The following is a 72,089-nucleotide window of genomic DNA, read 5'->3' as shown; positions in this document are numbered from 1 at the left end:
GAAGCTCTCTAGAAATAGAAGTGGTGGGAAAACTGAGTCATCTCATGGAATGGAGCAGTTTGATCTATTCGGCCATCCAGTCAATGCTGTTTCCGTGCTGTGAGCAGATGTGAGCTGGAATCTGACTTTTTACATACCAACAAGTACTAGTTTATAAGCAGAACACCAAGGCATAAACATACAAAGCAGATGGGTTGTCCACAATTCTATTAGGACTTGCATTAGATACCCATTCAATGCCAATTGCAGCATCATCACAAAGCAAACCTTATCTTCAAGTGAACAGATAATGATACCTCATTACAAGTGGCACTGACAATTGCCTACTCCAGAGTTCTGGTTGGAATTTGATTTTCCTGACTTATGAGCCTTGAAGCTATTAAAAATAAATTGCTTGACATGCTTACATTTACATAAATTCTCTAGGTATGTATTAAAAATTATTTAGGTATGGATTAATACACTTTAAGAGCAGACCCACATTAAACATAGACCAGACCCCCAAAATACATGATCCTACTCTATCTTTAACTTCTATATACTAGTGATTAATTTTAACAAATCCACATCATGTCATATAAAATAATATTTTAAATTTAAACTTCACTTATTTTAATTGCTTGATTTTCTTTATAAAGTTGCTTTCACTTCTTAACTGCACCAGAAGCTGTAAGCAGTATGTGATTTATGCTCATTTGTGTTTGTGTGTGTGTGCACACGTGCATTCATATGTGTGCATGTACATCAGCACTAAGCCCTCTAACTGAGGGCTTTATACTCTTGCTCAGTTTTTTTTACTCATCACTAGTTCTCTGCTACTTGAGCCATATCAAAGTTAAACTTAAAATACTCTTTTATGGCCTTTAAAAGGGGGAGGGGGGAAGGAGATGGGGAAAAACCAGTTGTTTAAGGATACAGGTGGATCTGATGCAACAATGAGAAGTACAAGTTGTCATGTCCAAAACGAGCTTTACAACGTCGGTGGGGGGGGGGGGGGGGAGGGGAGGGGAGGGAAGGGGGGAAGGAGAAGGATTGGGATGGGGGGGAGGCGAGAGGCTGGGAAGGGATGGGAAGGGTAAACAAAGGAGGAGGCTGCAATGCTTGGTAAGAAATGTACGCATTATCCTGCCCATGCAATTGTAACCCCTCTGTACACTATGTTCACAAATAAAATAAAATAAAATTTAAAAAAAGGGGGAGGGGGGTATTTAGCTAAATGAAAAGGGAAAGGAGGCTGTTCAGAAAGTATTGGGTTGGCTGACCTCTAGAATGGACACCATAATGACAGAAGACATAGCTGTGACTGTGAGTCTGGGTGTGGGGACTTAGACAGTGATGAGCATCATTGAACCAGAGTCTGTAAAAGTTGTATGATGTCCTTTGCAAAAGGAAAAATAGTTGTACCAAGTTACACTGCCAGTAGATGGCAAAACTAGAATCAGAATCTCCTGACATTAACTCTCAACCATAAGATGGTTTTAAGAGAGAATATCTACATATTGCTATCATAAAGCCACTAAGATGGCTATTTTCCTGTGATTATTATAATTTCAATTATATGACACAAGATTTTATCCAAACAAATGTCTGCTGGAATCCCCAAGCATCTTCTATGTACCTGCTGAAATCATCTTTCTCAATAATTATGTTTACACCTCAGATCATTTATTAAATCAAGTTTTAGAATTCAAATTTAGGATACAATGATAGTATTTATCAGAAGAACAAAATCAGCACTTTGAAATATAAACACCCATGAGGATTACCATATAATAATATCCGCCTTTAAATAAGAAAGAAGTAAACAGAACTAATCAGAGTGTCAGGATTTAGGAGCTAAGGGGAGAGTTTTTTAAACTGTATAGTACTAGAGTAGTTTTAGGCTCACAGTGAAACTAAGCAAAAAGCTTGAGCTACCTGTGTATACACAGTACAACTCCCCTGTTATCAACACTATTCAGTGTATCAGTGAAATGACAATGACACATCACATCCGGCTTGCAGCAGAGTTCACTCATCCTTGCTGACAAACATGTCCACTATCCACTATCTACTATCACAGTATCATTCAAAACAGCTCACAACCATAAAAATACTGGGCTCTGCCTCTTTGTCCCTCCTGCCCTCAGCCCCTCCCCACCATGAATACTTCTACTGTCTTTTCTAGAGTGTACTATAGTTGGAATCATATAGTACATAGCCTTTAAAGACTAGCTTTCTGCACTTAATAATATGCATTGGTTTTCTTTATATCTTTTCATGCCTTAATAGCTCATTTGAGTGTTTGATATTAATCCATTATATTATTAACTGTATTTTTTATTAGAGGTAAATTATTTATTGTCAATAAAATTATGAATGGCAATGTTTTGGAATAAATACACAGGAGAGGAATTGCTGGGTCAAAGGGTAGTTCTGTGTTTAATTTTTTGAGGAACCTCCGCATTGCTTTCCAGAGGGGTTGAATAACTTTATATTCCCACCAACAGTATATTAGGATTCATCTTTGGCCACATCCTCACCAGCATTTGTTATCATTTGTTTTCTTAATAATGGCCATTTTATCTGGGGTGAGGTAGAATCTCAATGTTGTTTTTATTTGCATTTCCTTTATAAAGAGAGATGTTGAACATTTCTTCATGTGTCATTGGCCATTTTTACTTCTGAGAAGATTCTCTTTAGCTCATTAGCCATTTCTTACTTGGGTTTTTTTGAGGATTTAATTTTCTAAGTTCTCTGTATATACTAGATATTAGCCCATTGTCTGATGTGTAGCTGGCAAAAATCTTCTCCCATTCTGTGGACTGTTTTTACTCAAAAGATTGCAAACCAGTGTACACTAAAGCCTCCAAAACAATCATGTTTACTAGAGCACTATTTACCATAACCAAGTATGGACCCTCAGTTGATGAATAGATCAAGAAAATGTGGTATATGTACACAATGAAATTTTACTCATTCATTAGAAAAAATGATATTATATCATTTGTAAAGAAATTGAAAGACCTGGAAAAAAATAAGTAAAGTAAGTCAGGCCTAGAGAGACAAAGGATGCACCTTTTCCCTTATGTGTATAAAGCTACATTTAGCTTATAAAGTTCTATATAAATATACTGAGTGGTATGCAAAGGTATACAAATGCATTAACTGAAATATAGTAGATTATAGGGAGAACTCTAAATAGTGGTAATTCTTTAGAAAGAAAAACTCAAAGTTCAACAAAATAAAACACCAGGAAGCAGGGTCTTGAAAGGCAAATCAGTAAGCTAATAAAGAGGAGAAGAGGAGGGAAATGCAGTCAAGAATCCAATGCATATCTTACAAAATTAATATGAGGGAAGAAGTGCATAGGGAAAGGGGTGGCATTGGTCAAGACACATTGTACTCATAGACTACTTCGATAAATGGCAGCTCCTTTGTACAATTACTTACAGATAATATTTTAAAGAAAAAAAGACTGAAAAATGTGAATGAGAAATTACTATTTCCATTACTGAGTTTTAGCCCTGAATAAAGTTGCATGATGTGGCTACATCAGTGTATAACCATGCTTCCACTAAAGGCTGGCATGGCTGCCTTCAAGGAAGGAGAATTATGAATAAAACTAAGATAAAAACCACACATGTATATTTTTAATGGGGACATACTGTTTCAATGTATTTGAACAATTATTAAGGAATTACTAGTTGGTATGTTAAGTGTTCAGCTTTGTCAAGAACTAAACAATCTTCTAAACTGCTTGTGCCATTTTACATTCCCACTGCAATGACTAATGAATGAGAGTTTCTACTGTACTCTCCCTCCATTTTGTGTTGGGGATTTGGACCTTTCTAATAGAAGTATAATGGTATTGCATGTTCTTTTAACTGGCAATTCCTCAATGATATCTAATGTTGATCATCTTTTCATGTGCTTATTTGACCTTTATCTACCTACTTTGTTTGGTGAAGTGTATGTTCAAGTGTTTTGTCCATTTTTAAACCATTTCTTATTGTTGAGCCTTAAGAGTTCTTTATGTGTTTTAGATAAAAGCCTTTCATTCATGTATGCCTTTTGCAAATGTTTCCTCCTAAGGTGTGGCCTGTATTCTTATTCTCTTAACATTGTCTTTTGCAGAGAAGTTTTTAATTTGAATGAGACACCAGCTTATCAATTCTTTCATGAATGTATTTCTTTCATATAATACACACACACACACACACACACACACACCTAGGTAAGAAGCAAGACCCTAGCTTAGAAATAATATGTATATATTATAAATAATAATATATATTATATGTTATATAATAATATATAGTACATATACTATATATACACATATAGTATATATGTATATATATTATTATAAAGAATAATATATACATATATAACATATTTTATGCATATTTATAATATGTATATATAATATAACAATAACATATAATAATATGTTATATAATAACATATATAACATAATATAATAGCATATAATATGTATATATAATGATATGTATGTACATATTACATATTATTATAAATAATAATATGTATATATGCACCTTTTCTCTTTCCATATAAACTTTTTAAATTTTATTTTATCAAAACACTGTCTTAATATATATTCTAGGCTGGCCTTGAATTGACCATTCTGCTTCTGCCTCCTAAGCACTGGCATTAAAATGTGGACCACCATACCTGGAACTCCATACAAACTTAAGAATCAGTTTGTCAATATCCACAACTTGCTAGGATTTTGACTGGGATTCAGAGATATTTTTAATTTCCTTTAATAGTATTATGACATTATCTCAACTTTAAAACTCTATAATGAGTCAGGCACCAATGGCTCACACCTATAATCCTAGCTACTCAAAAGTTTAAGAGTTGAGGATTGCAGTTTGTATTAAGCCCAAGCAGGAAAATCTGTACAATTCTTATCTCTAATTAACCAGCAAAAAGCTAGAAATGAACTCTAGTTCAAATTGTAGAGCTCCAGCCTTGAGTTTAAGCCCCAATACTGTCGTGTGTGTGCGCGCACACACACATACACACACATACACACACACACACACACACACACACACACACACATACATACATACACACACACAATCCATAACATATATATTCTAAAATTAGAATTCCATCTGGCTGGGAAAGAGCTATTCATTCTTGAGTGAGTTTAACTTCCACTGTCTTTTTCAGATCAATTTGTTCTCCTAAATCACTAGGGGTCACATATATCCTAAAGGACAAGTTCCAATAGCCTTCCACAGTCTCTCAATTTTATAGGCCTCTGGGAATACAACACTGAGTGGCATTAGGTATAACACTTGTGGAATGTGGGAATTTAGAATGATGAGCATATTCAGGAAAATGATGAAGAACTTGACAATAAAGACAATGGTGATGAGGAAACAATGCCCCTAAAGGAGATGGGATTGTTGGTGATGGCTGAGTAATTATTTGGCTATACTGATGATGTTGACTTCATGAATAAAATAATATTTTATTTACTTTGAAATTTTCTCCTGTCATCTGCTACTTCAAGTTCCTAAGGACAAAGATTGTTATTTATTTCTAGATCTCTTATTTCCATTTTTCATATATTCAGCAGGTATTTAATAACAGCTCACTATTTCCAGATATTATTGTGCCCTGGCATTGAGCTAACCATGGACTCAATGTACAGTAGCTTTTTTAATAAATGAGAGACTTTAAACTATAGATATATAAAATTGTAACTAAGTTGAGAAAAATAAATATTATTTATACTTATCTACCTCCAAAACAAATAACAGGAAATATAAGATAGATATTTAATAAGTATATGCTGAGTAATTGGTAAAAATAAAATACAACACAATGCAAGATGTTATTAAGAGGATCTGTGTGTAAAGGATACAGCAAATATATGAGAACTCTGTATTCTATTCTATTCTGTTTTTTCTATAAAGCTAAAGCTGCTCTAAAATATAAAGTATTATTTTTAAGAAGGAAATTAGGAATAACAAAAACTTGGGTCTTTTTTTAACAGCACCTGGCTCTGCTGATAATCACCATCGAAGAACTGTTTTTTTAATTTTTTTTAGTTATAGTTCAGCAACAGTTAAAAAGGAAAGCAGTATTAACTCAACCCAAGAAACAACTTTTCACGTCAAGTTCTATCCAAATTCATATTGTTTCCAAAAACCTGATCATAAATGTCTATGACTTCACTGATCTTGTTGATCACTAAACCATAGACCATTGTACAGCAGACTGAAAGACCATTCAATGATCATTTGCTGAGAAGGAGATTCAAAGAGTTCCTTAAGGATTTATTTGGGGTCTATACAGGTACAAAATACAAGCCACAAGACAACTGAGTGTGTTAGTCTATTACAGACAATGCCCAGCCTCCAAGAGAAGCCAGACTAAACCCAGGAGCTTCCCAGTGATAATACGCTTTCTGCACTGTTCTAGCAGGCCTCTTTGATTATATTAAAGCTGACTTTACTCAGTGTTTACAGGCCAAAATTAGATGCTAGCTAATAAATATCTCATTTTCCCAATGGTAGGATTCTGCATTGTAGATGTTCGATAATATTAAACAATTAGATGTTAAACAAAGAAGAAAGTGCAAAATTAGAAAGGAAATAAAAATAAGATAGTTATGGTCATCCAAATCATATATGAATAATGCAAATATATGAGACAGAAAAAGCTTAGAGAACTCATCAGTGTGATCATTAGATGGCTGGTCCATTGCAACAATGAGACATAAAAGTTGTTATGTCAAAAACAAACTTTACAACTTTGGTGGGGGGAGGGGGAGGAGGATTGGGGGGGAGAGGAGGGGAAGGGATGGGAAGGGGAAACAAAGGAGGAGGCTACAATGCTTGATAAGAAATGTACTCATTATCTTGCCCATGTAATTGTAACCCCTCTGTACAGTATTTTCACAATAAAAAAAAAAAAGAAGAAAATCCAAGATGGCAGACTACAGACATGGCACTATCAGAGCTCTGTTCAATCAGAAATGCAAAATTCTAATTAGATGGTTGGTGTTACAGTGAATATTCCTGGAAAGGTATCTAGACATCTTAGTTTCTTTGTTAAACTATGTTATTCAAAAACTATTGTGCACACTGTCTTATATCAGTCAGATAGCAGTAGGTGCATACTGAATAGAATAAAATCAAACAAAATATAATTAAATGCCCAAAGCAACACGTGAAGATTTATCAGTAGAGTTACTTATCCCTAGTTCACATTATAATTGCCTAGTGGCACTTTTAAGCACCAACTCTCATTCCCTACCCTGACATATTTTAATGGCTACAGAAATCCTTAAGGTCTATTTGGGGCTCCAAATTTCCTGGTGAAAGAAGCCCTGGAATGCCTGGGGATATTGGATACATTTCTGGACTGAGTAGTTATTGTAGGGAAAGAGTTGGTTGATTCATATATTGCGCAGTTTCAAACAGGGAAAGAGGTATAAAGAATCCAGTGTGTCTGCACTGCAGACAGGTCACCATTTATGGGAGCTGGCACAAGACATTAGCATGTCACAGAGGCATGTTTTTAAATGGCTGTTTGCTTTCTGGATGCCTGTGGGACCTGTATTTGAGTCTGAGGTGTAGCTAATGTAAAGTGCACCTAGTAAGCGAATATGAGGAGAGATAGCTGAACATTAATATTCATTTACAGTGCTCTGGCACTAGTAGATGGGAAGGCTGCTCTAATTTTATTAGTGTCTATTAAAATGCAATCAAATGGAAAGATTTGAACTCAATTTGTTATATGTGATACAGATTCACATACTCCAGTCTTGGAAGAAGAGAGTTCACAGGGAGGTTGGGGACAATGGGTAACAATGAAGTTCCTCTGGATGATACTTCCACTCTGCTCTTAGATATGATATGAAGATTGTTAAAATTTCCAAGCAAAAACCTCCAACTTTTGAGGTTTACAAAGGAAATTGATCTTAACTGGGAACAGAGGTGGGGCCTCTTCTGAAGCCTGGCCTTCCACACACACCCAGGAGCAGCTGTAACCCTCTGACTAGAGGCTCAGAATGGAAACGTGAAGCAGAGGATGGGGAAGATGTGCCTGACAATGACAAGATATTCTTGGGTCAAGACCTAAGTCCTCAGCTATATATGAAGCTTCTCAAATGTCAATCTCCTTTGAGGAGAAAGTAGGGAGGCTGTTCCTGACTAAACCGCTCCTGTTTGGAGACAGTTCAGATGCAGGCAACGCTTAAAGAGACCTTGTGTCTTTCATCTTCTACTTTGGGTGAGGAATCAAGATAAACCAGGCCAACTAAAGGCAATTTTTAGAGAGAAAACCTAGGGAAATTCCCTATTAGGAGAATTGCTTCCATTCAAGGAGATGATGGAGACCACCCATTTCAGAGTTTCACACACAGACAAATCCACCTGCCCTCCCATGGGTCAGGGCCAACTACCAGATCCACCCTGTTAGAGGATGCCTTACATTGGGTTGTGGTATTCAGTCATCATAATCCTAAGGTTGACATGGTTAAGATCTTTCATAGACTTCAGAATGCATTTCTATCTAGTGTTCTCCGGGTTCCCCCATCCCACATCTCTGTCTCTCACTGCTGAGGATCAAACCCAGGGCCTGCACATGCCACTCCAGTGCTCTCCCATTGAGCTACAACTTCAATCCCAACTATTCCTATTCTTGTTCATGTAATGAACATAAAAAGCAAAATGTAGAAAGTAGTAGAACATGGAGTCAGAATTTAACCTAGATCTTTAGACTCTAACTCTCAGGCTCTTTGCAAAACAAACATAAGTATATATTAAATAGGTAGAAAATAACCCACATCCCATCCAAGATCTAAATAAAAGCCATTCTAAGGGCATTAATGGCCTCAGAGAGGAGATCCACACTGTTTCCTTAACCTGAGATCCTTACCTCCTGGTCACTGAGTGAAATATCAAGTCTGACTCTAAAGGTAAGCAGTACATGTGCAGAGGGAGTGGGGAGAGTAGTATTGTTGGAGGAGACAATTCAGTAATTCAGAGCACACAATTGAGAGCAAGACAAAACAAATATCATACTCTTAAGCAATTCAGTTCGCATCTCTAAACCTTAATCTCCTTTCCCTTTAGTTAGAGATAATGCCTTACAGAACTTGCAAGGATTCAGTCAAGTAATACATGCAAATCTTGAAGCAGGGAGCCTAAGGCCTAGAAAGAATGCAAATGTTGTCTTTGATCTCCCATAAACACATACAGACAACCTCATACAACCATCCACAGACACCACTAACTGATGAACCACCATTACCATCCTTCCTGTTGATGATAACTAATATCCCTTTGGCAATTTGTGAGCACAACTGCCTCTATTGTCTCGATTTAGGATAAAAACATGTAAAGGAAAAATGAAAGGAGACGGATGGAATGGAAAGAGTCCTGATTCCATGTAGCAAGAATCTTGATAATTTTTAACTCCATTTTCAATGTTCTCTGAGCCCATGAATACATCAGTCCTCCTTCCTCTCAGTGTTGGCAGCTATTAACAGAGAGAGGATCAAATGAGTTCCTTTTCAGGACTCTGCTGCTCCAAGGAAAAGATGCCTAAGGAAAACAGCGAAATGGTGCTGAGGCCCGGGACTGACTTGAGAAACACGAACTCTCTCCTCAAATGGCTGGCCTGAGAGTTTGGGGGGGTCACAGGAAAACTTTCTTTCCTCTTGGATCAAACTAGATCTAGAACCTCGACCTGGACTCAAAGGTCTCGACGGAAATCAGTCACAAATCACTGAGTAACAAAGGAAAAGACACCCCACCGCAGCAAAGCCAGAAGTCTAAGAAGTTATATTTCGTGTTCACTAAGTGAAAATCCTCCACACAGCCGGCCTCCTTTCCCAGCCGCCCAAACCTCGGAGTGAAGCCACCCCTAGTTAAAACTGTCCCTGACACAATTATATCAGTAACTACCCCCAAACACAAAATGCACTGGGTATCTGATCTCCAAAACCCAGGACCCTGAAACACCACCACTAAATGCCCCAACCCTTAGCTCCAAGCTCCGCTGCCCTCCACCCTAAGCCTGATTCTGCAATCGGCCTGTCTGGTCTGCCAACATTTCCAACTGCTCTAACATTGCTAAAGCTGCTGTGTCTTGCAGCAGCTGTCTCCAGCTACTTTACTTCGGCCTTCTTGGGTCATTAGCGCTCTTTATTTGTTGTCTCCCCCGCGCCACACGCCCCTTCGCCCCGTATTACACAAAAACAGACCACCAGAAATGTGAGACCTGACTTCTCAAGTCTTGCCACCCCCTCCCTTCCTTCCCCTTCCTTGCTTGAAATACCCCTCTTCTGATTCAGAAAACTTTTCCTGAGATCACTCTTTCTGAGAGAAGTACACTCAGAACTTTCATTTTCAAAAAAAAGGAAAAGAAACAAAAGGGGGAACAAAAAGATCCACATCACTTACTTTCATCCAGAGGGTGCACAGTTTGGGAAAGAAGAAAACAAGAGTTATAATCCACTGCGTCCCCCCGCACCCCAACCCCAAAAGAAGAATCAGCTGGGAGACGCTTCTTGTTCCCCTCTGCCGGTGTGCTAGGCATACATCCACAGGCTGATGCAAGATGCCTTTGAGAGGAACCTCACATTCTGAGGATTCCTGGGAAAGCGCCAGGGATCCCAGCATCCAATATATTGCACATTTGGTTTCAATTAGGAAGGGGGTTGGGGAGGGAAGAAGGCAAGTCACCAATCAGAGCTGTTTTCTGTTTAGAGACTATTTCTTTTGACCCAAGGGACCATGGGCAAACCTATAATTTGCAGCAAAACCCATTCATAGAACAAAAAAATATGTAAAACCATAGAACAGACTTAAACACGTAGCTCCCTTCCGCCTTATCCCCACCCACGCACATCCCAGCACCCTCCGGTGCCATCTAAGACTTGATCCCCATCCTGGGGCGCCCCTCCTCCCCACCGCCTCATTTTCCTTACTTGAGCTGGATCTCTAAGCACGACTTCAAGTTTGGAGTTTCTTCCAGTTGAAGGGTCCGGGATCGCTGAGATCACATGCCTAAAGAGAATCTTTAGTGTTTGGGCCATGAGAGCTCAATGCTGAACCCTGCTCAGAAAGACTTGATTCAATCCTTCCCCGTCTCCTCTACCAAAAAAAAAAAAAAAAAATCTAGATGATTCCAGAGTCCAGGTTTTCAGGAGGGTTTTTTTAAGCTTTTTTTTTCTCCCCACTCAATTCTCAGTTGGCTGCTGTCACCAAGGTCCGTTTTTGTCCTGGATTCATAGCTGTTAAATGAAAACATAAGCATTTACAAGGACTTTATAACTTATTTTGTACACTTCCTCTCCTCCTCCTCCCCCTCCTCCTCTCCTAGTCCTCCTCTCCTCCTCCTCTTCCTCCTCCTCCTCCTCTTCCTCCTCCTCCTCCTCTTCCTCCTCCTCCTTCTTCTCCTCCTCCTCTCCTCCTCCTCCTCCTCTTCTCCTCCTTCTCCTCCTCCTCCACTTCTTTTCCTCCTCCTCTTCCTCCTTCTTTTCCTCCTCCTCCTCTTCCTCCTCCTCCTTCTTCTTCTTCTCCTCCTCTCCTCCTCCTCCTCTTCCTCCTCCTTCTTCTTCTCCTCCTCCTCCTTCCTATTACTCTTCCTCCTCCCCCTCTTCCACTTCTTTCTCTTCTTCCTCTTCCTTCTCCTCTTCCTCTTTCTTGTTTTTCTCTCTTTCTTCTTTGTGTTCTTCTTTCCTGCAGCCAAGGTAAAGATCATGTGACAGCAGTGTGTAGGGGACAGGGGAAGACACCTTGCTAGGCTCTCTAAGTGATAACTAATAATCCTCTCCATCCATCCAGGCACCAGCCTTAACCCTTCTTTTTTTTCTTTTTTTATTATTATTGTGAAAATACCATACAGAGGGGTTACAATTACATGGGCAAGATAATGAGTACATTTTTTATCAAGCATTGTTGCCTCCTCTTTTGTTTCCCCATACATCTCTTCCCCTCTCCACTCCCCAAATGATCACAAACAAGACCATACTAAAGCTACCAGCACAACTATGTTTATTGCAGCATTATTTAGCTAAGATCTGGAACCAACCCAGATGCCCCTCAGTAGATGAATGGATCAAGAAAATGTGGTATATATGCACAACAGCCTTAACCCTTCTGAGCCTGGCTCACTCACGACAGAGCACGGATTCTCTGTGAGTGTATGGAGTGCAGGGTAAAAAACTACTCAAGGGCAACAGATCCATGGAAGAAGGCAGATGTCAAAAGGTGAGCTAAGAAAGTCTAGCCTGCCTTTGAGAGCTCATCTCACCCTAAAGAGACCTCTTTGTTCTGATCTATCCCCAACTCTCCTCTGTTTATACTTGATCAGGGATTATATAGCCTTCAAGATGAGCAGGGAGAGAAGTGGAACCACAGAGAAAGAGAGAGCCACCCTTCTCACCACAGTAATTTGGGAGCATGAGATGTTTCACAAGGAAAACAGAGGAAAGAAGCTACCAACAAGAGTGGCCATGAAATTAAGATCCAGTGTCAGTGGTAAGTATCTGAAAGGCTTGAGAATCCAGCACCTCTGAGAGTCAAAGCAGCTTGTGGTGTGTACTGCACAGAGATGGAAGAGGACAAAAAGAATGAAGAGGATCTTCAGAGAGCAGCCACAGAGACAAAGGCTGAAAACAAAACCAAAGAGGTAGAAAACTAGACCTCTAGTCAGTTTACAAAGAGAAAACATAGGACAGAGAAAAACCTTCAAATAGAAGACACAAAGTCAGGGCTGGGAAGGTGGCTCAGTGGTAGAGCACTTGCCTTGCATGCATGAGGCCCTGGGTTTGATTCCTCAGCACCACATAAGCAAAAAGAAAAAAAAGCCAGAAGTGGTGCTGTGGCTCAAGTGGTAGAGCGCTAGCCTTGAGCTGAAGAGCTGAGGGACAACGCCCAGGCCCAGAGTTCAGGCCCCACGACCGGACCCTCCCACCCCCCCCAAGAAAAGAAGACACAAAGTCAAGTGTGAAGGTGACTGAAGCCAAGATACTCAGCTCAACTACATAAATCTATATTGAACATTATCAGGCACTTTACTGGGTGACTGCCAGAGACATCCATAGACATCCGGTTATAGACAGACACCCAGAGTCCCTAATATGGGTTGAAGCCTGGAGTAGTTACTTCTTTGGTATGATTCTAAAGAATAGATCAATTGTATGAACTGTGCTTTCACAGATTTGTTGAAGTTATAGGATATAAGTGGAAAAGAGTGTAACAGCCTCATAAAGCCAGAGTCTAACAAAGGTCAGGAACCTATAGCTATGTGTCTTCAAATACCAGTATCTAACAAGGTTCTTCACTGAAGGAGGACTGCTTATTTATCAAAGAATATATATCATGAGAATTCTAGCTTGACCCAGGGTTATTGACTTCATAACCTAGACACCCTGAGTTTGTCTGAGCAAGGATGAGCTACCTCATCAAGGAGAGAGAGTAAGAACCAAGAATACTCTTGGGGAAGAATTTATTGAATGAATACTGATCCGATGGATAAAAGATGGCCCAAGTTATAATTAAATCTTGTCAAAGGTAAAGAGCAACTCAAAGACATTGACCATGTCTGTCACTCAAAATACAATGCCCTGTCACTCAAAAATCCCTGTTACTTCTCCTATTCTGAGACAAGTCCCAGATCCAATCCTAAACTCTAGGCAATAGATGCTACCAACACAAGAACAAGGAAATGCTGCAAACAATACTCTACTAAGAAGTTTGAGAGTCATCAGATTTCAGCCTGTTTTCAGATATAGCACTTGCCATGTGGGAGAGAGCTGTGTTTCTCCACCTTGACCAGCCATTGCAGTAAGAAAGCAGACCTACAATGAAAGGACATGGCCAATTCTGCTTCAAAGCTAGAAGGACTGATTTACAGAAAACGGAGGAAATTTCCTGAGAACTCTTAGAACTATTTCATAGGATCTTGAGTAAGGCTGGAATTCCTTAATATTGTGGGAACAGATGTGGAGACATACTGTTTTATTACTCTTTTGTGCAAAGATTTCACCCTCTAGTTGGTTTGGCTTGGGAACTATGAGTCATTGCCATCAGAATTATTTATGTTCCATAGAAGGTAATATATCTCAGTTGTGAGGACATTTTTATACTGAAAATGAATAACTGAGAAGCAGTACAGAGTTTATTGCTAGGAATACACTAAAAATAGAATGGATCTATTTAGATTGGTCAAGAGGCAGTATGAATTAGAAGGAAATGTGTAAGATGACTTGTCAAGATCTTTTCTTCCCTGGCAATGCAAGGTTCAGGTAAATTCAAGTATTGAAAACTGAAATGACTCTATCACTTCTGCCTCTAGATGGCTAAGGGCTCGGCCATTTGTGATCCCTTAAGAAATAAAATGAATGAAAGCAAAAGAAACATAGCTAACATAGTTTAAAAAACACATTTATACTGATGTGGTATTGTATACCTGTTATCTCAGCTACTCAGCAAGCAAACATAGGTGGATAATGAGTTTAAAGTCAGCCTGGAAAAACTTAATCGAACCTTATCTCAAAAATATATCATTCTAGGGCTGGGATGTAGCTCAGTGGCAAAGCACTTGCCTAGCAAGTGCAACGTCCTGGGTTCGATCCCCAGTACCAAAAAAGAAAAGACAAAAAATACAGTTAAAAAATATATCATTCTAGTCAAAACAGCTTATCATCACAATGACAGGCTAGGAGCCAGTTGCTTATGGTTCAGGAGGCTAAAATCTGGAGGATTATGATTTGTGGCCAGCCTAGGCAGAAAAATCCAACAGACCCTGTTTCTAATTAATCAGCCAAAAGATGGATTGAAAGCAAAGCTCAAGTGATGCAGCACCATCAAGCAGGCAAACTGGGTGAGTGGAAGGCATTAAGTTCAAATCCAGAGAGAGAAGACACAGAAGAGAAGATGGCAACAGACAACAATAAATGCTGGTGAGAATGTAGGGAGAAAAAAAACCTATACATTGTTGGTAGAGATGTAAATTACTCCAGCCTCTATGGAAGTCAGTACAGAATGTCTTCAAAACCACTAAAAATAGAGTGTATATCCAAAGGAATGTCAGGATAAAATAGAGATACCTAGACACTCATATCTAGAACAGCGTTATTCACAATAACCATGCTATGTAATCAGCCAATGTCCCATCAGTAGATTAATGCATTAAAAATAAAACTTAGAGTAGGTACACAATGGAGTATTATTCCACCATAAAAGAGAATAAAATTATTGCATTAACAGGAAAATGGGTGGGACTAACAAGAGATCATTGTGTTGAACAAAATAAGCTATGTTCAAAAGGGAGTTATGACATGTACATTTATAAATGTGAGACTGTTGGTGAGGAGCAAGCTGGAGCGGAAAGGAGAGGGGGAGGGGATGACTATGAATGTAGTAACTTGTATCTGTATGTGGGAATAGCATAATGAAACCCGCCAAAACTATAAAAAGGGGAAATGATAAGAAAGTGATAGAGATAGTTGGTCTGGGAAGGTGGTTCAGTGGTAGAGCGCTTGCCTTGCATGCCTGAGGCCCTGGGTTCGATTCTTCAGCACCACATAAGCAAAAAGAAAAAAGCCAGAAGTGGCGCTGTGGCTCAAGTGATAGAGCGTTAACCTTGAGCTGAAGAACTGAGGGACAGCGCCCAGGCCCAGAGTTCAGGCCCCATGACCAGACCCCCCCCCAAACAAAAGTGATAGAGATAGTAAATTTGATCAAATTACAATATATACATATATATGTTAGAATATGTAGAAATAATGTGATAAACCCCTTTATGTCATTAATATGCAGTCATAATAACTATGAACAAAAGGACTAGGGTATGGCTCAAGTAGTCAGTCTTAACCTTGCTTATCATGCTTAAGATCCTGAGTTTAATCACAACACACACACACACACACACACACACACGTGAAGAGGATAAGGAGAAGTAGGAGGAGGAGAAAGGAAGGAAAGGAAAAGGAGAGAGAGAGAGAAAGAGGAAAGAGAGAGGGAAAGAGAGAAAGAAAACGTTAAAAGAATATGTCTGTATTCACAGAAACCAAGCCCATATGATACATTTGAGCTCCACAAAAAATTAAAACCAAATCTGGACACTTGTGGCTCATGCCTGTCATCCTAGCTAGTTGGGAGGCTGACAATGGGAATATTGCACTTTGAGGCCAGCCTGGGTAGAAGAGTCTGCAAGACTCTATCTCAACAGAAAGAACTGGACTCGTTAGTGTATCCTTGTCATCTGTACAGTGACTGAAGCCTAAACTAAGTAGATGATGGTCCAGGTCCTTCCCTAGGCGTAATGAGACTTTATTTCAACAATAATCATAACAATTAGGGTGTCTGTTGTTTATGCCTGTAATCCTAGCTACTCAAGAGACAGATCTGAGAATCACCCTTCAAAGCCAAGCCATGCAGAAAAGTCCATATGACTCTTATCTCTAATAAAATGCCAAAAATGAAGCTGGAAGTAAAGCCCAGTGGTTGAGTGTTAGCCTTGAGCAAAAAATATTCAAGGACAACACCCAGGCCCTGAGTTCAAGCCTCAGGACTGGCAATAAAAAAACAAATAAATAAACAAATCTGTACAAAAATAGGGACAGAGATGTGACTCAGCAGCAGAGTACCTGCCTATCAAGCATGTGTCTCTGAGTTTAAACCTCAAAATCACCAAATTACAAAAAAAAAATTAAACCAGAAATTAGGCAATAGAAAGCACACCAACTTTTTTATGTCCTCATCCTTCTTCTTTGCCTTTTATCATCTTCATCTTACTTTGGTTTTTGGTTGGTTTGGTTGGTTTGTTTTGATGCTTTGTAGCTAAGGCTGGCTTTAAATTCAGAATCTTCCTGCCATGGACTCTTTAAACCTGGGATTACAAGCATGGCTTACTATGTCCACCTATTTTTTTCCATTTTCTTCTTTTCTCATGCTCTCAGGTCTCCTCGCTGTCTCTTCTTTGTTTCTCACTTTCATTTTAGTCCTGCATATCTTGATTTAACCCACTCTTCCTTACAAAACCAACCCTTTCTGCTTCTTTCTATATATTTCTAAAGATGGTTACCCTAAAATAGTGTCTTACCTCTGAAATTTATATCTCCTGATACCAGGGAACATGATAGAAAGAACAATATTTTTTAAGGCTGGTTGCAGAATCTGGGAATAAAGACTTGATTCATCAGATATGTTTCAGATAGTTCTACCTTCACACTGTTTTGGGTTTTTTTGGGGGGTGGGGGTCAATGACTCATATAATATATAGTTCCAGCTGCATAAGAATGTTGGAAGGGATGACATTGATAAAGAAATATTATATTCATAAACTGCTTTATTAAGTGGTAAAGCCTTTGTAAGACTACTTAAAGATAATTGTGAAAATACTGTACAGAGGGGTTACAATTAGATGGGCAAGATAATGAGTACATTTCTTATCAAACATTGTAACCTCCTCCTTTGTTTCCCCTTCCCATCCCTTCCCAGCCTCCCCCCCCCCCCACCGACCCCCCCCCCCACCAAAATTGTAAAGCTCGTTTTGGACATGACAACTTGTACTTCTCATTGTTGCAACGGGTCCACCTGTATCCTTATTTAAACGACTTGTTTTTGCCCTTCCCCTCCACAAATTATACCAACATCAAATACAGTGAAATCAGGGGTTACACTGTGGGGGAGGGACATACAAAGCAACAAAGAAATAATCTTATAAATGCGTTAGAAACAAATGCATGAAAGAAAAAAACATTTGGATACATAAAAGATAGCAATTTTTAAAGGAAAGCAAATAAATAAAAATAATCCCAGAGATTTACACTCAAAAGTGATACTTCAAAATTATCTGCCATACCAGTAATAAACAAAGCCTGAAAATCTGTGAATTTTTAAGAAATTCAATTTTACCAAGGAAAAAAATTATTCAGTAAGAGCTGATTCACACGGTAGTGTGCCAGACATTCTTCTAAGAACATCAACTTATGTTTACTTCATATACTGCTCACAAGAATGCTGTGGGGAAGCACTATCGATTATGTCTCCAATGTCCAGGTGAGGAAATTAATGCACAGCTGAATCAGCTCACCCTAGCTCAGGCAATCTCTTGTAGAGTTAGAATATGTGTGTGCATACATGTGCTATATTGACAATGAAGTGGTGTGTGCTTACAGAGTAAGAAAAGATTTCAGAGGACTTAAGCAATCCTGAGTGCTTGCATTTGCAGGGATACTCTGGGGAATCACGGAAGTTGTCTCCCTTTTTCCCATCTTGTTTGTCCCTGAAACTTGTCAGTGACTCTGTTGCACTTTTCTGAATACTTCTCCCAGAGAAAGAAATGAGATTTAGCAAAGAATTTCCAGTCAGCCTGGCTGGTGACTCCCATGGATGAGCTCAAAGCTGAGGAAAGACAAAGCAAAGGTTCATGTAGGAAAACAGATGCTTATTTCTGTTTGTCTTGAACAATGCCACATGGAGTATTCCACAGCTTGGGAAGTGCTTTGAGAGACATGACGTCAGCCCATCCTCAGACAGCCCAGTGTATACTCAGGGCAGATCTTAATATCCCTGTGTTACAAATAAGGAAAGGGGGTGCAGGAGGGAATCACTTACTGGTGCTCTTTCTCTGTCCAGTGGCAGAATCTGAGCCTGAGTCCAGTTCTTATGATGTTTCTGGCACCTTCTGCCCCTTTGGTATGGACGGCAAATCTTCCCAGAGCCTGCAGGCATGCTTGTCACCCAGTGGCCTGTTCTAGACCATCTGGTCTCCCTACCCACTGGTCTGTTCTTTCTTCTCTTTGCTTCATGGAGAAAGAATAACTGTTGCTCTCCTTGGCAGAATTTCTGAGAAGAAATGTGAAGGGGGGAAAAAAGCCCAGAAAACTTCAAATTGTAACTGGGCTTGAGTCCCCTGAGAAACAGAAGGGCTAGAGAAAGTATTGCTGAGACATCATTGTACTAAAAATGGAGCCTTTCTTCAGCCTGCAGCCTGGAACCTCACATTATCCTTAGATAAGAAAGAAAGAGACCTCCTTTTAAATGTTTCCAGATGAGAGATTCTGAGAAGGGCCTTTCATAGCCTCTCTGTTTACCAACACTCAGCACCTAGAGACAATGGCTACTCAGAAGGCAAGAGATCGGGAGGATCTGGGTTGGAGGCCAGCACTGGCAAAATGTCTGTGAGACTTCATCTCAACAACAACAATGAAAAGAAGCCGACCTGGTGGCACACATCTACCATTGAAGCTATTCAAGAAACATAAGGGAAAAAAATGTATGCCTACCTAGATATAAACACAAGACAGTATCTGAAAAACAACTAAAGCCAAAAAGGCTGAAGGCATGGCTCAAATGGTAGAGTGCCTAGAAAGTACAAGGGCTAGAGTTTAAACCCCCAGTGCCACCAGAAAAAAAAGTCCTGCTTTGTATCTATCCTAATGTCCCCTGCTGCTGTTGTACTTCCTCCTTGTCTGAACTCAGCCATCAGCTAGTTAAAATATCCCCCATCTCCCCCTTCATCCATATGTCAGAATAGAACAGAGTTTGAGCCACAGTATTATTTTCCATGCTCAGGCTTGGTTTGGAGCAATCATCTTATACATAATGATAACCCTCCTTATGAAACTTGAAGACGCCCCGGCGGCCTTGCTTCTAGGCTGAGGTTTTTTTCCAGCCTCTGTAGGAGAAACAACATAATCCCCATTGACTGTCCAATTAGGGATCCAAGAACTTGGACCGATCAAATGACTTTTACATATTTGAGGCTTTACTTGTAGGTCTTCACCCTACATCTGTGTCTGGAGGCCGCTGGGCAATCTGTGAGCATCTCTCGGGAGAGAACTTCTAGTTCTAAAAATCACTCAATCCTCCCCGCCTCTCACTGTAGGGAAATTGCACCATGTCCTATCAATCAGCTCCTAATGCCATCCGAGGGCCCTGAGTTACTCCAGAAACACCATCTCCCTGTTTCTAATACACAACATACTTCAGAACAGAAAGGAATTTATAGCGTCGATGCTATTTTTCCATGTGCAATTCCAGTGTGGACTGTCCAGCAGCACGCAAATCGCCTTTCAAAACAGAGAGCAGATTCCGATCTTGGACTGCTGGGGAGGCTCCAGTGTTGGACGTTCAGAGAGAATCTGCGTTCTTCAAGGTCCTTCATGTCCTAACAGGAACTTTCCTTTGGAACGTGGAAGACATTGAAAGCTAATAAAAGACACAGGAAGCAATAAGGAAAGCATCTCTGAGTCCTGTGAGGATGAGGGGGTGATCTGAGGGGGAATGGAGATTGGAGAAGATCATCCCACAGGGTGAGTGTCAGCCTTCTCCTAGAATGCAGAGCAAGGTCTGCAAGCTCGCTTTTTTTGCTGAACCCACAGAGAGCCCCAACTCTTCAATGGAAGAAAGATTAGAAGTAGAACCAATTTTTCATATGAGCAATCCAGAATTTACTTGAGATATGAAGCAGGAGTGAATGGAGGAATGTGTTCCTGAGTCTGCACCCCTCCGGCTGAGCCTGTACCCCCTCTCACCACCTACAGACCTACACCCCCTGAGACCCTCATTTGCAGACTCAGACTCCCCCAGCATCACCTTCTTAGCACCCAGCCTGAGTTCAGGCCCCACGACCAACCAAAAAAAAAGGAACATTAGTAACTATTACTGAAGCAGTCAGACCCCTTTAGATGAAGTAGACAAAATCTCTTGCAAGTCAGTTTATCGAATATTAAGCCATCTCCACTTGGCACTAGTGGCTCATGCCTGTCATCCTAGCTACTCAGGAGGCTGAGATCTGAGGATCACTGTTCAAAGCCAGCCTGGGCAGGAAAGTTCAGGAAACTCACCTGTGCCTCAAATAGAAGCATAGATGCAATTACTACTAGTGGGCCTAAAATTAAACCTTGACTCTGACTCCAAATTTCACTAGCCAAGCATGGTAGATGCTTTCTTGGTATACTTAGTGGTCAGTGATTTTTGTATTGACCCCTTCCCTACCAGAATCTATGCTTAAATTTGGCCGCTTCCACTTCCTGGGTCATATTGACAGGATCAGGATAGACACATAAGAAACTGTTCTTCAACTTCTGTTTCCTAAGATTTGAATGTGGAACAGAGATGTGAGTCCCATCTGACTAGCAGCTTGGAAAGAAACAGTATCAACCTTGGCACCACAGAGGCAATATTTTCTGCATCCCCTGGAAGGTTGAAAATAAGGAAAGGGAATGAGGTCAATATGTAGAAGACAAATGCAAAAGAAGATCCGGTTTTCTAGCTCCCATTCCCAAACTCTCCCTCATCTTGGATCCATATGACACTCTTCATCCTTGTAATGCTTCCCATCTGTGGTTTTGTTTTTCTTTTGTTTTTTTTTTTGGTGGGGGGTGTCCAGTCGTGGGCCTGAACTCAGGGCCTGGGCGCTGTCCCTCAGCTCTTCAGCTCAAGGCTAGCACTCTACCACTTGAGCCACAGCACCACTTCTGGCTTTTTTCTTTTTGCTTATGCAGTGCTGAGGAATCGAACCCAGGGCCTCAAGCATGCAAGGTAAGCGCTCTACCACTGAGCCACCCTCCCAGCCCTTTCTTTTCTTTTTTTGAATGCATTTTTATTGTTACTGTAAAGGGGTTACCAATAGATACATCATATAAAGGGTACAATTCTTTTGGAACAATGTCACCCCTTCCCTCACTCTTTCCCAGTTTTTCCCTCCCATCCTCAGCCACAAGTTGTATAGTTCATTTTAAACAGAGAGTTTAGTGAGTATCATGAATGAATTTTTTCACCCTTTGTCCCTGCATTTCTGTGACCTCCTTTACCTTCCCAAAGACAGACAGGCAAACAAATGAGAAAAGGAATACAGAAATAGCCACAAAGAAAAAAACTCTTGCTGCCATTTCCTAGAGTTGATTTGGATCCATATTGCTTTATATAATCAGATGAACATATTGTTGTGCCTTTGTGTTCCTCCCCTAAGAATATGCTCCTTCGGTCTCACTCTGTGTAAATGCCTGTATAATTAAACTGACACCTGTGTGGCTGTTTTCTCATTTGTAAATTGAGGGCGTTCGTAGCAACGATCCTTTGGAAATGTTACAAAGTGAGAGTTCTGGGAGAGTTTAGCACAGTGCTGGTACAGTACATCTTCCACTGGTATTAATGTTCATATCAATATGACTGCTAGAATGCAAGCGTGACTTGCTTTCCTAATGTTCTTCAAGTTACTCCAAGCTCCCATCTACCATTTCCTTCAATCCTAACCATATTTAGCTTCATCAGAATACTAATAACCCTCAGTGTTAACTGTTCTCTTCACCCAGAAAATAGAAGCAAACACTTCTTTGAGTGATCACCAATCTCAAATCCTTCTGCCCCAAATATTCCCACAGAAAGAAAAGAAGGGTTTTCTGTACAGTCCAGAAGGTGATGACACCCCAGGACCCATGAATCTCTCCTTCAACCTCCCCACAGACACATCCACAGTGAACTTCCTGTTTCAAGACCACTAAAAGACAAGTCTCATCTCCCGCTTCACCCTCTTCTACATGGAGAATATTCAAAGTGCCATCCCCTCTACCAGCCTCTAAGCTTTTTTTAGGCTTTATTTTGTTTTTGGTTAACATGATATTTGCATACACCCATGGGGGGAAAGTGTCATATTCAATCACATATGCACTGGTTAATGAACAAAGCTCTTCATCTAGCATTTCTTGTGAGGAGAACCTTCAGCATCCTCTCTTCTGGTTATTTAGAAATACATAATACAATAGTGCTCCTACAGTCAGCCCACTCTTCAGCCTTACTCCTCCTATATAAATGTCATTTTGTGCCCATTGGCCAGCTTGGCCTTGATGTTCCACTCCCTGTAGCCCTTCCCACACTCTAGTAACCACTGTTCTATTCTGTACTTCCAAGAGAGATAAGCTCATTTTTTTTAAGATTTCACAAATAAGGGAGATCATGAGGTCTGTGCCTGTCTCTGTCTGGATTATTTCACCTATCCTAAAGTCCTCCAGGTTCATCTATGCTGATAGAAATGGAGGATTGGGCTGGGAAGGTGGCTCAGGGGTTGAGTGCTTGCCTTGCGTGCATGAGGCCTGGGTTCGATTCTTCAGCACCACATAAGCAAAAAAAGCCAGAAGTGGTGCTGTGGCTCAAGTGGTAGAGGGCTATCCTTGAGCTGAAGAACTGAGGGACAGTGCCCAGGCCCAGAGTTCAGACCCCAGGACTGCCAAAAAAAAAAGAAAGAAAGAAAGAAAGAAATGGGAGGATCTTCTTGTTTTACAGACGAGTAGTACTCAGCTGTATAAACATACTCAATGTTCCTTGAAAGTTGGAATTTTATCTTATTTACATTTGTATCCCCACTATTTGCAGCTTGTAGTAGAAATACAATCCATAACTTTTAATACATGATAGAAAATAGGTGTCATCAGAAAGATCTAGAGTAAATGTTACAGAATTTTAGAGCAAGAGAAGTTTTGTGGGTTTTTTTGTCAGTCGTGGGGCTTGAACTCTGGGCTTGGGTACTGTACCTGAACTCTTCAGCTCAAGGCAAGCACTCTACCACTTGAGCCACAGCACCATTTCTGGTTTTCTAGTGGTTTTCTCTAGAGGTAAGAGTCTCACAGACTTTCCTGCCCAGGCTGGCTTTGAACCGTGATCCTCAGATCTCAGCCTCCTGAGTAGCTAGGATTACAGGTATGTGCCACCAGTGCCAGGCTCACCAAGAAGATGATTTCTTATTGGGTGAGTCACAAAGTTACTCTGTGAGTACCCCATGGAATACACGGCATATTGAAGACTCAAGGCATGACTCTGAGTCCTTGCTAGCCTCCTATTTCAACCACCCAGTACTACCAAGAAAGAAAAAGAAAATCACATGTTTGTCAAGTCTTAGAAAACAAATGCAATTTAGAACTTAAGGTAGACAGACCCCAACCAACAAAGCTCCCAAGGTCAAAGACTACAAAACATATTTTAGAGGAAAAATTAATGATCACAAGATCTCAAACACTGGCACACATATGTAGACGAGAAGAGAGGAAAACATTTAGATTGATAAAGACCAAGCAGGAGAAACACCAGGTATCTACCTGTGGTCAGAGAAAATCACAGGACAAAAGAACAAAGGACTGTGGATCTGCTTGCATGGCGGGGGAGGGGGCTATACTATTTTCAGGTTTACACTAAAAGTCAAAGGATAAACAAAAAGAGTTCCTGTATCTGCTGCTTAAGTTCAGCTGCTTAGTATCAAGGTCATTGTGGGAGTTAACCTCCCTGTGCCCCTCTCCCCTGATATATGCCACAGGTAGTTATGGTGAAGAATTGAGGTTGTTAATTCAAAGATTTACAGTAGTATCTGCCACACACAAAATACTCAATACAAGTTACCTAGCTAGAATGCAAAAGATAGAATATAATATATGCACACATATGCATGTACTCATATCTAATGAGTATTAAACAAAGAAATATACTATGTATTATGTATTATATATTACTACAGATTAAATATAGGAAATATATGGAAATTAGGAAAAGTCAAAAGACTAATGAGTGTTTACAGAGCATAACCAGAAAACAATTTTGCTTTTGTTGCAGAAAAATATAAATTAACTGCCTGAAGAGGTCTTCAGACTCCTTGAGTCCAACCCCTTCCCCACCTAATCCCATCCTTACCACAACCCTACTCCTAGCCAGCATACTTGAGTTCTGGTCCCTACTATAGAGAAGGAAAAAGTAAACAACTAGCTTTGTTTTACTTTTGCTACTGAGTAGGATGAGAACATATATATATATATATATATATATATATATATATATATATAGGCTGGGAATGGAACCTAGGACCTCGCACATGTTAAGCAACTGGTCTGTCACTGAAAACCATCCCCAGTTTTCAGAGTCCCCGTACCTTGAATCCCAATCTGGGGTAGAGTACCATTCTCTCAACCCAATCAGTTGCTTCAAAACTGAGGTCGTTTAGTGCCTTATCACTGGCTTAGGGGCATGGGCTGCTGAGGGCAGCTGCCCTGCAGGGAAGGGGTGGAGGGCGGGAAATGGGAGGGAGGGGGCGGGTGTTAGTGGAGAGCCTGCCTTTCAATTCCAGCTCCTTAGCATTTTTTTCTACTTTGGGATTAGTTTAAAAGACTGTGTCACTAGAAGCAACCCACAAAATATTCAGTTTGGAAACACAATATTATATAATCATCCCCCAAAAATGTATATTTGAGAATAATGAAGAATTCTGTGCTTCAAAGGAAAAAAAAATCTCAAAGTAAGAGAAGCCAACCACACCAAAAAGCTTTCTGTGGAATGATAAAAATAAAACTAAAATATCGGTTAAACTTTAAATTTTCTACTTTAAAATTTTATCAAATGATATAATTTTGGTGTGTGCTATTTTGGACTCAACAGTCTCTATTGTGTTTGAGAAGCCAGGATATTTCAGTCAGAGATGGATATATATTACACTCAGATACATTAAACAAACTCTAGTTACCCAATAGGTCAGATTATGTTTCTGATTAAACAACTTTCTGGTTAAATATAGAACTTAAACTAGCAACAGATTACTGGTGGTTTGCTATTGTTTGGTTCTTCACAAAGGAGCAATTATTGGAGAGCCCAGGATGGAGGAAGGAAAGGAAGCCTGCTTTTGGAATAATATAAAAGGACTTAATTTGCAGTTTTCAGAGAAAAAGAAGAATCAAATTGAAATAAAAGTGGTGTTCTGGGTTTAGGGACCTTAAAGGGCTCAATATTGAAAAAAAAACAAAAAAATAGATTATAGAAATATAAAACTATCATCTTAATTCTGCTCGTACATTTGAAATAAAAGGAAAGAAGTACTTAAAAAGAACTTTTATTTTGGCCTACCAACTGAAAATTAATGTTTTCACTGCATTTTTAATCTAGGCTTGATTTGTGAATGCTAAGTAAGCATTTAGTCCATAAATTCCATGGTTTTTTTTTTCCTGTACAGTAGATAAGAAGGGCCAGGATAGTCAGGATATGGACAGAGAGAGAGAGAGAGAGAGAGAGAGAATTAGTACCAGCACCAGGGACTGAACCCAAGGCCTCTTGTTCTTGCTCTACTTTTTGAACTATACTTGATGCTCTACCTCTACCCTTGCAATTTGCTTGTTAATTGGAGATAAGTGTCTCTCAGACTTTTCTACCCCAGATGGCTTCAAAGCCCAATCCTTAAATCTCAACTTAGACCTAAGTATTTTGGATTACAAGCATGAGACACTGGCATCCTACTCATCTCTAATATTCTAATAAGAATATAGAAAATTGCTAGGCCCCACTTCACAACTCTGTAAATCCTTTTTTATCCATCCCTGAATCAAGTGGAAGGGACTGGAGCTCACAGAGCCACAGTCTTTGGATCACAATTAGTTATGCTATGTTGGTTTGAACTATGAATTTTGATGCCGTGTTCATCAATAAAAACAAAAGCCCTGTGATGATAAGATCTATTTCTCTCTAAGGGAACTGTCAAGGCAGAAATTCTTTGTATTTTCTAAATTATATCCTTTAAAATATGAGCATATGTGCAACCATTTGCCAGTTTGGGGTTGTCTTCAAAAACCAAAGCTATTGTGCATCAGTCAGGAGATGTGTTCTTTCTCAACAAAGATTCCTCTTGTAAAACCTTAAAAGATGATTATAAAATAATCTTCCTTAGTAAGACATGTTGTGGCTAGTATCTTACAGGAAGTAAATTGATCACGAAAATTCAATTTTTTTAGACGAAGCCTCTAGATAGCCTTGACTGGCCTCAAACTTACAAACTTACAGTCTTCCTATCTCAGCCTCTCAAGTGCTGGTATGCTCCACCATGCCCAAAAGAAACTTCAATGTTTGTCATTCATTTATTTATTATTGTAGAGGTGATATACAGAGGGGTTACAATTACATTAGTCAGATAAAGAGTGCATTTCTTTTTGAAAAATGTCATCTCTTCCCTAGCTCTCTCCCAGTTTTTCCCTCCCGTCCCTACTCACGAGTTGTATAGTTCATTTTCTATGTAGTGTCTAGAGAGTATCAGGGCTGCATTTGTTGATTTTTGTACCACCATTTCTGTGTCCTCCCTTGCTCTCCCAAAGACAGATAAATGAACAAACAAGACAAAAGGAAATGAAAACAAAAAACATCAACAAAGGAAAAAAATTCATTTCTACTTCCTGGTGTTCATGTCAATAAATATTATATGGTCAGATGCACAGAGCTATTGCACCTATGTGATTCTCTTCTAAGGATATCCTCCTTTGGTGTCACTATGCAAATGCCTAGAAACCTGTATAATTGATCAGATTCCAGTGTATTTTTTTTTTAGAAAGTTCAGCTTTTAAGAATCAATTTAAAGCCGGGTACCAGTGGCGCACGCCAGTAATCCTAGCTACTTGGGACATTGAAATCTGAGAGCTGTGGTTCAAAGCCAGCCTGTGAGACTCTTATCTCCAATTAACCACCAGAAAACTGGAAGTAGCTCTATGGATCAAAGTATTAGAGCACAAAGAAGTTAGGGACAGTGCCCAGGCCCTGAATTCAAGCCCCACAACCGACAAAAAAAAAAAAATCAATTTAGCCATTTCAAGATAATCTGTTCACATGGGTTATATGTTTCTCCACTAAGGTCACTGTGAAAGTCCAGAAAAGTCAGAATATTTGCAGAATGGCAGAAGTAAGTGCCTCTGAAAATCTACCCTGTAAACTAAAAGCAGAAGAAAATTATTAACATTAACTCCTTAAGAACTCTGAAAAATAACCAAAAGTTTGCAGCAATTTGGAGTATTTATTAAAGCAAAACAACTAGAACTGGGCAACAACAATGAGCTTTGTGAAGTTTTCATTTTGCTGGACTCTTCTGCTCCATTCTGCAGTATCCTTTAAAAATAGCAATTCCAACACCATTGTTGCTGAGGAAGACAGTTGTCTATCAGCCACTAAAGGAGCAGGAGTAGCGTGAGGATCTGCGAATTATTTCCATCATACCTGGCTTGTCTTTATTTAGCCTGACTCACATGTCACTCAGAAAGAAATGTTAGCATCCATGTATTTGTCTAAATTCATCAGTGGCAATGATATTCCGTTGCTGTAGCCTAGGATGGCAAGACCAGTAGAGGTAAAGAGGTTGGCCCTCAAAACAAAAGGAAAACTTGGCTAATGAGATATTCATAATGACTTTGAAAATGCCCAGTACATTCCTGAGTATGTGAAAGGCCAAAACTGTGTGAGTCTCAAAGTATTACAGAAAGATACAAAAAAAAATAAATCTACTCTCACCTCTGGCTAACCTTCAGGCTCTGGGAGTAGAAACTGAAGAATAAGGAGTTTGTAATTTGCTGGCCAGCGCATTGAAGGAGCACCCAGAACACACCCAGAGCCCATCAGAACCACAAGAGAAAGAAGGATGGGGACATGACTCAACCTTGAGTTCAATCTCTAGTACAAGAAAAAAAAATCTTGTGAGTTCATCAGAAGATTTTATTGAATTTAAATACAGAACAATTGTTACTATCCTGCCTAAGAAATATGAGGGAAAAATATTAACAAAGGAACTAAGACTCAAGGCCATGCCCATGTAAATGATATATAATGTGAGTCCTAGAATAAGAGAAATGGCAGAATGAATATATGGACAAATTGTCCCTCAAGAACATCCTATTTCTGGTTTAAACTATTACTCTGCACACCCAAGAAGTCTAATAAACAGCAATTCAAATAAAATTACAAGTTCTCAATGCACAGTCAGTCTAATCACATAACTGAGTAACCAAGAGTTAAAGATAATATCAAAAAATCATCATAGGAAAAAAATGAACCACATAAAAGAGAACCTCAGCAGGACTGAGGCTGATTCCTCACCAGTGACCACAGGGGTTAGAAGGCAACGAGAAATGGACTCAAGTGCGGAAAGAACAAAGTCTAAGAACTCAATGTCCAGAAAAACTTGCCTCAAAATTGGAGAAGAAATTAAGATTTTACCAGGTTTTTGTAAGGGAAGGAATTCTTTAGTAACAGACACTTCAACAAGAACTGCTAGAAGAAGTTATTTTCAAGAAAGAGGATTTAGTCATAGTGACCTAAATGCATATGACAAATTAAAAGTACTAGTACAACTAACACAAATATAAAAAGGTATGGGTACATTTTGTTTTAATCTTTTTCATCTACTACTATTTTAGAAGATAACTGTCTAAATCAATAATTACAAAGTGAGTTATTGGGCTCAAGTATAAAAATATAATTTTATATGTGATTATAATAGAAAGGATAGGAAAATAAATATTATTCTTTTTCCTGGCTATCATTTTTTATTGTTATTGTAAAGGTGATATACAGAGGGAGATACAGTTACATAAGTCAGGTAAATGAGTACATTTCTTTTGAAACAGTGCCACCCACTTCTCTCATTTTCTCCTAGTTTTCCCCTTCCTATACCCTCCCCACACAAGTTGTATAGTTCATTTTCAACATAGTGAAACATTATTTCTTATATAGTAAAATTAAGTGGACATTAACTTTCATGAAATAATTGAAAATCAAAACCAAGGGCATTTTTTTAAACTCAATATCTATAGCAAAGCAAAACAAGAGAATTATAATTATACTAGAAAATATTTCAGTATACAAATGACAAAATGACAGGTGTAAATCCTATATTGTTAGTCATTACATTAAGTAAATAAACAGCTAATTGAAAGGATGAGATTATAACGGGTTTAGAAAAAACATGATCTAACCCCATGCTCTCTGTAAGAAACACTTCAGATTCAAACAAACAGTAGTTTGAGAGTGTAAGGTACATTCTCAGAGCTACACCAGGTAACAATAATTTAAAAGACTGCTGAGCAGCTATATCAATATCAAACAAAAATTGAAATTAAAATGTTGCTAGAAGTAAAGAAGCACATTTTATAATTACAAATACAGTGGTCTATCAGAAGACATAATTATGAATATATGTATATACATCTATTAACAGAGCTCCAGAGTTCATAAGGCTAAGACACACAGAGTTAAAAGGAGAAATAGGTACAAGTAATTGAGACTTCAATACTTCACTTTAATAATGAGCTTGACAACCACATTTGTATCTTTGAGAATGTATCTATAGCCAGATGTTGGTGACTCATGCTTATAATATTTGGAACATGTAGTGATTTTGGGCTATGATCCTAGCAATGATGAGAAGTCTAAAATTAGGAGGATCACAGTTCACAGGCATGCCTGGGCTAGAAAATAATTAGTATAAAATCAGAGCTAGAGTCATGGCTCAGCCTAGGAAGCATGAGGCTCTGTGTTCAAACCACCAGTACCTCAAAAAGTGTGTTTGGGGGGCAGGGAGGAGGAGGAGGCAGAGTGGATATTAAATATAATGTAAACAATTATACAACCTTGATCAAATGTACCATTTCTAGAAAAACTCAAAGTAACACAATTGAAGGAGAAATAAACAATTGAATAGACCTATAATAAAGTAAAAAAAAAACCTGCATTATTGACTTAAAAACTACCCATAAATAAAGCCCAGGCTCATAAGGTTTTACTGGTGCATTCTACCAACATTTGATGAAGAATTTAAGCTAGTTCTTTCTAACTATTTCCAAAAAGTGGAAGAGAAAAGACTATTTCCTAACACTCTATGAGGCCAGCATCACTGATAAATCTAGACAAGATACCATAGGAAAGAAAGCATTATGCCCCTTATGAAAATAGACATAAAAATCCTCAACAAAATGCTAGTCATTGAATTCAGCAGCATGTTAAAAGCATTATATTCTGTGTCCAAGTGGCATTTTATGAGGAATACATAGGTGATTCAACACATAAAAATTACTCTATAAAACATTTCACATTAACAAAATGAAAGGGGAAAAAACATATGGCCATCTCGATGCAGAAAAAGCATTTGAAAAAAACCAACACCTTCATGATAAAAATAGTCAACCATCTAGAAAGAGAGGACAGCTTCCTCAGAGTGACAAAGGGCATTTTTGAAAATCTACTGTTAACATTAAATCAATGGTGAAAGAATGAAGGCTTTCCCCTAAGACCAGGAACAACACTCACAGGTCCATCTTCGTGGTTTCACTGAAGGTCCTACATGCAAAAATATGCAAGAAAGAGAAATAGAAGAAAACTAGATCAGTAGGAAAGATTTCTCAGATGCCATGATCTCACTTACAGAAGATCCTATGGAATACATACCAGAATACTATTATAACTACAACTGAGAAACAAGTGGGAGAGCACCAAGAGTGAGCAAGCCAAGTAAGCTGGAGGCCCTGAATACAAACCTTGATACTAGCAAAAAAATAAAAATAAATAAAGTACTTAAGTATACTTAGGTATATACATTCCTTTTGTTCAAAAAGATTCATGCACAGAAAACTGCAAAACATTGTTCAAAATTATCCAAAAGGGACTGGGAAGGTGGCTCAGTGGTAGAGTACTTGCCTTGCATGCATAAGGCCCTAGGTATGATTCCTCAGCACCAAATAAGCAGAAAAAGCCAGAAGTGGCACTGTGGCTCAAGTGGTAGAGCGCTAGCCTTGAGCTGAAGAGCTAAGGGACAGTGCCCAGACCCAGAGTTCAGACCCCATCACACACACACACACACACACACACACACACACACACACACACACACACAAATCCAAAGGACCTAAGTAAATATATTCATATGTGTGTATCAAAGTAATTAACAAGTACTAAAGTAGCAAAATGATGCACAGTTTCCACACAATTCCCATCAAATTCTCAACAGCCTGTTTTCTCTTCAGGAGTTGGCAAACAGGTCCTGAAATTCAATGGAAATGAAATAGACTCAGAATAGCCAAAACAATTTAAACATATACACACATAAGCATCATCATCATCAAGGTGGGAAGACTCATACTTCCTGGTTTTGAAATTTGTTCCAAAGCAACATTCATTAAGATAGACCTCATGTAATGGCAGCCCAGAAGTGCTACTACTGAAGAGCTTCCTCCTTGCGTCTCTACACTGAAGTAAAACAGATCAAATGAACTCCCAGGAAACTATCTGGACTTCCTCTTAAATGCAAAACTCTTAAGGTTTAATGGCATTTGAGAAATATGTGTAGTGAAAAGGAAAAAATCAAATCAGAGAAGTAGAAAGGTAGAGCGAGGAGCAAATTGATAAAAATCCAAGGAATAAAAGCATTCTGAAAGGCAGAGGTGAGAAGTTACGACATCTGATAAAATAATAATAGGATGCTATCATGAAGGAATATAAAGGAAAAATATATTTCAGTAGAACTCTATACATACTAAAATTAGAAAAAGTATGGCTGTGAAGCAAAATTCAGAGACAGAAAATAATAGCATGCTTAAAAGAATGCAAAATGGAAAATGGAAAAGTTCTAATTACACAGTGTTCCCTCAAAACTTAAGCAAGGTAAAGTGGAGAAGAAATAGTGAAAGGTATTTTCTAGCACAGCTTCAAATTAAAGGGCTCTACCAAAGCAATGGCCTTATCTGAGAGAAAGAGATAATGTACCTCCTGACAGAAACTATTTGTGACATGTTCTGGTAAACAAACATACAAACAAATAAATAAAATCTAATTAGGCCTCTGTGTCTAACTCTAATTCACAGAGATCAAAAGGATTTGTTTCAACAGGATGCAATCACATGTAAACTTTGGGAACCACTTCTTTTTAAAACAAATGAGTTGCCAAAAGGACATAAGGAGACATACAGTGGAAAGGGGACGTTTCTTGATTAAATTAGGTTCAAGATTAAAAATTAATTACAATGAATGCATTTTATTTGACTTCTGATTGGAGCAATCTCACGCACATACACATATACAAAAAGAGAAAACTAGAAAAAAGTATTTTACACTAGATATTTGATAATATATTTTTTAATCTTTGGATTATTTGTAGGCATATGTGATTGTAGATTTACTTCTAACTAACTGGATTATGAAAACTGGAAAATCAGATGGAACAAAATTAACAAAACTGGATCGTTGATGAGAAGTCTGTGAACTTGTGTAGACTCATTACACTATATTTTAAATTTTCCATAATCAATTTGTGAATTAATTTTAAAAATGACCCATCAGAAAGAGGTAGTTACTAGGATTCATTCCCTTTGTTAGGCATGATGTTGTGAAATTTCTTCTAGAGAATAGTAATAGTCTACCTATACCTACAAATAAGAATCAAATAGATACCAGATTTTTCTTTAACAGTACCATTTTTCCCATTACTTGCATAATCTTGTATTAAATTACATAATCATGATGACAAATGCAATTGCCAAAAACACAGTACCAGATGTTTGAACATAATGAAAAAAAACCATTCAAGTGCTGAAGAAAAATTCTTCTAGTCTTGTAATGATCTACCAGGCCCAAATATTTATCAAAGATGAAAACAAAGTGTATTCTGGAAGTTTAATTTCCATCCCCCCTTTTCTGAGACTGTTGCTTAAGATTTTGGGGAGAAAAATTTATCTACAACAAAAAAGAGTTATGGCTATGGCTTAAGTGATAGAATTTTTGCCTGGCAAGTGTAAGACCCTGAATTCAGACCAGAGTACATTAAATATCTGTGTGTGTATGTATGTATGTATGTATGTATTACTATTCAACACTAAGTGAAAGATTAAACTAACAAATTCATCAGCAAATAAAAATTAGGTTTATGAATACTAAGTAATAATATGGAATAATGGTGTAATTATATAAACATTGTTTAAAGTACATAGGGGAAAAAATGCCTAAAGAAAAATACCTACCACCTTAGTAGCAGCTGCATTCGAGAAAAGGCAACTTTGGATATGCTTTCTATTTCTCAGTATTTCTGAGAATTTCTTCCTGTTTGGGTGCCTTTAAGCTGCCGGGTGGGGTCCATGTTTGTGGGTATGGATGCTGCTTGCATCTCTCAAGCATGTGTAACTTGGAACTGGAAAAGGAATCAGGTGGCTCCCTATACGGTGTGACTTGAAGAACCAAGAAAACCTCTGAGCAGTTCCCCAAACTAAGCGGACAAAGAATACTTGGCTTGCTAAGTCTTACGGAAATGCACAAACTTTTTCAATGCACGATGAAAGGCCAATGAAAAAGGCCTTTATTTTCTCCTGCATTTTATTGCCATCAACTGACACAGCATCAAAACTGGCACAGAGCTGGTGTTCCAGAGGCTTTAGCTTGGTGAGAGATGACTATAGATTTTGCAAATACCAATGAGTGAATGTAATGAGTGCAATGAGTGTCATGAATGAATGGATTAGCCCATGAGTCTAGCCTTTCTTGTACATTGGTAGCTAAGAGACATGGAGAAGTTCCATGCTTCTGTGTACATTTTGAAGTGATAGAAAAATTATTTACTTTATGTTTTCAAAAGCAGTAAGGAGAACAGACCATGAAATATACACAAACTGCCGCAGTATAAATAACATTGTTTCTACTGTATTTTTAAATTATTTTCCTCTTAAATTTCTCATTTGGGAATGATGGAAACCTTATAAAAGTAGCAAAGAAGCTAGGTGTCGATGCTGCTGATGCTCGTAATCCTAGCTACTCAGGAGACTGAGATCTGAAGATCAAGATTTGAAGTTAACTGGGGTGGGAAACTTATGAGACTTTTATCTCCAACTACCAAAAATGTGGGGAAGTGGAGCTGTGGCTTAAGTGCTAGCAGTAAGCAAAAAAGCTCAGGGACAGTGCCCAGGTATTGAGTTTAAGCCCCAGGACTGGCACACACACACACACACACACACACACACACACACAAAGTAACAATGATATTGCAGAGTCTTCTCACAAATCCCTTTCTCTATTCTCCATTTATAAGTATCTCATGCTTGTCAAAACTAAAAACTGACATTGGGGCTTTGTGTGAACTCAAGTCTATATTTGCTTGGACTTTGTCAGGTTTTCCATGAATGTTCTCTGTCTATGCAGTATCCAACTGGGGGCTACTTTGCATCAGCTGTTACCATCTGCAGCCTTTTCTAGTTCATGAAGTCTCTCCAATCTTGTCTTGGTTTTCATGATTTAAGTTAGTTTTCAGGAGTTCTGCCAAGAATCCTATAAGATGACTGGATTTGTCTGCTGGTTTCCGCATAACAATGACGCGATTTATTTTGTGGAGTGAATAACATAGAAATGACCTTCTTGTGGTGAGGGAGTGACAGATGGCATCCACAGGATGACAACAGTGATGTTAACATTCCACTCCTGGGTTAAGGTAGAGTTTGCAAGACTCCTCTGTAAAGTTGCTAATGCTGTCTTCTGCACTGGAAACTTTGGGAATGAGTCATGAATATCGCTCACTCTCCATGGGAGGTGAAAAGTAATTAAGCAATTTTAGGAGGACAGAGTAGATTCGGAATTATCGACTTATTTAGAACATATGTTTCATAAATTCTGTCACACTAAGAGGACAGAATAGAAAATCTGGAAATAAACTTGCACATTTGTGGTAAAAAAAAAAAATTTCACAAAGGTACCAAAAGCAAACAACGGGAAGATGGAGGAAAGAGGATGAATAAGAAAGAGTAAAAGTCTGAACTCCCGGGATGGGAAGGGTAAACAAAGGAGGAGGCTGCAATGCTTGGTAAGAAATGTACGCATTATCCTGCCCATGCAATTGTAACCCCTCTGTACAGTTTGTTCACAAATAAAATAAAATTAAAAAAAAAAAGTAATAAAAAAAAAAGTCTGAACTCCCATCTAACCATAACAGAAAGCTAATCATTTCTCTTGGGGGGGAAATGGCCCCTACCCCATTGTTCTTCCTGGGTGCACTTGTAGCCCCTTCCCTAGAAGTCCCCACCCAGTATTTCTAACATAATGCAGGAAACTGATACACCTGGGGGCAGTGGAAGGTCCCCCAGGCTGTGAGGTCTTCTCTTAGATCACACCTCCTCTCCACTCTCTCTTATCTATTAGTCTTCATCATCAGGTCCCCCTTGTTTTGCTCCTGGCCCCTAGCAGCCTTTCCCTTGCCCCTTCCCTTCGTCTCCTCTCTTTCCCTTCCTCTGCATCCCTTGCACCCCACCCCCACCCCCACATGCCTCTGTCTTGTACAGGCCAGCAGTATGCTCTCCCCCCAATAAACGCTTTTCCGCCTGAACCAAGCGATGGTCTCCTTTTGGCTGAACCTTACACTAAAATTTATAAATTAGTAAGTCATAGTAACATATACATAAAAAACAAATACATGGAAATACTAAAAATACCTATAAGCCAACTTTCTTTTGTTATGACAAAATAACTGAGAAAAGCAGGAAAGGAGGAAATATTTATTTTGGCTCACAGTTTCATAGGTTCCAGCCCATGATGCATTTTTGCCTTGTTGTTTTATGCCTGAGATAAAGTAGAACATCATAGAGTTAGAGAGCATGTGATTGAGCAAAGCTGCTCACATCAGGGTGGCAAGGAAGAGAGAGGAGGGGCAGGGGAGACGGAGAGACAAAGAAAGAGACAGAGATGGGAAGAGGGAGGCCAGAGTTCCAATACTCCACTCAAGGGTATCAATGACTTGACTTCCTTCCCCTAGGCTCCACCTCCTAAGGTTTTCACCTTCTCCGTAGCACCACAAGGCGGCAACCAAGCCCTAACAACACATGGCCTCAAATTTAACACCACCAAAAGAAAAAGCTACACGAATTTAAAGTTCTGAAACCCAACTTAGGGAAGGTTGAGCTGGGGTAGGGGCAAGACATCGGGATTTATATTATAAGCACTTCATTATCATTTAATTTGCTAAACACCAGAAAGGTAACATGCTAAATTAAATATCAAGAAATATTTTAGTATTAGTGAATTTGTCACAACTTGTGTGTGTATATAAACCACAAGCCTTGTGTATTCTATGTACATGTTCTACCTCTGAGCTATATCCCTAGTGCACATCTTTTTTGTGACTTTAGTTGGAGTAAAATATAGGAAAGATAATATTAAAAATAAATGTTACTAATTCCTACCATCTGTGCTAGTCCTCAATCCTGGGCTCTTCACTTTTCACCTTCCTCTATCGTTCCCATCATTTTACCCACAAAAGGAGCTCGGGCTCAGACCTAGAATCTAATCTGAGCTTTAGCATAACTAGCAGTGCAACCTTGAGGGAGTCACTTTTCTGTGGTCTTCAACTTCTGTCTGCAAAGTGAAACCCTCAGACTAAATACTCAGGTCTCCTGCAAGTGGGGACAGTGACAACAGCTTCTTCCCTACTCCAAAATGTTAAGGGATAGCAAGTGGGCTCCTGGGCATGCGTGCTGACATCCTGTGTGTATACTTTCCAGGGCCTTGCTTCCCACTTTATCCTAAAGCTGAGAAGCTAATTCCCAAACATTTGTTTACACTGCCCTCTACTGTACAGAAACCACCATTACTACAAAGGCCACAAAGAACAGGCCATGGTGGGGCCGCTGACTCACAAGCAAACAGCCGATATATATTCAGATATATATTCAGAAAATATATATATATATATATAAATATATATATATATGCCGATATATATTCAGAAAATGTTGAATTCAAACCATAAAATCATGTTTGACCAATACATCCTGCTCCAGGGTGTGAGATATTACCCTGATATTTTAGAAACCCTAAGTTTTGCTTATATCAGTCCTCTTTTGATTGCTGGGTTGATTAGGGTAAGATAAGGAAAGGCATGAAGGGCTGCAGTTATATTGTAAATGATTCTAGAAAGTTCTAGAAAAAAGCCCTGATGAATCACTGTTGGAAGGCTAATGATATTTGGATTTGAGCCATAAAGGGTGAAACAAAAGTAAGACTTTTCCTAATAAAAGTTCATTAAAAGTGTACTATGGGCCTTTAGTTAGATCTCCATTTGAATATTGTTTCTGTAATTAAAACCTGGCTATCATAAAACAGGACAGTCTTCCCTGCAGAAACTGAGTTTCACCTCACATTTGCAACACAGAGTATGTAGGCTATAGTTTTTTATCTTCTCAACACTGAGAGGCAAGTTATCAAGGTTTCTTTTCCATTTCTTAACAGGTCAGTGTGACAGTCTGACCATGGCCGAACTCAGTCTGCCAGGTATACTGCCCTTCAGTATGTCTTCCATGCGAAGTAGATGGACATGTGCTGAAAATATAAAAAAGGAAAACAGAGAGTATGAGAGAAACTTTTCCACTGAAACAATTGACTAAGTATAGCTCAATCCTCTCAAATGCGGATCAACTGTTCCCAGAACTGCTCTTACTGTTCCCTATAACCAACCGCCACAACTTCCTTATAAATGAGGAAATGTATCTGAAGCCCAGAACAATAACTGGCTTTGGGCTGGTTGGTGTTGCACAACCTTGTCATGATTCCTTTAGCTCTAACTTGAGCATGGCCTTGGGTACAACCATCTGGCCCTGGTCATCGTCACTTTGGTGTTAAAGCACTCTCTTGCCAACCTGCCTTTCCCTCAAGGTGCTGATTGCAAAATATTCCTCTTCTGCTTGAAGAGCTTAGAGTAACTGTAAAGCACGATGTCATACCTTGGCTCTTGCAAAAGCTCTAGTTAGTACACAAAGAATCTGTTGGGATTAGGAGTTGAGACAAAAACAAAGATGTTAAGGTACAACAGACTTGGACACCTACTATGAAAGTTTGAGTAAGTTACTTAAACTCCATCTTTGATTAATTACCTTCTAATGTAGTCTTCATAATGCATGTAGGGTAAAAAATAATTCTTCCTAATTAGGGTATAACTCTGAAAGAGTAAGAATAATAAATCCTAACCAATCAGTTCGATGCTTTTTTGCAAATGTCTCTCATGTTTGGGTGAATACACAACATATTTACAGCACAGAGGGGGAGCCATTGCACTCCTCACGCAAATCGTTATCCCTTCCATATGGCTTTACTATTCTGACCTCTACCCTGAGTTCGGTTTGCTGGTATTTGATCATCATGGTTGGAATAATATAATGTGTGCTCGTCTGTGTCTGGTTTCTTTCTTCCATTATTATTTCTAAAACATATGCTAAATTTATGTATAATTTTTTAAAGAAATTGTCAAGCCATTTTCCAACACAGTTGTCTCAACTGTCCTGACACTAGCAATCTATGAGCATTCTACACCCTTGCCAATTTTGGGCACAATTCATTTTTTTTTAATTCTAGGTATTCTATTAGAATATGTCATGCTCCATCATTATCATGGCAGAAGTATGAGGCCAGCCTAAGCTTTTGACACTGGATGTCTTGGGGAAGATGACTCCCCTATGGTCAAAGGCTATCCCATACATTGTGAAATGTTTAGCAACACTTCAAAATGCAATCCCACTCTCCCAGTATGACATCTCAAAAATGCCTCCGGACATTGCCAACTGTCCAATGGTGGGGGCAGGAAACCTTTGGTTGAGAGCTATTATACGGTGGCAGAAGACTAAAGCCAGAGTTAGATATTTGTTGCAAACACAGTTTGATGTGGCACAGAAGCACCAATTTCTTTTTGGGCATTATTTCAATGTTCTTTGCAAGTTTCATATCTTTCTCATGGAATAATTTCTTCAATGTACAAATAATACCCCAGACACGATAAGGAACGTTTATTTGGATGTCCAATTATTTTCTTAAAAAAGTTTAATACCTGATAAAATAAAACAAAATTTAGTACCATAGAAACTTTCTGACATGTACAATGACATATTATTACTATGTACAACTCCAAACAAATGGTTCCAGCTCCAAGTAAAGGGATGTTGAACAACCTAAGAGTTAAGCTGTAGGAAATTTCATGGATGGTCAGCGTTTTCCTTGGCTTGAAAAAAATCATACAATTAAAAAATATAAATAAGACTTTCATTGAATTGGATCATAAAAATGCTATCTGCAGTTCAGTTTTCTAGATCTTAGGAAGTCTGTAGTAATTATGAAACCCCATGAGTGTTCAAATATCAATCTTCCAGAAGTCCAGTAGTTCACAGTTTGTCTATCAAAAATAAAAGCTATTCCTTCTAGTGGTAGAACTCAGCAGACAGTTCATATGCCATTCTTCACCAGCTCATGGACTCCATTCTCATCGATGATTAAAGGGGCATGGAATTCCTTATCTGCCACATAGCTTTCAATTCCCTAAACAAACAAACAAAAAAGATTGAAATGAAATGCAGTTAGAAAAGTAGTAAGTACCTGTCATAAAACGGTAATCCTAGAGTGGTAACAGACTTAAAAGCATGAACATCAAAGATTGGGTTAAGATCATAACTTTAAAAGACAAAAATATTAGCACGTGATTAGACTTTATGGTAATTTAGATTGGCATAAAATAAATTGTAAAAAAGGAAGTTACTCTGACTGATGTTAGTCTTCTTTTTATTTTGTTGTTGATGTTGTTTTTAGTGTTAAGAATCAAATCCAGGGCCTTCACCTGCTAGTGAAGAGATTATGATGCCACTCCTAAAGTTAATGATATTTATCTTTTCTATAATCATTGCCTAATTAAGTTCACTTTCTCACAAGATGATGATCTCTGATACCACAATGGAACAATAATGATAAGGCACTCCAGAAAAAATTCCAACAGTTGACACTCTCAAATCCCTGGGTTTTAAATGCAGCGTTTTAAGAACAAAATGGGTTCTTTGAAAGTAAATTTTCACAGCATGAAAAGATAATTTATAAAAAAAAAGGCAAGGGTGATATATACATATGTATATATGTATACACATATACATATATGCATATACACACAGACAAACATATACACATATATGTTGTTGTTTTGAGTTGTTGGGGTTATTTTGGTAGAGGGTTGGATTTTTTTTTTTAGTGGGGGTGAGGGGATTGGTGTTTGTGTGTATCCTGGAAACTGGTGTTTGAATTCAGGCCTTTTAATTCAAGGCTGGTGCTCTAACACTTCAGTCTTTTTGCTAGTTAACTGGAAAAAGAGTCTCAAGATGTGTCTGCCTAGGCTGGCTTTGAACCATGATCTTCAGATCTCAGCCTTATAAGTAGCTGGGATTATAGGCCTTCACCCCCAGCACTCAGTTGACTATATATATTTAAAGCCTATTGCAATTGAGTAGATAGGTGAGTGAAAGGGACAAAGCACTCTACATTTCTGTTAGTGACAACTAACTCACTTACAAGACAGATGCAAAGACCTAGTAGAAATTGTCAAAGAGAAGTCTTTAGATGCCTGTCTCAAGCACTCTACCACTTGAGCCAAGTCCCTAGCTATTTTCAGTGTAATTATTTTCCCAGTCTCATTTTTCTTGCTGGGATCAGTGTGGACTGAAATCTTGCTATTGTCTGCCTCCCTTGTAGCTAAAATGATACATGTATGGCATCAAACCCAGATTTTTCATTAAGACTGGGGATAGCTAGGATTATAGGCATGAGCCACTGTGCCCAGGTAGGTTATTTTCACTGATAAATAACTGTATATATTGATGTTGTTTCAGAAAATGTAAATTATGATAGAATCCAGTTCATGAACATTTCTTTCTTTTTTTTTTTTTTTGTCAGTCATGGGGCTTGAACTCTGGGCCTGGGTGCTGCCCCTCAGCTCTTCAGCTCAAGGCAAGCACTCTACCACTTGAGTCACATCACCACTTTTGGTTTTCTGGTGGTTTATTGGAGATAAGAGTCTCACGAACTTTCCTGCTAGGGCTGGCTTTAAACCACTATCCTCAGATCTCAGCTTCCTGAGTAGTTTGGATTACAGGTATGAGCCACCAGCACCTGGCTCATGAACATTTCTATCTCTTCAAATACCACTTTTGTGGTGAGAACATATGAAATCAACCTTTGGCTGCTTAGAAACAGAACAGTTTGTAAAAAGAATTGGGGGAAAAATAAAGCAAACTTACTTCACCAGCATAGGAGATGAGGGGAGAGATTTCACACTGGATCGGCACATCATTGGCATCCTTCAAACTAAGGGGGAAAATACGTTAAGAATTTTGTTTCTCCTACAGTTCTTACCAGAGTAAAGAGACCATAACTTTCTTCTGAGAAGCCTGCAGATAACAAGATTCTTCTAATTAAACAAATGGAATCGATCCTACCCCATTAAGTTAACATAGAATTTTCATAGTCAGAAAACACTATTTGGGGCAATAATTATTGCTAATTCTTTACAGCATTTCAACAATGCCCTTACCAAAAAAACAAAAACAAAAAACGTGTTACCATTTCCAAAAGTTGGAACAATTATTAATTGAGTATATACTTTGTGCTAGGGCTTACTACTACATACCTTGAATACTTTGCATTTCACTACAATCTGACAAGTCAGCCACTAATGTTGAAAAATTCTATTGTATTAATTACTTTGAGCAGCAGGGGTTTCTATTGGCCACTATACTGGGCCAATGGGTACACATGCTACTCAATATATTTTTTTAATCATTTAAATTTCAAAATCATCTTCTCAATCATAATAATCACATTTCAAATGATCAATAGCCATCAGTGACTAATGACTACTAAACATCAAACATTTATATACAGAGATAGAGAGATAGAAATGATAATGATAAATATTCATTGCAGAAAGTTCCACTAGGCAGTATGGATCTAACAGTCAGTTACATCATGTGTCAGTAGTTGTTCTTTTTATACAATCCAAATCTCCTAGATTAGCTCAGTTTATCTATTCATGGGATGTTTTAAGTGTTTATGTTACCAAAATTCCCTTTTCAAAGTGCTTAAGCAAGAATACACCCAAATTAAAGTCAAGGGCAAAGTCATCACTTGCCTAATTCTAGGTTATAATCTAACATTTACAGCCTTTTGAAATTCTTACTTTTTAGATTATCTAACATAATAATCAACAGATAGTGTTTCCAATATATATACAATTCTTGACTGCTGCATTATTTGTCATTTCAAGAATCCTAGCATTAGAAAACAATATAGTACACAAAAACCTAGTCTTTTGCAGCTTCAAGTCACAGGTCTTCTCTTCTTTCCCAAGTACAAAGTCCCAAACGTTTGTGGAATCAATAAAAGCAGAGGGCCTGAGGTTAGTCACAGGCCACTTTCTCCAAGTAGAACAACTCACAGCATTTAAGGCACTCAATATCCTGCCCCAGAATACTTAGTCCTGCTGCATCCAACTCAAACAAGTCCAGACACACTGGATTACCCCAAATCATTTTCAACAATAATCCTTTTGACCATAAAAACTATATATACCTAAGCCAGGCACCATTGGCTCATACCTAAAAACCTAATTACTCAGGAGAGACTGAGATCTGAGGATAATGGTCCAAAGCCATCCTAGGCAGGAAAACCATTCCTATCTCCAATTAACCATCAAAACAAATAAGTGGTAAGTGGAGCTGTGGCTCAAGTGGTAGAGAACCAGCCTTGAGCAGAGAAAGCTAAGGAACCATGCCCAGGCCATGTTCAAGCCCCAGTATTGGCACAAAAAAATTTATATATTTCAAATGTGTCAGAAGCAGTTGATCTTTATACTGACAGCACATAATTCAATTAAGTAAGAATTGAATGCTGTTTTCATTGAGCCTCTTGCTTATGCTAATAGGTGCAAGCTGGGATCCACATTTAACCTCCCTGGCCTATAACCTGCCCTGGATTTTAGATAACACCTACAAATTTGTCACTGTGGGCCCAAACACCCATGGTCAGATTCTTTAGTAACGCATGCTCCCCACTTCCAGCATGCATTGAGATTCGGAGTTAGTGTCACCAGACAGATACCTGCCACCAAGTAAGCAATGCACCCCCACCAAAGCTTCAATCATCCTCCCTGCAGACCCCAAAATGCAAGAGCACTAAACTACAATGCCAGTTAGTATGGAGAAAGCACAGCCCCATCACCATGCACTGCCGGCAGGCTGGTATATTTACTTTTGATTGACATCAGCTCTGATGGTCTCTGACCTTCCATTTGAAGCACTGCTATGTAGGAATAAATAAACATTAATGGGAATGGAAACAAACCAAATAATAAACACACTTGACTGATGACGTGTCAAACTTAATCATAAGTTTGACCCAAGAGACCTGATGCAGTAACAAAACCAACTCAACGCTGTCAAAACTAAAGCAGAAGAACAATGGGACATGCCATGGAACAAGCTTGCTGACAATGGACAGCCCACCCAAAGAGCAGGCTGAGAGCCTGAGAGCCACGCTGGCATTTGCTCCTCCTTGTGAAGCCGTGTGGCACATTCAGCTCTAAGGCCCAATGGGTCCACATCTGGTGAAGCAGTCATGCTTTTGTGTATGCAGCCTGCAGTTTTCTCCCGTAAGAATGAAAACTGCATGGCAGAATGCTTTCTGTCTGCGTACATAAACACTTAACCTTTTCATCATAAAGCATAAGAGTTAGCTTTAAAAACCCTTTATTTCAGATTTGTACAGTTTTGTTTTTAGCTTCTGAAATCCAAACCATTTCTAAAGTTTGTAGATAGATGAGTACAGCTGGCATTCATTAGGGCATGCCACGGCTGGAACAGAGGTGGGCCTCACCTCATCAGGCACTGGGTGCCTCCCATGTACAACCCTCATAGCTGAGGACCTTTCCCTGTGCTACAGTGTGCTGCTGAAGAGCTTTAGCCACACAACACATCAAAATCATTACTTTCTGACCATTATTTAAAAGGAATGACTTCACTGATACGTGGAAATATTTCCAAAACAAAACTATAGAGACTTAAAAAGAGATTCCTCTTCAATGGACAGTAAAGTTATTATTCTCTTTGTAATGGGCAAAACTGGGTATTTCACATCAAGCACTGCCCATACACTTTGCTTTTTAAAAATTTATTTAGGGATATTTAAGAGAAAAGGAAGAGTCCAAGTAAGCATTCAGACAAAAGAGAAAAGGTACAGACTTACCGGGGAATTGCTGGAAGACGAGAGCCATTTTCATCGATGAAGTGGCCCCCAGCATTGAGGACCCAGCAATGGTGAAGGGACATCAAGGCATGCCTGGCAGTCGTAGGGTTGTCTTTCCCATTCTGGCTGTCTGCATTCTTCAGTGGGGAAAACTCATCTTCCCGTAATACTTCATACACCACAAACTTCCTGCCGTGAAACCATATGAAGATTTCATTCTTCAATAAGATTGCAGAAGCTGGGTGCCAATGGCTCAGATCCGTAATCCTAGCTACTCAGGAGGCTGAGTAAGATCTGAGGATCACAGTTAGAAGCCAGCTTGGGCAGGAAAATCCATGAGAATCTTATCTCTAAATAACCAGCAAAAAGCTAGAAGTGGAGCTCTGACTCAAGTGGTAGAACAAAAGAGCTGAAAGATAGCTCCCATGTCCCCAGTCCAAGCCCCAGTACTGGCAATAAATAGATAAATAAATCAATAAATAAACTGTATCACAGCTTCTTTCAAATTAACTAAACTTGGCTATTTATTGCTACATTTTCTTCACCTTGTTCCAAACAAATGACAAAATAATGCTCATCCCTGGTTCAAAGAAAGTAGGAATTTTTGTCTCCAGTATAAATTTAAAACCATCACTCTCACTCTCCAACTAAAAATACTTCATTTTAGAGCAGAAACGTTCAAGATTTTATTGCATAAAGATCATACTATCAGTTATATACAGGGAGAATGATCATATATAGCTAATCTATCTTCTGTATTTCATATTGATCATATTCTGAAACATGTATCTTACATCAAATGAGACATTTATAGAGATCTACATAAGCCATACAATATGTTCACTGAAACAGGTACATAGAGGAGATATATTTTAAACACCAAGTAGGTTAACTGTTCATCTTTGTCTTCTGCTTTTAGTTTCTTAGCCAAAAATAAAAATTTGGCAAGTCTATCAACTAATAAATTAGTTGATAAAAAGAAACCCATATTCCCAGGAACCTCAGAACATACACTCATGGGGCAATGGTTTTATACTAGAGAATGATAATATATATAGAGTACATGCTCACAATCAGATTGACTATGAACTATGTACTCTCAACCTTCTCCTGCTAGAGGTATGACTTAAGTAGTAGAGCAGCTGGTAAGTGCAAGGCCTTGAGTTCAGACCACAGCACCACCAAAAATAAAGATGATAAAAGAGAGAATGGGATTTTTAAAAATTTCCTCACAACAGTTCCCTGCCTTAGAGAGAAAAAAGCTACATTTCAAGACATATATTTAATCTTACAGCTGCAATTCAAAGCATACTTTGCAAACTGGAAGATGTCAAAGACAAATTTTTCCATCTTTATTCCATTTGGTTTGTCTGGCTTAATTAACTGCCCCTGGGAATCCACATATGGAATCTTCTTTTGTGCCACATGGTGCTGCAATTGAGGTTCATACACACTACAAAGTAAAGAAGAAAAGACAGAATCACTTTCCAGATTTAAAATGTCATTTAAAAATTGATAACAACCAGGCACACACATCTTGTACCAATGTCTCTTCCATTATTTCTATCTTTTATAAAATGTTCATTCTGCCCTAACTCTGAGTACATTATGCAAGGTGAGTATTAAAAACTACTAAGATGAATTAATACAAACATTAACCTGATTTCATCAGTTCACAACATGTATGTGTACTCACAAATCACACTGTACCCAATAAACATATGCAAGTATTATATGCCAATTAAAAATAAAAACAAAAGATCAGGTATAGTGCCTCAGATTTATAATCCCAGCTACTTGGGAGATAAAGAGCAGGAAAAGCCCAACCCAGGCCAAAAACTCAGCAAGACCTCCTCTCAACCAATAGCTAGGCATGGTGACATAGACCAGCCATCTCACCTAGATGGTGAACATACATAGGAGGCTTGAAGTCCACATAGCAAGTGGGCAAAAACATGAGTCCGTATCCAAAAACAGTAAAACAAAAAGGGTTGAGAGCATGGCTCAAATGGTATAGCGCCTGCCTAGCAAGCCTTTGGCCCTAAACTAATGAACCAATTAAACAAATCTCAGTATCTTTAAAAAAAAAAGTAGATAATCATTTTGAATTGTCTGAAAACTATCAGTGAATCTAATAGTGAAAATGTCCTTTAAAATCCTGTGAGATAAAATAGTCCTTATTTTATACGTGGTGTTACTGCCATGCTGATTTTCATCCAAGTCTCAAGTGCTTCTTTCTTTACTCTCCTTTCATGCACGCAATCCTAAATGTTAGTGTCAGAACCAACTCAATTAGAATGATATGGGAAGCTGTTTTAAAATTGCGATGCAATCCAGAAATACTGATTCTGCTCCTAGAAGGCAGACTTGGCTCTCCATTGTAGTAAACAGTTTTATTTCTTCTTCTTTGATTCAACAGAACATAGTACACAGCTAAGGGGCTGGGAGGGTAAAGAAACAAGGCAATGCCTTGGACTCCAGTTAATACACTGGGAGGGATTCCTACCAAGGTCCCACCATATGCTTTATCTGACTAAAAACATTACAATGTTTTTACATCACATTCCCTCTTATAAAAGTGATCTGGGTGAGTGGGGGAAGGGGAGTGGAAAGGTGAATGCTGAGGGACTAGAATATCCATCTACAGAGGCTTAATTTGCAAAAATAACAATGTCTCAACAGCCCAATCTTGTCCATACTTGACCACATCTCTCAGAAATGGAACAGTGAAGAAGTGATTGGCAATGTTCCCCGCGTTGAATACCAGTCGTCCATCTGAGCTTCGTTTCTGAGCTGTTGCTAGAGAAATCTCGCTATATTCCACCACCTGGTACACTCCATCCACTCGGCAAACCACTCCAACTGGCTCTGTAGGGTTCGTTTTCTCTACCACCTGGACAGCAGAAAAAGATAACAGAAGAGGAAGAAACGTTATAGAATGACCCTTTGGAGATCTGAAGATTTGCCTTATCAAAGACCACATTTTTCATCTTGCTTACATTGTCTTTAAAGAACTGAGAAAATTGTTTAGCTTTAGATACATCAACCATCTATCTTGACATTCATTGACAGGCTACTTTCCAAGTGGAAATGAAGAACATTATCTTCTTCCTATTTATCATTTCACCAAACCAAAGCAGAAATACCTTGATCTGTACATAGCCCAGAGGAAACTGTGTAAAACTAGAAGTACTTGAAGAGTCTGTATCTCCCAAAACTTTATAATTTTATAATATTCAATTTAGTTCAATTATATTTGAATGATTTGAGAACAAATTATATTTCTCCAAGATTGATAAGACAGAAGACATAAGGACTACATTTTGCATTTCATTTTATAATCTCCATCTCATTACAACATTGGGGCTGATGTTCAATTTTTCAATTAAGAATACAGTATTTTTCTAACTAGAAGAATCCTGTATAGGAGTTAGGAGTGTTAAAGCCAGCAAGTCATTGGGCTCTCACTCCAACTGTACTCAAAAAAAAAATCCATTTTGGATACTAGATTTTCTTTGAAGTAAGACATTCTGTATTTTTTAAGAGCTTTGAAAAACTCTTAAGTTTTATCATTTTACATATGAGGAGCTGCAAGTAAAGAACGTATAGATCAGAGGCAAAAGGCATGAGTAGGTAATTAAAAATACCAAAACTTCACAAGTGATTCTGATATCTAACCCCAGTATCACTGACCCAAGTTAAATACTTAGAGGAAAATTATGAAAGAACTATACACAATGCATTATTATCAAAGCAACATGAAATGAATATCCATACAAGAAGCCACCAGTAAAGAATATCTCAAAAAACTGTTTTGATTAATTAATTCAACATGTTTTTATGTCTTTTTAAAAACCAGTCCCCAGTTTGAAAACTGTATCTGAAGTATATATGAAATTGTACCAACAAACTTACAACTTTTCTTCAGTGACTGATTTCTTGAATAAAGAGAGCCTGTCCCAGTCTCAACTAAAGCCACTATTGAGAATTTCGTTTACACAGCAATTAGATACAGGCACCGAGTCCAGCTCTGGAGACAGGGCACTGGGTTCCCTAGCTCCTGTGGAGCTGTGCTGTTTACCACACTGAAAGGAGTACAGTATTCAATGAAACTTCTTGAGTTTAGGGACAGTGCCCAGGCCCAGAGTTCAAGACCCACAACCAAACAAAGAACAAAAGAACGGAAGGAAAGAAGGAAGGAAAGATGGAAGGAAGGAAGGAAGGAAGGAAGGAAGGAAGGAAGGAAGGAAGAAAGGAAGAAAGGAAGGAAGGAAGGCAGGAATTTTTCTACCAAGTAAATGGAGGCAACTAGAGGAAACATAAAATGAAACAACTTCAACTTGTTTACACTTCCTGTCTGTCAAGCTAGCATCACCTCTCACTGCATACAACTCCACAATGGGTGTGTTACCAGGTGGGGGATTTTGGAACAGATTCCTCTCATTGACATCTTTTTTAAAACAATGTTCACAAATCTCATTTTCCAATCCTATTTCCCTCTACTCTCAACCAACCAGGAAAAATAAAAATAAGCATATTTACATTGCACATTTTCTAAATGTTAATCTGCAGGTGGTCTGTGACAACTATTAATCTCCCAATCTTATTAAAGTCTACATTACAGAAGAAAGCATTTGTAAACTGCAAAAAGTTAGAAATCAGTCTATATTATACAGAAAAGATGCACAGTATAAAATTAAGAAGTCAATATTCTGTAAATTGAATTCTAAGATACCAAGAACCTAAGGTACTAAAGTTATTGAAACTGCTTTGCAAAATGATGTCCGTTAACAATGGTACCTGCCTTTGTAGTTCTGTGTTTTCTAAACTACCTCCACTCTTTCAGTCTTTTCTCAAGGCTCTAACTCAATTAAAGAAAGAAAAAAAACCTCATACATCAAGACGGAGGCTTATTGAATAAGTACTGCAAATTATTTTACTACCACACTATAAATCACTCACTAAGTCAGATATTTTAAAATACGTGTTTTAACACTTTCATTTTCTCATTCAATAAAGGGAGAGTTAGTATGGGGAGTACATACCTGTAATCTCAGCCAGGATCAATTGAATGTTTTCTGATGTTTCTAAAAGTTTTTTTTTAAACACATTGTCAGTCTAACGATATTTTTTGTTACATCTGAATGTTAGTTTGTTCATTGGCTGAAGAAATAAATGCCTGACATAGGACTAAGCAATGAGTAGGCAAGGAATAAAGAAGCTGGATTTATCCTAGAGAGGCAAGCGAGTGCTGGGGAAGAATGACCAGTTAACCCTCGTGTCTCTGTGTGATTATACACTCACAACAGTTAGCACAGTAGTTTAAAGTTGTTTTGAGCTGCCAAGAAATCATAACTGTAGTAGTTTATAATGTGACATAACAAAGTAAGAGCTGAGAAAGTGAATTCAATTCCTGACTCTGCTAAGAACACAGATACATTTAAGTTCAATTTGACATTGATAGTAGAAAAAAAACCTGTTTCTATTTAAGAAGAGTGACACCAAGTGGAATAGTCAGAAATACATTTTAGTTTTGTTAGCTCCAGTAGCTCTTTATAATCCAATGTATTTTATTAGTTTCTATGTGTTTGATTAGACAGGTAGTCTTAAATAGATTAACTAAACCAGTGCTTTTTTTTTTTCAGTTAGAGGGGTATCATAAGATTTCAAAATTCAGTCTCTCAAAACATTAATGGTAAATTAAAGATCGCAAATTCTGGACACATTTGTGCATTAGATTTGTAAATTAAGTTAGAGAGAAATTACATTTTTCTATTGTGAAAATACCATACAGAGGGGTTACAATTACATGGGCAAGGTAATGAGCACATTTCTATTTTTTTTTTTTTTGGTCGGTCGTGGGGCTTGAACTCCGGGCTTGGGCACTGGCCCTACGCTCTTCAGCTCAAAGCAAGCACTCTACCACTTGAGCTACAGCACCATTTCCAATGAGTACATTTCTTATCAAGTATCATTGCCTCCTCCTTTGTTTCCCCTTCCTACCCCTTCCCATCCCCCCCACACGCCCCCCCTTCCCCACCAACCCCCCCCCACAAATTTGTAAAGTTCATTTTTCGACATAATCTCATTGTTGCAATGGGTCCACCTGTATCCCTATTTAAACAATTTGTTTTTTCCCTTCCCTTCCACAAATTATACCAACATCAAATACAGTGAAAACAGAGGTGCCCCTCAGTAGATGAATGGATCAAGAAAATGTGGTATATATACACAATGGATTTCTATGCCTCCATCAGAAAGAATGACATTGCCTCATTTGTTAGGAAATGGAAAGACTTGGAAAAAATTCTATTAAGTGAAGTAAGCCAGGCCCAAAGAAACATAGGTCCCATGGTTTCCCTTATTTGCAATAACTAGTATATGTCTGAGACAAGCAGAAATGGTCAGATAAGTTGTTGTTAGGCGAAATGAATCCCAAGATAAGGATTCAAACATTTTTTCTTTCTTGCGATTGTTTCTAACATATTTATAAGAAATTACATCATTAGCCGGGCGCTGGTGGCTCACGCCTGTAATCCTAGCTACTCAGGAGGCTGAGATCTGAGGATCGAGGTTCAAAGCCAGCCCGGGCAGGAGAGACCGCGAGACTCCTATCTGCAATAATCCACCAGAAAACCGGAAGCGGCGCTGTAGCTCAAGTGGTAGAGCGCTCGCCTTGAGCTGAAGAGCTGAAGGACAGCGCCCAGGCCAAGAGTTCAAGCCCCACGACCAACAAAAAGAAAAAAAAAAAAAAGAAATTACATCATTATAACAGAAAAATCCCCAAGAATATGCAATGTCTCTTATGGAAGATTTTCTTTTAAATTCAGATATTTCAAATTTTGTTCTCTTGTGGTATTTAGAGATTGAACCAAGGTCTGGGGTGAGTATTCTACCATTGAGCTACATACATCCCCAGCCGTGGATATTTTAAACTTCTATGTAGTCTCAATTTTCTTTGTCAGAAGACTATATTGTTTCTACTTTTGGTAGAAAAAATTTCCTTGCACACCAAAATCATTAAATTATTATGAATTTTCTTCTAACACTTGTATGGTCGCATTCTTTGTACTTAATTTTCTAATCCATTTGCTAGAGATTTTGGTATGAGCTTTGGGAAAGAGATTACTTTTAGCTAGTTATCTCATTAAATCATTAAATTATCTAATCATTTAAATGATCTAAAATGATTTAAAATGCCATGATATATTTACATATATAATGTTTCAATTTATTTTACATTTTTAAATTATTATTTTAATAAGGATGGGTTATTAAATAAGTACTACAAAGAATTTTACTACCATAGTATGTTCCCTAATTATTAGTCTCTGAAATATATAATACCTTGTTTTTCTTATTTAAATGGGCTAGATTAGCCAGAAGGTGGTACACATTTGTAACTACTTGGGAGGCAGAGTGAGGAGGATCTTGAGTTCAAGGCCAGAGTACAATACACAGCAAGTTCTAGGCCAGCCCAAGCTCATTTTTGTATAAATTTATAGTGTGATTAACCAGTACATAGACAGAATGTGTAGTGATCAAAGCAGAGCAGTTGGCATTTCCACTTCCTTAATATTAAAAAATAATTAAGATATAATCATTGTGCATATGTGCACTGATCAAGTTAGGGCAACTGATAAAGTTATGCTAATTATTACTCAAAAGTATGGGTAAAGATACACAGAAATGAAACCTTTTGCACACTTGATTGGTGAGAATGTAAACTTCCTCATAAAAATTAAATAGAATTACCATATGATCCAGCTAGCCCACTTCTGAGTATAAAGCCAAAGGAACTGAAGTTAGCATGTTTGCTGCTGCCCTATTCACAATAGCTAAAATGTGCAATCAATTTAGATGTCTACAAGTGGGTGAATAATATGTGTTTGTGTGTCACTATATTATGTATATACAATCTATATATAAATAAGGATCTTATATCATTTATAGCAAAACAGATGGACCTGAAGGATAGTACAGTAAGCGAAATAAGTCAGACACAGAAAGACAAATATCACATTTTCTCTCTTATGTGAATGCTAAAAAGTCAATTTGCATGCAAAATAGTGACCATTATAGAGTGGGATGGGGCAGAGGGGAGAGGGGAAAGCGGCTAGATAATGAGTTCTACCACACAGATAGGGGAGATAAGCTTTGGTACTTTAATGCACAGTGGAGTGATTACTGTTTGTAATGCCTTATTTGTTTGATGAGCAAGTAGAACAAAGGTGTTGGAGATGCCTTACTGCCATACTTTTATGAGTACTACACACATATTTCTGTTACTGACCAATGTATTTCTGTGAATATATCATTCTATTCTGATTCCAATAGCATACTCCTAGTTGTTTTCTATTTAAAATCATTGGAATGATTGTCCCTTTTCTTCCCTTCCTTGTCATCATCCTTTTTCAACACCTTCTTAGTCATCTTTCCACATTTTCTAGACTTTGTAATCATTTTGCCGAATGTTTCCAAAATAGTCTCATTGGGGGTCTGGAAGGTGGCTCAGTGGTAGAGCCACTTGCCTTGCATGCATGAGGCCCTGGGTTCAATTCCTCAGCACCACATAAGCAAAAAGAAAAAAGCTTGAAGTGGTGCTGTGGCTCAAGTGGTAGAGCGCTAGCCTTGAGCCGAAGAGCTGAGGGACAGTGCCCAGGCCCAGAGTTCAGGTCCCACAACCAAAAAAAAAAGTCTTGTTGGGCTTTTGATTGTGATTGTATCATACTTTATTTGATAATAGGGATACATTTAAGGACTTCCAGAAAAGCAATGTTTATATCAATACTTTCAATCTCTGGAACATTTTTAAGAGTCTGCATGTTCCCTGTGTTTTATTCCCAGCTAAATTATATTGTCTGCTTCCACAAAGGAATGCCTCCTATACTATCAACTATGCAAAGATGTTGAAAAGAACAAAGTCAAAAAGTGAGTCTCATAATATCCAACATTATAACCTCCCTGCATTGTAACAGCAGTGTGCTTGTGAACCTTCCAACAGAAGTTAATTACTTTAACTGTCCTGCATATTTCTCTTATTCACAAGAATATCATATCCTGCATTACTGATACTGGCTAAATCTGTTATTTCTTACGATATTTCTAGTCACTCCAGGAACTTTGTGATAAGCAGTAGGTTCATCTGCTTGAACACAACCTGCTATGAATGACCCCATTCCAATGACACTCATTCAGTCTCAGCATCTACAAACACTCACACATACTTTATACTTAACTTGTGATTACAAGCAAGCACTAAAGAGAAAAAGAAGAGTGGAACAGTTCAGGTACTTTAGAGGGCTGAATGGCTCAAAAATACTCAAATTATTTCGACAATGCTAGTTTGACTCCTGGAATGTTTATATGGGCACAGATCATTTAAAGTCTCACTGGAGTTGAAAAAGACATTACCTTTGCCCCACAGTCAGCTCCTTTCTGAATACAAAATCCAATGAATCGTGGATCTGCAACCTTTACCAATATGTTGTCCACACAATAGACATGAATGCTCCAAATGCCTCTTTGCTCCATATCCTCAACAATGTTCTGGGCTGCAAGAGCCCGATAGAGACCACCATTTCCATCTGGAAAATAAAACAGCCCTTAACTAGCACAGCAAAAACCTATTGAGGGTAACCTGATGTTTCCAAATTGAGATGATGTTCTCTGAGAAACAGTTTTGTATTGAACCAAGAAAACTTAATATCCATAAGGATATTCAGGTGTCAAAAAAGTGTGTATGAAGCCAGGTGCTGGTGGCTCACGCCTGTAATCCTAGCTACTCAGAAGGCTGAGAGTTGAGGATCGCAGTTCAAAGCTGCCTGGGCAGGAAAGTCCGTGAAACTCTTATCTCCAATAAACCACCAGAAAACCAGAAGTGGTGCTGTGGCGCAGTGGTAGAGCGCTTGCCTTGAGCTGAGAGCTGAGGGACAGCAACTCAGGCCCAGAATTCAAGCCCCACGACCGACAAAAGAAAAAAAAAAGTGTGTATGATGTTCAGTTAGCTAAGCTAAAGAGAACAGAATAACATTACTAACATTACTAATATAGAACCAGGCAACCCTAAAGACTAAATATTTATTTTTAGCTCAGCTTCTTTTAAATACTTAGCCCATAATATATTGTGCAGTGTAAAATTATTTATCAAGCAATGATTATTTCATTAAGGTTTTATTAATATTTATACAATTCAAATCAGCTCTATATTTATAGGCCCCAAACTGACAGTCTCACCTATTTTAAAAATAAGAAAACATGAGTATTTTATACTAAGAATAGTAAACTAAAAGAAGAGGCAGTCACGTGTGGCTCAAAGTGATAGAGCCTGGAGACAAAAAGCTCAGGGACAGCACTCAGGCCTGGTGCTGGTGGCTCACCCCTTTAATCCTAGCTGTTCAGGAGGCCGGGATCATCTGAGGATTGTGGTTCGAAGCCATCCCAGGCAGGAAGGTCCCTGAGACTCTTACCTCCAATTAACCATTAGAATACTGGAAGTGGCACTGTGACTTAAAAGTAGTAAAGTACTAGCTTTCAGCAAAAGAGCTCAGGGGCAGTGCCCAGGCCCTGAGTTCGAGCCCCAGGCCAAAATAAATAATAAAGACTCAAATTAATTAACTTAAAAGAAAGTATACATAAAGGATTTAAGCTGAAATAACAGCCTGGATTTGGAGAGCACCACTGTTAATATTACTATTCTTCCTTTTTAGTCTTTCTTCTAGGTGCAGAGTCACACAGATATGCCTGTGTCAACAGGTTTATTTTTGTAGTTGAGATCCTATCGGTTTCACTGTATGTGGATATACAAACAGCAGGCTCCCCAGTTCCAGTGGGGGCCATTAACAACCTACAATGCATGTGATCTTCCTGGAACCATGCAAAGCAGTGCCCCTAATCATAGTATAAAGTTCTGAACTTGTGCTCTCTCTACCTACTGAAATTATTTCTCTGTTCTATTTAATGTCACTAAACAATTCTTTTTATTCTTTAAAAAATGAAAAGAATTTGTAAGAATTTTTCATTTTCAAACTGTAATTTAGCCTCTTTTTCACTCCTTTTTGCTGTGCGAGGCACGGGAACCAAGGGCTTTACATACACTGGCCAAGATTCTCACTAACTAAATAATAGATATTCTCTAATTTTGTACTACATATAATAAATAAGGTAGTCATAGGCACTGCTGCAAATATAAAATACTGGGAGAAAAGAGTGAGTATCTTGAATGCTATCTAGGACAGACATCTATTTTTTAAAAAAAGGAAAGAAAAAAATTCTTCTGCTCCATCAATGGATGGTTGCAGCTTTTAAAATCGTTGGTAAGTTGCAAAAAAATAAAAAATATTCATTTTTTGAACATCCAAATTGCCCACGCTAAAAAGAAAATTTTTAAAAAGTAATAGTAATAATCATTACTATTTTTAGCCACCATTAAATAAGAATGATTGCAAACCTGGAGCCATAGAGACTTTATTTTTCTCTTCCAAAATTATTTTCCCATCAAAACTCATAGCAGGCAGCATTCCCTGCTGAAAAAAGATCACATTTTCTTTGTTCAAACCAAAGTACTTGTGCTTTGTGAAGAACTCCTTCGTAGATTCCATTGTTCTGCCACTGGTCATTATGTACCTTGCAAAAGAAAAATAGATTTCCTAAGCAATAGTGTTATGTGAATTAGGGCAAAGTAAAGTGTCATCTATTTCCTAAGCTAAAGAATAGCTATGAGAGCATTTGTTTATTTTGACTTCCTTCGTCTTTTTCTTGGAGAAGACACATTCATTATCTGCTACTTATGGGAAATTTCTTTTAGCAAAATTGATGAAATTAATTCTGATATATAAAATAAATATAACAGAACTAACCATTTCCTGTAGCATAGAACCTATAACTGGCTTAAGTAAACATGTGGAATATTGTCACAGTATATTCTACATTTGTAACTTTTACTCTAAATAGACAAAATGGAGAACTGTGATATAATAATCACTGACATACATAATGATGTCAGTGATTCTCTTGATAAAAAATTGAAATAGAATCTAAACTCTGTTCACCTTTCATTAACAATCTCAAAAGAATAATTATACATGCTTTGTCTCAAAAATTTAATTCATACTGGTATGACAAAGGAGAAAACCACAATTAGAAGGCAGGTGCTGGTGGCTCATGACATAATCTTAGCTTTTCAAGAGGCCGAGGCCTGAGGATCTTGGTCTGAAGCCAGTATGGGCAGAAAAGTCTTTGAGACTCATATCCAATAAAAAACCAAAATGCCAGAAGCAGAGTTGTAGCTCAAGGCTCAAGTGGTAGAGCACCAGTCTTAGCAAAAAGCCAAGCAAGAGCACAAGGCCTTGAGTTCAGGCCTCAGTACCATCATGAAATTAACTAAATAACACAGTTAGAAACTTCAGTAAGAATATTGCCTTACTAGAACATAAACTACATGTAAGTAGAGATTTTTGTCCAGCATAGTTAATATAACATTTAGTATCAGGCACTCAACTACTAGTTGATGAATGAAAGAAGAATAAGAAAAATAGTAAAAAAAAAAAAAAAAGTATGATTTTCTATTATAGCAGATATGTCTATTTAACAAATCTGAGTATTTTAAACTTTGTGTTCAAAATATAGCAGATACATCTACTTAACAAATCTTTCTGGGTATTCTGAACTTTGGGCATAATTTAGAAAATGACAAAAGATATTGCCAAATTTCTATTAAAAAAAATAGAAATTCTAGCCAGGCGCTGGTGGCTCATGCCTGTAATCCTAGCTACTCAGGAGGCTGAGATCTGAGGATCATGGTTCAAAGCCAGCCCGGGCAGAAAAGACTGTGAGACTCCTATCTCCAATAAACCACCAGAAAACCAGAAGTGGCGCCGTGGCTCAAGCAGTAGAGTGCTCGCCTTGAGCTGAAGAGCTGAAGGACAGTGCCCAGGCCCAGAGTTCAAGCCCCACGACCGAAAAAAAAAAAAAAAAAAAGGAAATTCTAGTCTTGAAGAAACTTGAGAAAGAGAAGAAAAATCCAACAGGATAGTAGGAAGCCAGGGTTGACAGAAGAATGCTGGCTGTTTACAACAGTTGTCCCTCAACAATCTCATGAGAATCAAGATGAAAAAACAGTTCCCAGTAGGATAGTATTTGTTTTGAAAACAGCTAGAAAAGCTGGGGGGGAAATACCAAAACAAAAACGGATATCTTCAAAGGAATCAGAGAGTTCCAGAAGCAATATGGATTACAACTAAAGTCCCAAGGAGGAAGAATCTTTCAAAGAGGAATTAAGGATCTCTAGCTGTCTAGACCTGAGAGTATTTTCTGATCTGGGACAGACTACTGGTGAAGAATCTGCACTTGGACCACAGCTGCAGAGAAGAAAGGCACAGACCTCTCATTGGCCACATAGGAATGAAATAACAAGATTGGGGACTTGAGACCGTAGGACACACACAGCTGGTTTCCCCCTCAAAACATACTAACTTCCAAGACTGCTCTGTGTAAGGGATGAAAAAACTAAACCAAATACTCTTTCAAAACACAGCAGAATTTCCTGTGATCTCTTGGTGCTTAAGAGACAAATACTGTCCAAAGTAGAAGTCCTGAGAACATAGCACACAAGTAGAAGCTAACACATTTGACCCACAGAGGAAAACAATCAGCGTAGCTTTTGTCTGATGTGTCTGTAATGGCAATGGGACAAAAACTAGATAATCTGGTTCTTAGGGACACAAGTTGTTTGACTGAGAAAGCCCATGGGGCACCCAGAGCAGTGGCTAATAACAGACCACATCATCCTGAACATTTGGATACTAAAGATAAGAAAGAATCCCAAATGCTTTCTCAGAGTAAGAAAAAAAAAGTATTACAAATCAGGATGGCATTAAACATATAAACAACAATGCTAGATATCAGAGATCAACATCTTCTAATTTCAGAAGAAAGCTGATTTTCAATCAGCAATTTAATTCATAGTACATTCAGTAGAACTAAGTCTACTGAGTACCTACAAGTACTGTTAAAGATACTTACAGATGTAAAAGTTAGAGATGAGTGTATATTGCTTAAGCCATCTCTATAGCTATTATATAATATATATTGTATGTTATATACAATATATAACATATAATATATAACATGCACATATATAATACATAGTAAATTTTAACTCCTAAGGAAATCAGTAAAAATAGGAAATATATTAGGATTGGAGGCATGGCTCATTTGATATGGCAACTGCCAAAGAGCATAAAACATAAGATGGCAAAAGAAATAAAAGGAGAGAAAATCATGTCACCTTATCAATGCACTTTGAATATTATAAAACAATCAATGTGCAAACACTCCCATAAAACATCTTACCATGGAATGATGCATTTGTTGCCGCAACATTTTTCAGCTAACTGCTGTAGTTTCAAGATACGTTCGGCTTGAATTTGAAAAAGTGTCTTATGGGATGGCAAACCAACATCATACATCCCCTTGGGATACGCAACTCCAAGTCTTGTCCCCTGCCCACCAGCTAGAAGAAGAACTGCCACTTTGTTCTGAGAAATCTGGGAAAGTCCTAGGAAAAAAAAGTGTCACAAAACATTTACAAACATACAAAGATATAGACTTACCTATCTGCATGAGGTAAGAGAATAAAGAATCTTATTCTCATGGATAACTATCGTTTCAATAAAACCACTTTTTATCATCAAAGCGATTAAATTTATATACTGTAATGAATAAAACACTTTTTTAATGAAAGCATCAGGAATCAAGGACTAAGTACTGCTACAAAGGTTTTGCAAGAACTTGGCTACTTTCTGGTTGTGCTAAGAAGAAAGGATAAAAGAAGGTGTCAAGGTTCCAAAGTCAATGAAGATGCTACTAAAATTACTCCCAGCCTATAATCGATAAACACACAAATATACTAGGCAAACTATCACACCATAAACATAAAGAAAAGAAATTTTCAGCCAGGAAAGAATAAGTACAGCATAATAGCTAAGGAACAGTCTCAGAAGTTAAGATACCTGGCCTGAAACCCAGCTTAACTCATTGTTTCAAGAGTCATCCATAGGCTAGGAAATTGTGTAGGGTGTTGGAAGTGTTCTAACTCTTGACTAGGAAAGTAGTTATATTTGTATATACATTTGCATTTTATTGTATTTAATTATACCTCATTAATATTTGTAAAAATTTCCTTCCTTTTCTTTCTTTTTATTATTGTCTTTAAGCAGTTATTCAAAGGAATTGCCATTCTTAATCAATATGTCAATAAACTGAGTCTTTTCACTATTGATTTACTTCTGTATGGAACCTATCAGTTTTCATCAACTGAATACTCAGCAGCAAGTAGTGATCAAACACAATGTTTGAATAAAAATGTTAATCTTTGTGCATTGTACACATGTATGGAAATGTCACAATGAAATCCCCCCTTGTATATTTAATGTATGTTAATTTAAAAATAAAATACATTTTATTCTCTGGACAAAAATAAAGATGGATTTAAGATCTGAATGCAAATACACACACATGTGGATAAATATTTGCTTTTGGGGATATATATATCTACATATCCATATATATCTACATATATATATGTGTATATATATATATATATATATATATATATATATATATATACTCTAATAGCTATTCAAAGACTGAGGTTCTCCATCTAGATTATTCAAAATAATGCCAAAATCTTGCTAGATCTCCTATCTAAAGCCTATATTTATCACTCAAAGATGGACAATCTCAGCACCAGAAGGCAGAGAACCTTGGAAGGAAAAGGCTGCATGAACTTGTGTCTCTGCAAGCAAGAAAAACTTTAAGAAGCGAAGTAAGATTAAAACAAACATTGATGGCTTTGCTCTAGTTTTAGAGCAAAGCTGCTTTCTAGAACTTCATAGTGTTATTAAAATTTTTAAGAATTCTGTAGATAAACCTAGCCACTGGGCCATAATTACAGGTCAAGCCTAAAATCACACCAAGGGGGATAAATGTGGTTCATAAATAGCCTCATTCAGGTCACATTTTATTGTGAACCAATTTTGCATCATTGCAGAACTGCAAATAGAAAACTGCTGCCCCACAGCCCTGAATTAGAAAGATTTCTGAACATCTTGTTTTGAAGTTCCAGATACCTATTTTGGACATAGATCTTTGATCTTTTTGTTCTTACAGTCTCCTTACATGGCACGTTGTACATTAGATTGCTTTCAGTTATCACAACTCTTGCCATTCTTCCTAATCTTTTCCTTTTACTCTCAGTTCAAAGCTACTGCCTACAGGCAGCTTCAGCCCCTGCTCGCCTGGATTCCAGCCACACCAATCTACTGATTTCTATCACTTCCAACCATTTCACAAAACAACTCTGAAGAAACTTCTTTTCCTTGGATCACTTCCCCAAACTATTGCTCCATCCCAAGTTTCTAATTTTTTCAGTTGTAAAATGTTGCAAATCAGAAGCTTATAGTGGCCTCATCCTTTATTCACATGTGTTTTGTTTTGTCTTTTCCCCAAAGCTGGATTGCCAAGCTTTCTTCCACTCTTTTATCTGTGGGCCAGATAACCAATCTGGTCACTTCATAACTGGTATTGACATGCTTTCCACAACAACATACATTTACCTCTCCTCTCCCTGCAGCAACTATTATAATGAATTCTAACATAATCCATGTGCATTTGGAATAAAATGGGGTTTCTGAATTAACTTCTTTCTATGATCCCACTTACAAGCAGAGAAACAAGTGGAAACAAGTAGTCCCTGGAGTATTAAGGTAAGAGGCCATTCAAAAACAATAGCTGCAGCTGTACTGCTCATAGTATCAACTGCAGATACCCTGGCTAAAGTAGTCATCTACTACAGAAAGTGTGGAACTCTAAAATTAGTGTATGTCTTATGACAGATAAAACATTGCTCAAGATGAAGTGGGAAAATACAATCCAGTAAACTTAGGGGAAAATGTATAGCAATGCTACAATGTTTCAAAATATATGTGACAGTGTTTCAAATACCCTATGGGGGAGCACTGATACAGAAAAATGTTAAGGATTGTAACACTCACTAACTCCCAACAGTTTCACACATGTGAAACTTGGGAAATAAAGAACTTGTGTCATAAACTTGTGCAGAAATGATCAGAAACCTAAGAGGTATGTCACTGCATCATCCTTTTCAACCTTTCATTATAGGACACAGAAGTTAATATTTTTTTCTACCAAAGAAACTCTAACACAAACCAAAACAGGGCCTAAAAAAAAATTAAAAGCGGAGTGAGCCATGTCCAGGGCTGGAATACATGTCTCTCTTTGGAGAGTCATGTATTATGAGGCCAAGAGATTATGCGCACTTTTCCTACCATTTGCAAGAAACAGAAAAGAGTTTACAGTCAAATGTTAACACGATAACTCCTGCTTGAACGAGTTCTTCCTATAAACTTTAACTTGGGCATGCACCTCAAACAGGGAAAGCAGCCCAGGTATGTTTGAAGCAGAGCACACTAGAACTTTCATTTAAATTGTCAGTACTCCAAGGACAAGTAGAGTGACATCCACTAGCTGTTCAACTAGCAAAACTAAAGGAAACTACCCAAGAGAGCTACTCAGAGGAAATATTTTATCTTTAAGTTTTAATCATATATTATAGCTGAAAGTTTTCCCAAAACCATTAAGTACAAAAAGAAGACTATTTGGGGAACTCTATCTGAACTCATTTTAGAAATAAGAGGATTACTGTAAATTTCATTAGCTGGTATAATGGCATTGCCATTTTTTAAAAAGTAAGTGGAACTGTTGATCAAGTGGTAAGAGCTCTACCCCTGAGCAAAAAGGCTCAAAGAGAGTACCCAAGCTCTGAATTCAAGCCCCAGAACTAGCACAAACATTTTTTTTTTAATTTTTAAAAGATCATATAGCCAGGTACTGGTGGTTAATGTCTGCAATCCTAGTTACACAGGAAACTGAGATCTGAGGATCACAGTTCAAAGCCATCCTGGGCAGGAAAGTCCATGAGATTCTTATCTCCATTTAAAAAAAGCCAGAAGTGGAGTTGGAGCTGTGGCAAGTGGTAGAGCACTACCCTTGAGCAAAAAAGCTCAGAGACCATGCCCAGGCCCTGAAATGAAGCCCCAGGACTAGCATGCATGTGCACAAGCACACACACACACACACACACACACACACACACACACACACACACACCAGCTTCATGTAAAGATCAGGTTCACAAAATAGGAAAGGGCAGAACTGCTCTAATGGTGGGGAGATGAAGGGAATTGAGGTCTACTTAGGCTCTATTTCCCCTCTTTTATGAGCTAGCCTACCCAGAAGTAAAACTCTAGTACTTTCTGGCAGGCATTCTAGAAAGATGTCAATTATGAGCCCAGAGAAAGAAACAGAGAGGTATACAAAAGGTTATTAGTGTCAGTTATGCTTCTTTTTATAGTGGAGGGGAGGAGTTGTGGTGAGAAGTGAGAAGTCAACTAGTGGAAGACAAAATAAAAATAGCAATGATAGAGTAAATGTAAAAATACCCCTCTGTACAGCAACTTTACAATAAAATAAAAATTAAAAGAAATTGTTGTACATATATAAAAGTAAACAGGCACACATCCAAGTACTGATTTGAGTACATAAAAACAAACTTGATGAGGTTATAAGCAATTGCTGTTTTTATGCTAATTTCTGCATAAAGTAATATCTTTTAAAAAGAACAGAAAAGGGGGCTGGGAAGATGGCTCAGTGGTAGAGCGCTTGCCTTGCATGCATGAGGCCCTGGGTTTGATTCCTCAGCACCACATAAGCAGAAAAAAGAAGCCGGAAGTGGCACTGTGGCTCAAGTGGTAGAGTGCTAGCCTTGAACTGAAGAGCTGAGGGACAGCGCCCAGACACAGAGTTCAGGCCCCATGACCAGACCCAATAAATAAATAAATAAAAATAAATAAAAAGAAAAAATTTATTAATTGAATCTGTTCAATCACACGGGAAAATAAGATCTGCATTTGACAACAAGCATGTACACACACTCAAGGGCTTTGACTACAATACATAGAAATTTTCTACTTAAAATACAGCTCTCTACTATACCAAACAGCTATAGATGAGCCATTCTGCCATCCAAGAGTTCAAATTAGGGCTAGATATGAGAACAGATTCTATTACATTTTAGAATAAAAATTTTTGAGGAGATTCAACAAATATTATTGACCAGTTTGTAACAGCAAATTCTCTTCTACATGATACTGGACATAGAGTTGAGCAAGACGTAGGTGTCTCTCTTCAAGTGTTTACAATGTAATGAGGAAAAAAAAATGAAGAAGTCCTTCTGTAAGGCAGAATGAGATGCAAGAATGACAACTAATTCCAACATGAACACTGACAAAATGGTCATGCAGCAACAACAGGTATGATGAATGTTAAAGAATAAATTTTAAAGGGCTGGGAATGTGGCTTAGTGGTAGAGCATGTGCCTAGCATGCATGAAGCCCTGGTTCAATTCCTCAGTACCACATAAACAGACAAGGCTGGAAGTGGCACTGTGGCTCAAGTGGTAGAATGCTAGCTTTGAGCAAAAGAAGCTCAGGGAAAGTACCCAGGTCCTGAGTTCAAGCCCCAGGACTGGCAAAAATTAAAAAAAAAAGTGTAAAGTCCTATAAGCAGCAGATTCACTGCACTAAACTATTCTAAAACATGACCTAACAAGGAATCCTGGCTAGGTAGAGAAAAGGTAAAGGCCAGACCAAGCTGAGAATAAACCTTAGAAAAGGCATAATATAATGATCAGAGAGAGGTAAATGATTTGGCTTGGGTAAAATATGTGGGGCAACAGAAATAGGGAAAATACAGAAGAAAACAAGATCAAAAATATACAAGCAAGGGACAAGGCCATGGCAGGTTTTGACATTAAGCTATCTTAAATTATAGCTTAACCTGTGCTAGGCAATTTCAGAAAAAAGAAATCTAACAGAAGTATGGAAATTGAGGACAGAGATTGGAGACACTTCAGCTATTTTAGGAAGATAGCTTAAGGCAGCATTGAGAGTCAAAATATTAATTACATGATTTAGCTACTTAAACAGTTTCTGTATGTCTCATAAAAACCTACATAATAGGACACGCCCAGTACCTTCGTTTTCCCAGGCCTGGAGCTGATCTTGATCCCTGGTAGCACTGCCCAACACCTCTCGAGGGACAGGTTCCATCCGTGCATCCACTTTTTCTTGGTGAGATGACTGGTTAAATCCTTCAATGGCCTTTTGGAAAAAGGAGTTCAGCTCCTCGAAGTTCATGGCCTGGAGCTCTTCATAAAGTTCTACCTGTTGAGCTTCTTCCAGCTCATTCCAGAACTGCAGCAGGTGTTCTTGCCCAGCCTTGGACAACCTGAGTTTGAGGTCATTAGCATTCATAGTGCTTTGACAGCTAAGTTTTGTGAGAACAGGTGTGGGATTGCTGCAGCTGTAAACCTAAAAGAAAAAAATGAATTAATAGCAGACCAAAGTCCAAGCTCCAAACCTGAGAGATTGTTCCCTACTAAATTAAGTACAGTTTTGTACTTAATTAAGTACAGCTATATACATCTACTTAAGTGTTAGGAAATGACAGACCACATTTACTACCACAGTGGTCCCAGGAAACTATGATGCATAGTTGCACCTGAGCCATCTTGGTGAATGTAAGTGCACTCTATGATGCTAACACAGTTATGAAACAGCTGAATGTCATGTTTTAGAAGATACTCCCTTTGTTTGATATATGACTGGACTGGATGTGTAGGAATAGACTTCTGTATTTCTGACAATGTTTGTGATAGACCAAATTTGTTAGATTTGTTAGATAACAACTAGCACCATGTCCCAGGTGCTGTATGAATTCTTTAATTTTTAACATCTATGGTACCTGTGCTGTTGTTGTCATTCATTTACCACAGAAGAGATGAAGCAAAGAGCCACTAAGCAACCTGGCCAGTTGGTGGAATGGAACAGAACCCCAGGAAACCTGAGTCCAGGACTCACAGTTTTCATTCTTGTTGCCTCTGTACTAGCCCTCTGATCACTAAGCTACCAGTAAGTATTGTAACTATCCTCCTTTTATCTCTAATGATAAAAATCACCATCTAGCTGTGTCTCACAGGAAACAGATTAGGTAGATAAGATTAGGGGAAAAAGCAGAGCTGGGTGTCCATGAGGAGTGACCATGTATGAGAGAGAAAGCAGTGAGAAAGTGAATGTCTTCTATGCAAACATGGTGTTGGGTAGGGCTAGACTACAAGCTAGGAAGCTCTGCAGTGGAATGCAGATCTAACAGAATACATAACAGGCAGCCAACAGCAGATTATTAAACAGGGCACAGCATCGTGCTTTACAGAGATGAAAAAAAAATATTAGAAATGGCAACAAAAAATTGTAATAAGGGACAAGAAGAAGGGGGAAAAGGCTAAAGTCAATTGAAGGTAGAAAAAAAGCAAAGGTATGAACCTGATTAGTTGCAAAAAAAAGAAAAATTGAAAGGGATAAATGTGAGGCCTACTGTAAATCATTACTGCATTTATAACTACTCAAATGAAAAAGTTAAGAGGACAAGGAGGTACCAAAGAAACCACCCATTCTTCTCTCACACAATAGTGAAAGGTAATATATCAAATTATTCAGAACATAATTCTAGAGTTTGTCTGGGTCACTTAACTTTCTGGTGACTCGGGTGCCTCACTCAGAACAAGACAACCTTCAGGTTGAGATATAGGCAGCTGAAATTTTATCAGTCATTCAGAGCTTCACAATGGAGACAATGTTCTGAAAATCAGATCACTGTGTCAATCTCATAGAGCCTGCTTACTTAGTGTAGCTCAATCACCCAACTGCCTTTTGATGCAATCAAGAGATATAGCATGCACAAAATGGTTGGTGTTGCTGCCAGCATAACATGTATAACACATATACTGTTTCATAGTAAAAAATTTTGATATACAGAATTACACTCCAAAACTATGATAAGTATAGTACAATAAATATGCAAACCAGTAACATAGACATTTAAAGCCATACAGATTATATGCAACTGTGTTGTTCTTTTACTGGACTGTCAAGGCAGGAGATCCTTATAAATCAGCATCTGCAAACTTACAAGGAAATGTTGTGGCATGCTATGATATGACACGTGCAATGATGTCATTAGGCAATAGGAATTTTTCAGTTCCATCATAATCTATGGGACCACCATGTTATATTTGGTCATGCTGACTGAGACACTGCTATGCAATATGTCAATATATAGCTCCTGAGCTGCCCTCCTCATTACGTGAACAGCTTACCCTAGAATTTTCCTTTTTTGATTGTGTGCCAGTCCTGGGGATGGAACTCGGGGTCTGGGCTCTGTCTCTGAGCTTTTTGCTCAAGGGTAGTGCTCTACCACATTAGCCACAGCTCTACTTCCAGCTTTTATAACACTTATTTGGAGATAAGAGTCTCACAGACTTTCCCGGCCTGGGCTGATTTCAAACCATGATCATCAGATCTCAGTCTCCTAAGTAGCTAGGATTACAGTGTGTGAGCCACCAGCATGCAGCTGAAGTTTCTTTTTAATGTGCAAATAAATATATGGTAACAACTTTAAAAGGAAATTATTAGAAGAGATTAGAAATCAAGATTGTTAGAAATTAGAAATTATTAAGAAGGAAAATTATTATCTTTAGTGTGTTTTTGATCTGGGTGATGTGACATGAAATGAAGAAAGCAACAATGTGCATGCCTACATTCCAGTGTAGGAGACAAAAACATAAAAGACCAGGCAGTACTGGGAGACAAACCTATGAAGAAAAATAAAATGGCAGAAGTGGCTGAGGAACCACAGGATGTTGGAGGATATTTTAGATGGGTGGTGAGGTAGGACATCTATTGATCTGATTTGAGAAAGCATCTGAATGAAGAATAGAGCAGGTCAAGTTAATAATATAGGGAAAAGCATTCTAAGTAAAGAAAAGCATATAGCCCCAATTCAGGAATGTGCTTGATGCAAGGAAGAGTACAATGAATGAGGCAAAAGAGTCTAGCACAGACAAGGTCAAGTTCGATCGTGTGGTCAAGGTGAGGACTCTGGGGTTTGGTAAGCCAAGTAAAACAAGGGAATATCATGATCCAGGGGGCACGGTGGCTCTCACCTGTAATCCTAGCTACTCAGAAGGCTGAGTTCTAAAGATCGCAGTTGGAAGCCAGACCAAGCAGCAAAGTCCATGACACTCTTATCTCCAATAAACTGCTCAGAAAAAGCTAGAAGTGGTGCTATGGCTCAAGTGGTATTCAGTGCTAGCCTTGAGCAAAATAAGCTCAGGGAGAGGATCCAGCCTCTGAGTTCAAGCCTATGAACCAGCAAAATATAAAATAAATAAAGGCATTTCAATTGATTTGTATAAGTTTTAAGAGTCATGGTGCATTTTTAATTTTGTAATCATATAAAAAAGGTAATGGAAAGGGATAGATTTGTATTATTTTCCAAGAAATAGTTTCACTTATAATATTGTGTTTGCCCTTGTTTAAGGGAGTATGCTGTAGTGGAAAGGGAAATAGGTAAACAGGTAACCAAAGAACAGGAGATCCTAGTTCTTGGTCCCTCCCCCATCATTTGACCAGCGCAAATAATTTTACTTCCTTGTACAAATCAACCTTTCCTTATGACAACCAACTCTTTCATATAGCCTCAAGAGTCAACAATGAAGAGGGCTTGGTCTACTAAAAAAACACAGACAAGCATATAATACTTTAAGCAATAAGGAAAACTTTCTCTGAAGTCATTAGATTCCCATGCACCTTCAGAGACTTTCGGGGGAAAAAAATGGATCTAGACAAATAAGTCAATTCATAAACTTTGCTTTTGACCAGAACATTACAAGATCACATATGCTCATTTATGCTATAGACTATTCATAACAACCATAACTTGAGCTTTGGACAAGTATAATTATCTAAGATGTTTACTAGAAGCAACAATAACTACCTCTATACTTTCAATACAGTATCCTGATTCCCACTTATGCTGGTAATAAGGTGTGTGTATGTGTGGTGTATTGTATGTAATGGCAAGCAGCTAAGAAAACAAGAGTTTAAAGACATGGATTTTTATTCTGACAACCGATATCTGAAAAGAAAATTGAACTTCACTCTAGAAATTATAACAAAACTAGATAGGTACCTAAAGAATAATGTGGTGATAATCCATCATTATCAAATAGATTTTTATTGGAATTTAAGTACCAGCATTAAAGAAATCCAGCATCTCCCTCTGTTCTGGTCTCTGTCACTATCTCAGCGGCTCCGTGTATGCCCTTTATGTATTATATGTATTTTAAGCAAACCTCTTACAGATTTTTAAAAAGAGTATTAAGCCTGGGCCATAACCAGTAACTGTACCTTTGCTTAAGACATTTTTAGTGCCAGCTATGTGAGTCATCTAACAGTGACAGACTAGACAAGAATCTTCAGTTTCCTGCAAACCCTTGGGTTCACACCCAGTGAATCTCACCTCAACTCCCCAAACGTCTGCATCACATAATGACTCGTGTGTCATCTAAGACTTCAGATTTCATAAATATGGCATCGGACCAAACTTGATTTAAAAAAAAAAAAAATCTTCTAGGAACCATCTGCTCAACACATGTGTGCTCTCAGCCCTCCAACCCCAGCCTTCTGCTTGGCCAAGTGAAAGGAAACCCAAAAAATCTGAACCTTCTCCTACCACCAGTCTTAATAAGGGGGAGAGCGTTGGTCCAGCTGTCACCTCCCCTACAGTTATCTCCTGTCCTTGTCAGACTTCTCCGTCCCTTCCCTCAGACACTCAAGACACTCCAATCCGCACCCGCCTGGCAGTTCCAACGACCACCTACCCCCCGGGAGCACCGTCAGACTTGGCAACTGCCCACAGGTTCTGGCCTGAGACCTCAGGGTTCCAAGGTGAGGGCCCACACCCAACCGCCCTGCCAGGCACCTCTGACTCCAGACATTGGCCCCCACACTCTCCATGCACCCCTTTTCCATTTGGAGCGCCCCCATTCATCCCCACCGGGCTCTCCAGCCCGTGGCCCAGCCCACACAACCCTCGGGCGGGCGCGGGGGCGCGGGGCCGGGGACGCAGCGCAGGGCGCGGGCGGGCTCCCGTGTGGCCCGGCACCTTCCCACGGCGCGCGTGTCCACCTCTGCGCGCGCACGCGCGGCGCGGGAGCGTGCGTGTGGAGGGGCTGCGCCCCACGCCCACCCCGGGTCCCGGGTCCCCGCGGCCCCTCACCGACTGAGACCCCCCTACCTCCTCTCTCCCAGCGATGGCAGCTCGACCCGGCTCTGGCTCCCACAGCTCGGCCACTCATTGGCGTCCCGCGCCCGCTCGGAATATATACGCTCATCCGGGGGTGGGGGTGGGGGGCGGCGCGGGCTGGGCACGGAGCGGAGAGGAGCGCGGGCCCGGCCACCCCGCCCCTCGGGCCGCGTTGAGTGGTTGCGGGGAGGAGCGGAAGCCGAACGCCCCGACACGTCAGCGCAGGAGTGCAGGCCACCCGGAGGGTGCCCGAAGGGCGGGGGGACGTGGGGCGGGGACTCCGCGCGTCACTCACTCTCTGGCCCAATGAGACAGCCGGGAGTCCTGTCAGTCTGCGGCACCGCCTCCCCACGCACAGGCGGGGGCGGAGGCAGCTGCGTCCACTGGCAGGAGCGGGGCCCGGCCCAGCACAAGGACAACGCTGGCGGAGGATCAGCCTGGCGGCTCCGAGAACCTCGGGTACACCCAGGGCTGGGCCTGAAAAACCACCTCCAGACTAAGAGTCCGTGGCTCCTAGGTGCCTTGCTGGCCGCAGCACGAAGGGCAAGCCCTAGCCAGAAGCGGAGCAGTTGAGCCAGCAGCGGTGTCATCGGTGGCGGATTCCCGAGCACCTCCCCGAGCCTACGGGAAAGAGAACCTGACCCTAGGCTGGCGGGAAAGAGGCCCCTACCTGACCCTGGGCTGGCGGGAAAGCGGTCCCTACCTGACCCTAGGCTGGTTCTTTGGTCTCTAACTCTGCCAGAGCCCCGACTTCCTCCGTGGTGGTGGTTTTTGAGTCCCACGCGGGCGAAGCCAGGCCAGTTTCCTTATGCACGAATGCACGTGGAAGTAAAGCAAAGGAGGAAGAGTCCAGTGCGAGGGATCGCAGGGCCCCGTGGGCCCGGGGTCGGCTGGCCACCAAAATGGTGTGTGGACTGGTGACCTCCAGGGCTGATGTGTAACAGTCCTGTTACACAAGCTTCTGTGGTATGCACACGTGGGTTATATATTTACACGCAGGTTAAAATGTGTGTTTAGTGTGTTGCACTTCGCAGTTTTTGCAGCAAGCCCTTTAAGAAGTGTCAAACCTCGTTTTGGACATGACAACTTGTACTTTTCATTGTTGCAACAGGTCCACCTGTATCCTTAAACAACTGAATTTTCCCCATCTCCTCCACAAGTTATACTGACATCAAATATAGTGAAAGCAGGGGTTATACTGTGGGGGAGGGACATACAAAGCAACAAAGAGAAATGCATTAGAAACACATGCATGAAAGAAAAAAAACATTAAAATACATATCTAAGGGTTCATTTTCCTGACATCACATTCGTCGGTGCGGGGGGGGGGGGGGGGGGGGGAAGCGGGGAAGGAGAAGGATTGGGATTGGGGGGGGAGGGGGGAGGCTGGGAAGTGATGTGAAAGGTAAACAAAGGAGGAGGCTGCAATGCTTGGTAAGAAATGTACGCATTATCCTGCCCATGCAATTGTAACCCCTCTGTACAGTATGTTCACAAATAAAATAAAATAATATTAAAAAAAAGGCAAAAACAAAAACCAAACAAATAAAAAGACCACATTTAAAAAAAAAAAAAAGAAGTGTCAAACCTACCTAGGCCTAATTTGGCCTCTATAATAGAGAAATTCAGGCATGTAGGTGTCCTTCTTCTCTGTTAATGTCTGGGTGTAGGGCTGGGGTTCTTCTTCGATGTTTCCCTAACTTTCTCTATTTATTTTTATAAGAACTCTAGAATCGGGGCTGGGAAGGTGGCTCAGTGGTAGAGGGCTTGCCTTGCATGCCTGAGGCCCTGGGTTCCATTCCTCAGCACCACATAAGCAAAAAGAAAAAAAGCCGGAAGTGGTGCTGTGGCTCAAGTGGTAGAGTGCTAGCCTTGAACTGAAGAGCTGAGGGACAGTGCCCAGGCCCAGACCCCTCCCCCCAAAAAAACAAAACTCTAGAATCGCGTTGTCTAATTTATAAACATAATTTG

The 72,089-nt window shown here is 38.9% G+C and overlaps 1 protein-coding gene across 4 annotated transcripts; it reads right to left on the bottom strand.

Moving 5' to 3' along the window:
* Positions 1-39,548: 39,548 nt before the first annotated feature.
* On the bottom strand, positions 39,549-70,898 carry Uap1 (UDP-N-acetylglucosamine pyrophosphorylase 1). Of its 4 annotated transcripts, none has more exons than XM_013021838.1 (11): positions 70,822-70,898; positions 64,948-65,284; positions 59,187-59,391; positions 56,284-56,459; positions 54,249-54,421; positions 47,534-47,727; positions 46,147-46,287; positions 44,835-45,023; positions 43,842-43,892; positions 41,834-41,900; positions 39,585-40,094 (listed from the first exon to the last, which is right to left on the bottom strand). In XM_013021838.1, exons 2-11 carry the CDS (start codon positions 65,225-65,227, stop codon positions 40,002-40,004), a joined length of 1,569 nt encoding a protein of 522 aa, XP_012877292.1. In that variant the 5' UTR covers positions 65,228-65,284; positions 70,822-70,898; the 3' UTR covers positions 39,585-40,001. The 4 variants fall into 4 exon arrangements, with proteins under 4 accessions (XP_012877295.1, XP_012877292.1, XP_012877291.1 ...); XM_013021837.1 differs by lacking the exon at positions 70,822-70,898 and adding an exon at positions 70,110-70,323; XM_013021839.1 differs by lacking the exon at positions 70,822-70,898 and adding an exon at positions 66,504-66,522.
* Positions 70,899-72,089: the final 1,191 nt, after the last annotated feature.

The sequence above is a fragment of the Dipodomys ordii genome, unplaced genomic scaffold (genome assembly GCF_000151885.1).
Source record: "Dipodomys ordii isolate 6190 unplaced genomic scaffold, Dord_2.0 Scaffold57, whole genome shotgun sequence".
Classification (NCBI taxonomy): Eukaryota; Metazoa; Chordata; class Mammalia; order Rodentia; family Heteromyidae; genus Dipodomys; species Dipodomys ordii.
Note: the sequence above shows the minus strand (reverse complement) of the source record. Positions and strands in the feature narration are given on the sequence as shown.

What these genes read in the sequence shown, in the direction of transcription:
- Uap1 (XM_013021838.1), bottom strand. Translation starts at nt 65,227, where the DNA reads ATGAATGCTAATGACCTCAAACTCAGGTTGTCCAAGGCTGGGCAAGAA. An exon ending in TAAAGTCTCTATGGCTCCAG is followed by an intron (nt 54,422 to 56,283) that starts GTTTGCAATCAT and finishes TTTATTTTCCAG; the next exon opens with ATGGAAATGGTGGTCTCTAT. An exon ending in GACATCTTCCAGTTTGCAAA is followed by an intron (nt 45,024 to 46,146) that starts GTATGCTTTGAA and finishes GTTTCACGGCAG; the next exon opens with GAAGTTTGTGGTGTATGAAG.